We start from the raw sequence: 72,089 nt of genomic DNA, 5'->3' as shown, positions 1-72,089 counted from the left end.
GTTCTGCGGTGTATCACCCCCATGGGTATTCGGGTATGGTCGGATCTGGCTGGGTGGGGTGTGACAAAGATAGCGTCCGAATTACAAGCATTCGGGCTATACAGATTAATCGGGAGTTGGTAGACATAAATAAAAAATTGGGACAGCTCACGAGGGGCAAAAGGATAGATTACATATACTCGATCATCAGAAAGACCTCGTTCGTTGAGGCAATAGCTAGGTATGAATTCCCCCACAATTTCAGGCTTCTGACCTTCTCTCAGTTCGATGGATATGGAGATCCAATAGTCCATATGAGTTACTACCAGCAGACGATGGCGGTGCCTGGCAACTCAAATAAGATCTTGTGTAGAGTGTTCAGGTCTTCGCTCACAGGAGCAGCTCAAAAGTGGTTCTCAAACCTACATTCGGGAAGGATTGCTGATTTTGATAAACTAGCCCGAAAGTTTATTAGTCAGTTCCAGAGTGGGATTCAGACTAAGAAGACCGATGAGACTCTATTCACTGTCAAACAAGCAAAGAACGAGTTCATTCGAGATTATCTGCAGAGGTTCAACAATGATACCATAGAGATCGAGAATTTTGATGAACAGGTGGCTAAGACAACACTTTTTACAGGCCTTTCCAAAAGGTGATTCCTGGAGTTGCTATTGCAAGATGTTACATCCCCTCAATCGGTACCCTAATTGCAATACCCGGAGGTATGATCCATAACCCCGGAGATCAATTCTCTACAATCATCCTCCCACATAGCACAACAATATAATCAAGAGCAAAGAATACTCATAGTATAAATATCACTAACAAAATAATCAAGGATGAATCTTAAGAAAGATCACAAAAAATATCAGAGTGCAGAATAAATGATACCAATAATAAATCACCGATAGAGAATAGCGGAAATAACTCTAAAGTCAAAGCGGAAAGGTATATCAAAACTTTAATGTATTACAACCAGTTGGACTAAAGAAATAAAGAAGTCTAAGAACCATTCTAAAACAAATTAACAAATCTCCATATAAAAAAGAGTATGCTTAAACTCAAAAACTTTTGTATCCAATATAGGACACTCTAGCTCCAGGATAGGACTAATCTTAGTACGTACAATCATCACACTGGTAATCTTCACTGTGATATTCGTAACAATGAGCACCTTGTACGCAATACGGGTCACTCGTCATGGCCTCGTAGTCCTGGATCTCGAAGTCATCGGTACTTGCAACAAGGTCTAACAAACATTGTCGCTAATAGGTGAGCTCAAAAGAACTCAACAACTAGTTCAATCACAAATAACAACTACAAACAGTTCAGAACAAGTATGATGCAATATGATATGAGACAGTAATGCACATATGCTTCTAACTCTATATATGCTAGTCTTTAGTGGCAGACACGCATTGAGATAGAACACCGTACTCCTCTGGGCAGTTTCAGTCACTCTCCCTTAACAATCTCTGTATCTTGGGTTTTCCACGGTAGTTGGGTCAGGGCATCCATCTCAGACATTCAATGGTTGGGGTTTAGGTCATCACTCTCACTCCACCATTGGTATGAGTATTGGTGCATGTCAGGGTTATACCTAGCCCAATGCACATCATCTACTAAGTCATATCAATTTCATAAATGGCCCCCACAATGTGATTTCGTCCTCTCATGGATTGGATACCGATCTTGAACGTCCACTCCCCATTGCTGCCACGGGTCACTCGGCTTCAATAGCCACGCTTATAAGATGAGATATAACGGGGATTTTCCTAGCCAAACACATCTATACAAGTCCTGGATATGACATCTAGTAATTATGGAAAGTGCCAATGGGCACCATAGAAAAGCATTTCATACCACCTCCTCTAATGTCCGATGACAAAAATACCAAAAAAAATTCTCTCTACTCAGCTTATTCCTTCACTCATCCACCCACATTCATATGAGTGTGGGCCCACACTACCTTTACTTGATACATACAAATTCTATGAATGTAAGTCCCACACTCATGTGGGTAAGTTGGGTAGAGATCTCTACTATGTTGTAAATGCTTTTTTTCTAAATCATTTTGAGATCAATTATTTCCCAACCCTCTCCCCACACACACACACCCTCTCTCTTGTATGAAAAGATGAGTGGAGAGCGTTTAGAGGGAGGCAAAGCTTAAAGACAAAATGAGTAGCATTCCATCTTGGCTGGCTGTGTGATGACACTCCATGTCCAGGGGAAACTTTTAAAACTAGATTATCTGATTTGGTCCACCGGCCATCTGGTCGGCAGCTGACATTAATTTAAAGAAATATTAAAGTAATTATAAAACCAACTACAATAATATTTTTACCAGAAAAAACAGAACTATAATAATATTATTTTCTCAAATATAATTTTATTGATACCTAATACTTTACATTAACATATAAAGAAATGGCCATGGTCACTTGTGCTCTGAGAAATATGAATTTAATAAATTAGAGTGAGTGCTATTGGCTTAGCGTGACACCGTCACTTACAACTGAGCTGAATGTAATTTTCTATTCAATCATGCAATGCAATGATATATAATTTTACAAAATCTAAAATCTAAGAATAAGGTCTTATTGACCACATCAATGATTGTATTTTTTTTTTTTGGAGAAAGGTAGCTTTATATTAAAATTTTAAAAAATAAAGGGTTTACAAACGATAGAATTTTTTCCCATTAGCATCATTCCTAATAAGACAGGAAAGAGCTTCAGGGAGATAAAGGGGGTGAAGGTGGAATTCTTGGGTGGATTGCGAGAATCCAGCCAGGAAGTCCGCACAAGAGTTCACTTCACGCACAATATATTCAAAAGAACATGCAACAAAATCCCCAGTCAGCTCATGAATTTGTTGCACAAGATCTACTACATACCATGGAACCCGATAAATCTTCTGTATCATCTTAATAGCTGACTCAGAATCGGATCGTATTTGGACTCTGTTGTGCCCCAAATTGCAAGCTTTCAGTAGGCCAATAGCAATTGCTTTAAGCTCAGCATGAAGGATGTTAAGGCTTGGCATACCACCGGCTATGGCAAAGATTGGTTTGCCAGTATTGTCACGTCCAAGTGTCCCATAGCCTCCACGGCTACCAATTTGAGAACCATCGCAATTAACTGCAATCCAACCGTCTGGTGGCCGTATCCAACGAAACATCTTCTCTATGTCAAAAACGAATCGAGCTTGGATCTGCCATCGTTGAAAAAATTCCCTTGTTCTCGCATTATTTGGCACCTTGTCTGATGTTGACGAAAAGCGGTGTCATGTTTCCATAACAATTTGACCAAGTATCGCTGTAGGATTTCGCCGATTAGGAGAGTTAATTCTTAAGTTTATTTCCGCCCGATCCTTGTACACCGTACATACAAAGCTAAAGCACCGTATTCGATTCATTAGAGTCTTACCAGTGAAGTGATCTGCCACCCATGCAAGCACCTCCTTCCATGATCCAGTGGTAATATGTCTAAATCCGTTGAGCTTTAGTATCAAAGACCAAATCTCATTGGGAAATCCACATTGAAAAAAAAGATGATTATGATCTTCGTTAGCGTGAGTGCATAAGACACATGTACTATCAATCACACCTCCCCACTTCATGAGTTTATCCTTTGTTTGTAACCTTTCAATAGCAGCAACCCAACTGATGAAAGAGAAACGTTTTTGGCATCTATTACCCCATATGATCAATGATTGTATTTAATTACATATAACGGATTCTTTGTCTCGTAGGTCCCACAATACTGTAACTTATTATTATTTTTAAAGCAAATTAAATATACATCTCATCAATTTACAAACTATTGTGTTTACATCTCTTAGCATAATTCATTTTATTACGTTTACACCTCATTTGTTTTAGAATATATATTATTGCCGTTGTATTGTGAGAATAATAGGGTTAAGTGATGAGTTAACATCTACTATATTTTCAAGATTCTTATATTTTCAGAATTGTTCCGACTATCTTACAACAACCATTGTAACTCTGGCGAATACAAAAGTCCTTATGGTTGGAAAGTGTTGATTCCAAAGAGACGAAGTTCCGCCATACTAAAAATAGAAAAGATATAATTAAGTGAGACACCGCTGACAATCCCTGATAATCCTAATCATATGAAGTGGGTTATCATGAAAGAGATTAATTAATTACTTGGAACTTAACTAATTACTACTAATTTAGGTACTCTGTTTCCCACTTATATGGCCGTGTAAGGCACTAACAGATTTAAAATTAGAACAACCTGATGATATATTAACACAATTGGGTCTGATTGGAAAATTGGGTAAGCCAAGAGATGACATTAACTTTAAAGGGTAATTCAGGATGCGTGATTGAAAATTTCTTCTTTCTTCCTAAGATATATGTAAGCCTTCTAAAAGTCTCATTCTGAGGTGGTGACTCCTTTTTATAAATGAATATATCATATGCATTCAAATTGAATCTATCATGCGGGACCCATCTTTGTTGAACTCTATTTAAACACTTCATCATGTACATTTTTATAAGAAAAAAACCCTCTACTGTGCACAGCAGTGCGACACCACAAGTTGAGATGTGGCAAATTCCTATTAAATAGTTCAGATTAGAAGGAGGGTTTTAAGTGAGATTACCTACCTTATGACCCATTTTAACAAAAAATATAAAAAATAAAACCCGTTTTGTGACCCGGTTCTAAATATAGATACCAAAGATTTCTTTTCATTTTACTCCCCATTGTACTTAAGATGTTCCCTAGCTCTCCATCGTCTCTCACACCATGAGCTGTTGCAGAGTTGCAGGTGGAGAGATCTATTTGCAGGTAGACTACTGTCTTCTTCTTTTTCTTCTATTTTTAACTCCTAATTGCTTCTGGAAGAACATACTCTCCAGCTAACTCTACCAGATTCTGTAACCTATGGCCAGAACATTTTTCTCGCAGACAATAGATTTGATATTGCAAAAAATACAAGAAAGTTTCAGTGGATTTAAACTCGGAAATTCACCACCGACAACACTAATTGAAGAAGATAATTCCACCAATGTACTAATACAGACGACTTAATCCATATAAAACGATTCACCACTTCACTTTCCAAAACTCAACCCTTACGTAATATGGTATAGAAGAACAGACTAATAATAATAAATAGTATTAGGCGTTTTATCATCTTTATCGCGCCTAATAAATAGGATTTCTTCATTTCCTATATTTTTCTTGTGAATATTGAGAAGAAGAGAACGAGAAGGTTTACAAAACTTCGATTCATTCATTCTGCATCCATCGATTTAGCCTGAGGGTATGTGGTTCCAGAAGCAATTATGGAATAGAAGAAGAAGACAGTAGTCTACCTGCAAATTGATCTCTCCACCTGCAACTCCGCAACTACTCATGGTGTGAGAGAGATAGAGGAGAGGAAACATCGCAGGTACAAGGTTGGGAGTAAAATGAAAAGAAATCTTTGGTATCCATATTTAGAACCGGGTCACAAAACGGGTTAATTTTTTTTTTTTGTTAAAATGGGTTATAAGGTGTGTCAATTTTATTTAAAACCCTCCTTCTAATTTGAATTGTTTAATAGGAATCTACCACGTGTCAACTTGTGGTGCCACATTGCTTTGCACAACAGAGGATTTTTTCCCATTTTTATATATTTGGATAAGTGAAAATTTCTTACTCACGAATGTATAAACATTCGTTACCAGATACATAGTACAAGGATAGCAAGCAAATTTGGTTCACATTTCTGAATGTTGTTATTGAAAAGCTCTATTTTTTTAAACAACCAAACCTAGTCGAAAAAAGCAAAAAAGAAAAGAAAAACTGAAGTGCAGACCACAATTTCTAGCACGTTTTTAATATGAGATGGGAAATACAATAAAAAGGACGGCTCTGCTGACTATAGAGCCACAAGACTAGCGTGCAGCACGTTTTTATATTGAGGAAATAATATGAAATGTGAAACACCACGAGTAATAAAATGGACGGCTCTGCTGACTGTAGAGCCACAAGACTAGCGTGCAGTTGGACCTGAAGAATTTCAATAAAATAAGTATCAATCGTTCTACATCGATATTGATCGACTTTCAGTTTAATTTTGAATTTAATTTCACGGGCACCGTTTGTTTGCAGCAAATAAAGAAAAACTGAGGTGGGAAAATTTTTAAAAGTGTGACTTGTTTGGCTCAATAGGAGGGAAAAAATTAGTAGATTATTTGCTGAGGTGACATGCTAATTTTTTTATTCTATGTATTTTCAAAATTCTCAAAAAATAAATGAGAAAAAATATAAAAAATAATAAATTAAAATTCACATTTAACACTTTTTCACAAAATTCATTTTTTTCTTTTCTTTCTCATCCCACTCTATTACAAATAGGGCTCACATATTTATTTTTTTCATCTCCTTTTTCCCACCTCACATTTGCAAACAAATGGTTAGTGTCGACTTTATTTTGACTTATTATTTTCATTTAGAAAATAAAAATAAAAATAAAAATTGATATATCATGTAAATATATTCATAAAAATACAACAAGAATATGTATTTCCTTGTATATGGACCCATTTAATTGATGTCAATATTTCTTTCTTTGGTTCCTCTTTCAAACCATGAACATGACAAAGGTTCACATAATCAATCCTGAATAAGGCTCTCAAATGCTTAGGTTAGCTTACGGTAGGAATAGAGAAGGGCATAGCTAGGAGCAAGGAGTCACCAAATAACTCTAAATCTGTTCTCTATCCATGAAAATTGAAATACTTGAATTCTATCGAGTCTAAATTCCAGTAGAGAATTGTATTCTTCTCACATTTGTTTACTATATATTTAGGAGACTAGAGGTCTAAATAATTAAACCTCTATCATTTACGGATCATTTTGCTTTTGTTAGGAATTTTGAATTTGCCCAAGGGCAATTGTAGAAATTCATTTATTAGGCGGTTAAAAAATGTGAGAATATATTTTGGTAACCGTCGACCCACTTAAAGCAATTAAGATTCGGGATTTTCTTTTGGAAGTTGCTCTCTCGCTGTCTCTCTCTCTCCAAGAAATGCAGAAACGGAAGGAAAAATTCATGGAGTTTTTCTTCTTTCTAGCTTCAATCTTGCTCTTTGACCATCCATCCACAACAATATTTGGATTGTGGATTTTCTTCTCTTTCTACGAGATTGAGGAGGATTTGCAAGTGACGAGTTTGTGGAGGAACGAGTACGTGGATCTTTATTTTTCTTCCGTTGCAATCGCTGCAATCTTTCTTTGTTTGGGAATAACGAATCTAGGTAAGAATATATCCCTCTTCTCTATAGAATAATATGTCATGCAACCTCCCATGTTAGATTAGATAACAAACATAGTAGATGTTGTTAATCCATGAAAATACTATTTATTAATTTTTTCTTAGATTTTTTGTGCATTTTTTTTGATGAATGTGATGATGAGATCCAAGAATCTAGTCTTGAGTGGGCATTGAGTGGGCATTAGGGTTCGTTTTTGGAGGAAGGAAATTTTTTTTCAGTCCAGACGGTGTGCCGTTTCGTATTAGACGGTATGAGACGGCACATCGTCTGGTCATAGTGAGCAGACAGACTCCCAAACGGTGCGATCCGTCTCAGAATCTGTTTGGTCACAAAGGGTAGACAGACTCCTAGATGGCGATCCTTCTCAGAATCCATCTCAAACAGATTGCCAGACGGCAATCCATCTCATAATCTGTCTAACAGTCCTTTTGGTTCAGAAGGTGTTTCGACTTTCTAGACACCTGTAGCTCGATACTCTGAGTGATGTTTGGGCATTAAGAGCCTAATGGGGCTAAGTGAGAGCTATTGGGGTAGAAGTGTTCTGTGTGAACCACCTCATCTGTGCATGACTTTGTGTTTTACTTTTGTGAGTAGTAAAACAACTTTAATTATTGAAATCATGCTTGTAGCGTTAAATGAAACTAGTATATAAATTATATGTGGATTTGCATGAGGATTTGATTGGATGTTTGTTAGCATTTATTTTGGTTCAAAAGCTTATCCCGTAGGTTGATCATGCTAGTGTGAATTTGCTGCTGCTTGTGTTTTATGCTAGAAATGTGAACTCATCCATGCATGTATTGTCTCTAGTTGATATGGCTGTGATGCGTCCAAAATCTGCTCAGCCTTTAGATCTCCTGAGAGTGACCTGCAAAAACGAACGTCAGATGTGGCCCGACCGCTGGGATCGGGAGTCCACCTCCGAAGGCTAAGTCAATTGATGAACTTAATCAAAAACGGCTTTGCTAGAGCACAGAGCTAAGGAATGAATAATGAGAATACGATTCAGATTGTATCTGTCCTCTCACCTTGTGAGTAGGTGATGTTTATATAGAGTGTACCTTCGAATCTCCTTCGTTGGATGTATTTGAGCCTTCTTCGGATAGTTGTTGGATCTTAACAGATATATCCGTTGAGTGATAGATTTCTACTAGGTTGGACTAGTAGATGACTCCTTTGATAATACGATCGTTATATGGTAGTTATCCATATAATAGCGATGAGTGACAGCCGCCAAATGCTGCTAGCCGTCTCTAGGTTGATTTAACCTAATCCGATCATATAGGGAGTGCTTGTGACTAAGTTAGTTTTCTTCCTCAGCAAGCTATCTCCTGGACCTGGCTCACTCGGGAGCGAGTCGATTCCTTTCATCCCAACCAGAGTTGAGGATTGAACCAAGTTTGAACCAGGTTCGGTTATATTTTCTCCATATCACGAGCCCCCCAGACCAAGAGTTCGAACGATCCCGAGGGCTTGGTTTTTAACTGGGTTCTCCATCGAACAATAATTTTGCATAATCCCCAACCCATTAAATGTCATATCATATTTAATGCGGTTGTATCGCTTTTTCCTCGAGCATTGTGAGTATTCTCACTTTTTGTGGGGGTGACGCCACACGTCCTTTGTAGTTGAAACTATCGTTGCTCATGAAATCGAAATGACGGTTTCTGAACGCCTGTTTTTGATTCGTGAGTTCAAACTTTCGAACCGTCTCCAAATCTCGATCGTTGATGTTGAGTCCATCTCGATCGTACATGTCCTCGAACACTCGTGCAAGTGCTTAAAAGCGGTTCGTTGTCTTCGTAGGTTTCATTCTCTTTGTCTGGAATTTTGAAACCTCGTCGTCTTCTTCGAGCCCTCACGATCTTCTCGCTCTCGAGCATTCTGCTTCAGTGATTCAGTAAGTCTACTGACTCCTTTGCAAAGTTTACTTTCTTCTCTAGGTTTCTTTTTTCTCTAGAAACCACAATTAAACTTTTTAGTAATGGAGGGCGGTAGGGTTTCTTTTGAAATTCCTCCTGAACTTAACACTGGTAAAGGCGATACTGGTGATGAGGCCTTTGCCTTTGTCCCCTCCGAACAGTCGGATAGTGACAAGAAAACCCTAACTGCTCTCTGGCGTGACTTCGTAGAAGTTAGCCAACAAAGAAAAGCAGAAGAAAATGCTGAGGCTTCTTCTGCCCTTTTTGAGTCTGGACCATCCAAGACTCCGAAGGCGACTGCCGAATCCTCTGGGCAGGCCAAACGACCTATCAAGTCCACTGATGGACCTGGCTTTGTTGCCTCCTCCTTTATTGAGGAAAACCTTCCTTTAGCCATCCAACGTTTCGACTTTCCTTCCTCGTACCAGCTTAGGGCTCCCACTTCTGATGAGAGGGTTGATTCGATCCTTCCTGGAGAATTTTCCCTGTATATAGATACTCTGGAAAGCGGAGTTTGCTTTTCCTTCTTCAATACTTTGTTTTCTGCTATTTTGAATCATTGGGACATTTGTCCCGAAATGCTTCTTCCCAATAGCTGACGTCTCATCGTCGGCTTCTTGGTTTTATGTTTTGAACTCGGCAGCATACCTTCTCTTCCTCTCTTTGTACATTTTTATGTTCTTTCTCTTTCCCATCCTCCTGGCTGGGTTGTGCTTTCCAAGTGCAACAAAGTTGAGCTTGACTGGTCTAGCAGCATTCTTTCCAGGGGAACCTGCCCTTCCAATCACAAAGGGTGGCGCAAGCGGTGTTTTTTTTGCCGAGCGCCTTAATCAGATCTTAACTTCTCGACTACCTGGAAACTGTATACTTCATACTCTGAGGGCAACCGGGTCCCTCAACTATCCCAAGAAGACAGAGCTGTTGTCAGGAAGATCAAGTCAATTCCATGGTATCAAGAGATACATGGACATGAGATGGAATACAACTCCATTCCTCAATACTGGGGGCTGGCTCAACGTGAGCTTTCTAACTACCACGTTTCGCTTTCTTGAATGTACTGCAAACTTTTTCAACTTTCTGACTCTCGCCTTTCTTTGTAATGCCTTCAAGAATGAATCTAGACAACCTTCGGGCGAAGGCTGCCAAGGCCGTTGTGACTGCAGAGCAACGGTCTCCTCGAGCATTGACTGTAGAACAGGTGGCCTCTGTGCCGCCTCCAGACCCTTCTTACAAGGGTATTAGAAACTTGAAGCCAGTGGTTGAGGCTTCGGGGAGAGGGAAGAAACCGATGGTGGAAGAGGTCGAAATTTCCTCTCCCGTCCGAACCAAAAGGTAGCATGACTCGGTCGATGCTTCTGCCCCAAAGAAATCCAAGAAGAATAAAGATTCTGAGGAGATCTTTGTCCCGCAGTGGTCTTTGACGCAGACAGACTGAGTCACACAGGATCTCGAGAAGGCTGCCGAGTGGAGCTCTCTCGGCCTTATGCCTGCCGACCGTCAGGCCTTTGAAACCCTGCAAGACGACTTTCTCGTTCGTCTTTCCACAAGGTATAAAGATTCTCGAGCTTTTCACTATTTGCTTTGTAATCTCTTTTGGGATCTTTGATAATTTTTCTGCCTTTCCAGGAATGCTGTGTTGAGCTTCTATCAACACATGGAGGTATTGAGCCGAGTTGGTTGTAGCGGCTCCTTGCTGCAGACCTGTGAAGAGAATTTGGCGAAGGCCAATTGTCTCATCCTCCCAGCCGGTACCCTATCTGGCATACCCGAGAGTGTGATCCACAGCCCGAAGATCAGGTATCGAGTAATCAACCTCCCACATAAACAATAACATAATCATGAACAATAACAATAAAAGTGCGGAAGATAAACCATAGATCCAAATAAGGAAAGAATGAATCATATATATATCAGAGTACTAGATAAAATCAGAGTGTCTACATCAGATAAGTAAAGTGAGGCGAAATCCCACTCTACAACCAGCGGAAAAGTAGTTCTAAAAGAGAATAAGCAAGACAAAATCTAATCCCAGTAGCAAGTACAATGGGTAACTAAATTGTTCTCCACTTTATAGACAACATCCCTATAAGTATAAATCTCATAAACGGCACAAGGGCGCTTCCACTCAATGGTCGGACTAAGCATCGTACGGAGCATAACCACTCGCGGGATCTTCAGGTGTAATTGTTGTAACCGCAATCACCTTTCCCCGGAGATATGCCTCTTCGCCTTGCGCTTCTTCATAGGGACCGTCATAATATTCAAGCACTGCAGAATAGTCTAACAAACATTGTACAATAAAGGAATGAGTTTCAAAGAAACTCAGTAAGGCAGTTAAATCCATAATAACATAAATGGCAGGATTTCAGAACAAACATGAATGCAATATGGTATGAGACAAGCAATGAATGAATGAATCTAACTCTACATATGCTGGTCTCTATTGGCAGACATGCTTTAAGTCATAGCACCGTACTTCTTTAGGAAGGTCTCAATCACTCATCATCAGTTGGTAATGGGTCCGGCATCCCTCGGGACATTCCATGGCTGGGGGTTAAGTCACCACTCTCTCACATCACCATTGGTCTAAGTACCGGCGCATGTCAGGGTAAAGCCTAGCCAAATGCAAGTCTTCTACTTAGTTACATCAAGTCAGATCCAGATACGTCCATTCCTCGTCCCTGACGATCCTTTCCGGTATCCTTCACACTAGAGTCCTCATAGTCCCTGACTACGGACTCATCAACCCTATTGGTTATCCACATATGGTAAACGGGAAGCTCTCACGTCCTCTCACGGGTTGGTTACCGGTCTTAAGCGCCCGTGAGCCCAAGTCTAACCATATGCAACCCTACCAATAAATGGCCCCCACAATGTGATTCCTGTCCTCTCACGGGTTGGTTACCGGTCTTGAGCGCCCATGAATCCCCATTGCTACCACGGGTCGTTCGGTCTCAATACCCCTCCGATTAGGGTCTGACATAACGGGACATCCTAGCCAAACACTACTAGATAGTCCTAAATATGTCATCCAACAGTTTAGGAAGGTGTCCAGAGGGCATCTCCGGAAACATCCCATAATATTCCCGTAGTAGTCCAAGGACAGAAGTGTCAAAAGGACACCTCTCCTTTCCAAACCATACTTAAGCATACACATGCATCAAATCATATCATCACATATATGGTAACTTCATATATGGAAAGAAATCAATAATTACAATCACTTTGTATATACTTGGTAAGTAAATCATACATGAGTCAATTCAATATGAATAAGTAATGCTACTGATATCAAGATAGTACCATAGTAGTATAACATTGTAAGAATCTAATTAAAGAAATAACTTAATCAAGATTCAAATATAGAAACTAAGATATGCAATTTATGTTGTTAAAGAAGTAACCATCCTTACCTTTTATAACTCGCAAAGGAATCCTAAGAAATCAAGTAAGATCTTGGCAAACTTGAGAAGAAGGTCCTAAACAAGTGTATACAACATATTAGGAAAGATCCCTAACAGAAAAGATACCAAAACATCCAACACAGACCAATTCTGGAGTTGCTGTACTCATTGGTCGAGTGGATTGGTCGACTGGTCCAGTTGACCAATCAGTCGACCAATGCAGACAGTAGCTTAAAAAACAGAGTTTTAAGATATAAAATCTAAATTTGGTGGTTCAAAAGGGTACTAATCAAGGGGTAAACTACATCAGTAGTATCCTAACATAAAGGGGACCTCAAAACACTAATCCAATCAAGCCATCAAGATCCAAATTAGGAAACAAAAAGTTACCATAATTAGATCAACCATGGATCTTGAAGAATTCAAGATAGAAATCAAAGACAAGAGCAATAGGAGAATGGATCATTGCTTCAGGTAAAGGTATCATGAAAAGCATACTTAGATCTTCAAGGAAATAGGCTTAAAAGCATAAATCTAAATAAGGAAACAAAACCTACCATATATGTAACTATCATGATTCATGAAGAAAACATGGTATGGTAGAAGAGGAACAACTAAAGATTGATAGATCATGGATCATGAAAAGAAAACACAGCAATTGACTACTAACATGATCAATGTAGAAGATCCAAGGAGATCAGAATTCAAATCAGAAGTTAAACAAAGACTAGATCATGGTTTGATCATGATTCCTTCAAAAGCTTGCAATGATCATGGTTAAGATCATTGTTTTAGCCATTAATCCTTAGGATGATCATGAGAGACAAGTCCAGAGATGTTTGCAACAGAGAATGCAGCATCTCCTCTACTGTCTCAACTCAAAAAGGAAAGAAAAACAGAGATGGAGGAGAAGAAGAGAGTGTAGACATACCTTTGATGCAAAAGGAAGAGTTTTGACGAAGATCCGTCAAGAAAATCACTAAGGATGCAAGGGAGATGACTTGCAGAGGTCTTTGGTTCGTTCCAAAGAGTTTGGAGGCAGCAAATACGAAGTAGACTCGAGATTGGACTTAAATAGAGCAAGCAAAACCTAATTGCCAAAGACAACACTCATTGGTCGAGTGGATTGGTCGACTGGTCCAGTCGACCAATCAGTCGACCAATGCAGACAGCAATTCCAAAACAGGGAATTGAAGACCCAGATCAAATCCAATCCTAAAGGGGTTTTGCACACATATCAAGTGACTTACCTAATAGGTAGAAATGCCTTCAATTCATGATAGAGAGCACTCCAAGTCCATCAACTCATCCGATCTTCATCAAGATTCAGTTTCCATAAATAGAACTTCATCATCAACTCTCATGGATTCAAATCCAGACACCAAGTCCTCCACTGGGATGGCCCAAAGCTGACTTCTTACTTTACTTCGGGTCACTGGACCTACAAATAACAAGGTTTCCGGGTCAAGGTTAGGGCTGGGTTTTACACCAATTCTAAAGTAGACCGGCTGAAGAAAGCAGCCGAAGAGTTAAAGGAAGAGAATGACGAGGCCATGAGTTCTTTGAGGAAAGAACTGGACTTGTCGATCAGTCGTGCCGCTGCTGCTGTGCGCGAAGCCAAGAAGCAGAAAAATGAGGCTACCGCATTCGGTGAGAGCCTCGAGCTTATCATGGGAATCCAAGGAAAGGTTGTAATCTTGATGTGAACCTTTCCCTCAACCACCAACTTTGTAAGAAAAACAATAAAGAGGGAGTAATCAAGAATTTATGTAAAATCAAGAAAAAGAACTTCACCATATGGTTTCAAGAATATAGAGTGATTTGGGGGATTCACTCTAAGAAAGAAAGAATAGTATTTCAAAATCAATAATGGCATTGGAGAGGATCTATCAAATTAACAGAAATTTAGGATTTTCAATTGGATACCCTTTCTTAAAGTTTACCCAAAAATTCCTTAAAAACCAACACACTGCAGATTCACAAAGAGAAAAGGGAAAAGATAGGGATCCACCCAATAATCATGGGGACTCAAGGGAAGGTTATGGTAATGGTGTGCGACCTTTCCCACAATCATAAAGATAGGTAGGAAAATCATGAAAAGAGTCATCAAGATCTCAGGTAAGATCATAGACATAAAACATCACCACATGGTTTCAAGAAACATAGAGTGAATGGGGGATCCACTCTAAAAAAGAAAGAATAGTATTTCAAAATCAAGAAAGGTGTTGGGGAAGATCCAACAATTAGAGATAACAATGATTTCAATAGGATACCCTTTCTTGAAGATTACCCAAACCAAAACAAGAACGACCAACAAGCAATCGATTCTCAAGGTAAAAGAGGGAAAAGGGTTTCACCCAAAAATTATGGGGATAGAAGGGAAGGTCATGGTAATGATATGAGACCTTCCTTACAATCATAAAAATAAGTAGAAAAATCATGGAAAGAGTCATCAAGATCACAGGTAGGATCAAATACAATGAACATCACCATATGGCTTCAAGAAAACATAGAGTGAATGGGGGATTCACTCTAGGGCTAAGAGAATCAAAGAAGAGGCCATTAGAGTAGTGTAATACCTTTCTCATAAACAAGAAATCAGAAGTAGAATAGAAGACAGAATAGATCAAAGAAGAAACAAGAATATTACTAACCTTTGTAGAAGAAGAATCAACGAAGAAACTCGAAAGGATGCTTGGGGATCTTCCTTGGCTTCGAAGAGGAGATTATAAGGTTCTTCCCATGTTCTCCAAAGGCTTAGGAACATAATGGGGTTGATTACCACAAAATTCAAATAAATAGAGCTTCAAAACCCTAAAAATTACCAAATTGCCCTTGCCTGGGCAACTTGCCCAAAAATAGGGATTTCAAGCTCTAAACTTCAAAATTTTTGGATGGGCTTCTCCCAACTCAACAAGCAACTTACCTAGCATAGAGGGACCTTCCAAAACATGTCCAACTTGGCCTCAAGTCCATCAACCAAGCTCTTCAACATCAAGAAGCAGTTCAACTCCAAAACAGATAAGGTTTCCAAAAGCGAACACCATCATCAATATCCATGAGTTCCGAGTCAAACACCATGTCTTCTACTGAGATGGCCCACAAAGTCTTCCTTTTACACTTTGGGTCTTCGGATCTACACTAAGGGTGAGGTCTGACTTGACTTCCTAGGACCTTCCAAAGATAACAACACTGTATTCAAGGTCCAACTTTAAGGTCAAACATCAAACAAGCCCTTCTTCACTTAAAACAGACAGGGTGTCCAGATTAGGTTTGTGCTGGATTTCACATTCTCCCCCCTTAAAATAATTTCATCCTCGAAATTGGGAGAGTACTTGGCTTCCAAAGAGATGGAGATACTTCCCTTTTATCTTGACTTCCTTTTCCCAAAATTTTCTTCGTGGTAAACTTCTACCAAACGAAACTAGGCAACTCATATGACAGAGAATAAATCAAACAATGCATATGGTATGTATGCAATGCACAAGAAAAGAGAATATTAACAGCAAGAGTTTAAGGCTAAGAGTAACATACTGCTCATGACATCTTGATTTGGTTCTAACTCTCTTCTAACAATACTATACTTTGTTCCCTCAACCACTTATTAGGGTACAAAGTATCTTCTGTCACACCAGTAAAACTTGGGACTTACAGTTTCAGAAAACTCTCCATCAATCGGGTATGAGGAGTTCCGGCCAAACTTTCTGCATTTGGCACAGCAACAACGTTAGGGTTAGGTGGGATTTCAAAAAATCAGATCTAATATGCTAGAGAAAACAAATTAAAGGAATGATCATGGCTTGATGAAGAAATCATATGAATTATGGCTAGAATCAAGTATGAAGATCATAGCATCAATGGAATGAATGGAGATTCATTCTCAACATTGGAGATTGTAGAAGAGGTGTTTGCAAGGCTGCAATACCTTCTTCATAATCATAGTAGTAAGAATTTGATCATGCAAGAGTAAATCAGTAAGAAGTATAAGAAATTACTAACCTTGAAGATGAACAAGAAATGAAGAACTTGAGATCTTGCAAGAGTCCTTCAACAATACCAAGGAGAGGCTTTGAGAGAGGTTCTCCACGTTTTCTAGAGGTTTTAGAAACAAAAGAGGTTAAGAAACAAGAAGTTATATTATATAGAGCACCAAAAGACCTAAACAGAAGATTTTCTCGGATTCTGTCAACAGCTGGCAGCCTGGCCAATCGACCAGGCTAGGATAGCGAGGCCAAATAGGGAAATGAAGGCCCAAAACTCCGCAAAATCTAGTGGGTTTCCCCCAACTCAACAAATGACTTACCTAGCATAGAGGAATGCCTTCAAACCATGTCCAACTAGGCTATAGGTCCTTCAACTAAGCTCTCCTTCATCAAGGTGTAGTTTCTTCTAAAACACAGCCAAAGCTTCCAAGTATGGAGGACCATCATCAATCTCCATGGGTTCTGGGTCAAACACCATGTCTTCTACTGAGATGACCCATAGTTGCCTTCTCCTTCACTTCGGGTCTTTGGACTTACAAACAACAGGGTTTTCGGGTCAAGATTAGGGCTAGATTTCACAGTAATACTGAGTAGCATACTTGCTCTTCTTCACGCAATTCTAGCTTTCCTTCTGGCAATAGCTCTTCTGCTTCTCAGTTTTGAATGAGTCTAGGATAATATGCCAATTATGCAAAGCTGATGGGCATGTTTGTGCTCAGTGTCCGCAATGTTTCAATCATGCATATGTTGGTATGAGAATTATTGCTTGCTCTTCTATTTTGAATCCTGCTACTCTCTCTTCTTTAGATCCTTCTCTGTGGATATTAGATTCTGGATCTAATTCTCATCTTGTTGCAGATCTTGCCCATTTAACTATTCAAGAACCCTCTTCGGGCTCTAGCAATGTGGTTGTTGGGAATGGTAATTCTTTGAGCATTTCTCATTTGGATGTTTGAATGTTGTATGTTCTGGTTCTCATTTTCGGTTGTTAGAGGTTCTGTGTGTTCTTAGTATTCAGTATAATTTTTTATCTGTATCAAGATTTTCTCAGGAAAATGGGGTGTATTTTGAGTTTCACTCAGATTTTTTTTGATAAAGGACCAGCTGACTCACATGATTTTGATCTGTGGCAAGACTTTTAATGGCCTCTATGCAGTTCAGTTTGGTTCAACAGATTTAAGTGGTGCTTTGTTACTTGAAGGAGTGAGTCATGTTGCTGATGTTGCTTCTACATCTAAGTCTGCTATAGTTGATAGTTTAGATTTGTTTTCTTCTCCCATTACTTTTGTTGCTTAATCTATTGATTGGCATAGAAGGCTAGGCCACCCTGCTCCTGGGAGAACTATGACTGTATTACAGAATCTTGGATTTGAAGGTGTTAAGTCTTTTCCAACTTGTAATGCTTGCAAATGTTCTATGAGTCATAAACCTCCATTCCAGTTGTGAAATCCCCCGGATTTCTACCCCTTTAACCCGTGGCTTCGAAATCAAGAAAACCGGGCCTCGAGTTGATGGCAAATGTGGGCCATTCAAGTGGAGCTTGAAGGGTTGGAAATGGAACCAATGTTGGTGGATGACCCTTGTGATGACTCATCAACTCTCCTAAAGTTTAATTGAAGAGAGAAGATTAATCATGATGGTGTAAAAAGGGTGATCTTGAAACGGCCATAGATCGGTGATGGAGAATCCGATTGACGCGAATAAGGTATCAAAACGAAGAGCGTCAAAAGACCTTTCCAACAAGCCAAAGATCTCTCAATTTGGACCTTATTTGACCCTCCAAAACAGGACCGGTCGATCGGCCGGTTGAACAGCCGGTCGACCGCCCCCAGCCCAGTTCGGGGCAGAATCGGGTTTTACCCTTTAAAACCCTATTTTGAAGCTCCCTTTCACTCATACTCGCATTTTATGTTGCTAGTATGAGGCTGAGGCTCAAGGAGGAAGAGAAACCAAGGGAAAGTAAGGTTTCTAACCATTTGGACACGTGCTAACACCCGGATCATTGCGAAAACGTTAGGAAATGTAAGAATCATCAAACCCTCTTCTTTAAGCTTAGTTTTTGGAGTAGTTCTTCGCAATAAATGATAGATTTGAGTAGTTGTTGCTTGATAGATGTTTTGAATGCTTGCAAATAGTTTCATTTATGTTTCCCTTTGGTTTGTAAGTGATTTGTGCAAGTCGTTGCAAACGATTTTGCATTTTGGCTCTCAGACCCAGCCGAGAGTACTCGCGAGAGCCCAAAATTGGGGCTTTTTGATTAAGATGGAATTAGATCAAATTGAATGTATACTTAGGACCCTATTGCTGCCAATTAGACATTTCCAAAGTTTCGTTTCGATTTGACTTCAAATCGATGGTGAAATTTGATTTTTTGCCGAAACTAAGTTGAGAAAGGTGGGTTCAAAACTAGTTGGCGGATTAGGTTTTTGTTGGGTGATTTTGGGAACTCTATTAAAACCCAATTGACTTCTAATTTATGTCTATTGATCTTCTTACATGATTAGGTTTATTTTGATTATAATCACCAACTCGTAAGTGTGACTTTCTGGAACTTTGGAGAGCTTATGCTAACTAAAAAGGTGAGGAATATACTCAACCTTATCTTGTATGTTTAATTATGTAATTAAATTTCATTAGTGATAATATTGCCTTGTTTTAATATTTATTATCTTGTGATTATGTGTGGGACTTTGCACGAATGAAAGTTAAGCAAGCATATTTGCTTCTATTTTCAATATTCTTTGAAAACAATATGAGAATGTATGGGATGGATGAGATTGAATGGATTGAGTGTTTCTTTTACTTTCAAATTCTAAATCATTGATATGAAGATATATGGATGATGTTGAATGAAATTACTCTTTTTATTTTATGTTTCAAACTAGGGTTGTGGGTTCGCCCATTACCCTAGTGAACTTACATGAGTATGCATCTAGACTTAAGTACATGAACGCTAAGTGTCTAGAAGTGTTTGGCTAGATAACCTCATGAGTACTACTACCCTTCCGGCAGGGGTATTGAAGCCGGTTAACCCGTGATGTTAGTGGCTGGGTCCTGAGTGTCAAGCAGGCCCACTACCATCATAGAAAGGTAGGGTTGCATATAATAGATAAGGGCTCATGGGCGCTCAAGACCGGTGAAATGATCCGTGAGAGGACATGGAGAGCATCATGTCCATTATATGTGGATGACTACTGGGTTAAGTAATGGGATCTAACAGATGCCTCCCGTTGAGGATTCCATTCATAGGTGGAAAGGTATTGAACCAAAAGGGCACTAGGCATGAGGGGAGATATCCGGACCATATGTAGTACGAGACCGTATGACTTTGCACTGGGCTAGGATTATCCTTGACACGCGCCAATCTCATACCAAACGGTGATGTGAGAGAGTGGTGACCTATACCCCAACCATGGCTTGACAGGACTTTACCCAACAACCGCGGAGAACCCAATAGACGTCTCTTGTTGAGGGAGAGTGACTGGGACCGCCCAAAGGAGATTGGTGTACAAACTTAATGCGTGTCTACCATAGAGACTTCATGATAGAGTTAGGAGCATAATATCATAATCATTCATACATCATATCATTATCATTAATTACATTGCCGATACTCAAACTATGTGTGTGGTGTGGGATCTTGTGTACGAATGAATGATATGATGTGAAATCTTGTGGACAAATGTATAGTAAGATGTTGAGTTGACCTCACTAAGTTATGTTGAACTCATTCCTTTTTATATGTTTGTTTCTATTAGAATATTATGCAAGTTATGAGGACTCCTTCCGTGTGGAGGATTCATCGCGCGTGAGCTTTCTTGAAGGAGTGACTGAAGAAGATGTAGACTTGCATGGAGCTTCATGCCCGTGCAAAGACTATTCTTATGAGTTTGGATTCCATTAGGGAATCAGTTTAGTTTAATTTCCGCTGCAACAAACTATGTTTCCCTTAAACTCTGATGTCCATTTTGATTAACTTTAGATAATGGATGACTGTAACCTTTTGATCAATCAAGTTTGATAACTTTATACTTGAACTTGATTTATTCTTGTCCTTTTAATTATGCTATATCTTATGTTGTATGGAATTGTCACTTGAACCTAGGTCTGCGGTGTATCATCCCCACGGGAATTCGGGTATGGCTGGACCCGGCTGGGTGGGGTGTGACACCAGTTGTCTTCTTCAGTTAACAGGTGTCCATTAGATGTTATTCACAGTGATTTGTGGGGACCCGCTCCATTTACTTCTTTTGATGGTTATAAGTACTATGTTGTCTTTGTGGATGGATACACAAAGTATACTTGGCTATATCCTTTAAAACAAAAGTCATATATGTTTGTTGTTTTCATACTATTTCAAAAGCTTGTTGAAATTCATTTTTCCTCCAAGATCTGTACTATACAAACTAATGGTGGGACTGAATAAAAGATATTGTTTACTTTTCTTTCTGATCTTGGTATCTCTCATCAGATCTCATGCCCATACACTCCTCCTCAGAATGGTGTGGCAGAAAGGAAGCATAGGCATGTTTTAGAGTCTGCATTAGCTTTGTTATTTTAGGCTGGTCTTCCTCCAATTTTTTGGACAGCAGCAGCTCAAACAGCAGTGTTTCTTCTTAATTGGATTCCTCTTAGTGTGTTGGACCATAAATCACCATTAGAAACTCTGTTTGGTACTTCTCCAGAATATGAGCTCTTCAGGGTTTTTGGGTGTTCCATATTCTATAACAAAACTGCATCCCCGGTCTAAACCTTGTATTTTTTCTAGGTTATAACAGCTTACAAGGGCTATTATTGCTATGATCTAGTTGAGAACAAGTTGTATATTTCTTGGCATGTGATTTTTGATGAGCAACAGTTTCCTTATGCCTCCTTACTTCATTCTTCTTCAGTTGTTTTTGTTGAAGTATGGTTGTCCAGAGCACCTTTTGTTCTCTTTCCATGTAATTCAATTTCTACCTTTACCAAAGAAAGTTGTAATGGGTAGGAAATTGAGATTGTAATAAGGGGATTTTTGGTTGTACTACTTGTGTTTCAGATCCAGTTGTTGCTTTGGATCTTGCTGTTGTAAACCATAATGAAAATTATCCCCATCCCCCAGCTAATGGGTCTATAAGTGCTGATGGGCCTTCGGGTTTTCCAGCCACATCGCTGCCCACTTCTGCTAGTTTAGATGTTGCTTTAGATTTTGATGGGCCTTCGGGCTTTCCAGCCACCTTGCTGCCCAATTATGTGAGTTTAGATGCTGATGGGCCTTTGGGCTTTCCAATCTCTATTTCAAACATGATGCGGCTCGATTTGAGATTGGTTCCTTAATTTTGTCTCAACCTACTTGATCAACACATGCGCTTCCCGATTCATCTCGGATTGTTGTTTCAGATTTGATTACATCTAAAAGTCATTCCATGCTCACTAGGTCCAAAACAGGTTGTTTAAAGCTAAAATTCCACTTAATTTGATGGCTGCTTGTATTGATGACAATGTACCTAGTACTTATTATCAAGCAGCCCGGTTTGTGCAATGGAGGCACGCAATGCAAGAGGAGTTTAATGCCTTAGTCCAAAATGGGAGATGAAAGTTGGTTCTTCGACATCGATCCAAAATATTATTGGCTGCAAATGGGTCTTTAGAGTTAAAAAGAAGTCTGATGATACCATAGAGCATTACAAAGCTAGACTTGTGGCTAAAGGATATCATCAATACCCTGGTTTTGATTTTGAGGATACTTTTAGTCCTGTCGTCAATCATACTACTACATGGATTATTCTTTCAATTGCCACTTCTAATAATTGGCCGGTTCATCAATTGGATGTTAGTAATGCATTTCTCCATGGTGATTTATAAGAAAAGGTTTATATGGAACAACCAGTAGGGTTTGTTAATCCAACGTTTCCTTCTCATGTTTGTCTACTTTGAAAGTCCTTATATGGTTTGAAATAGGCACCTAGGGCTTGGTATACCAAACTCACTAATTTTGTAACATCTATTGGTTTCAAGGGATCATGCACTGATACTTCCTTGTTCTACTATACGTCTTCCTCAGTGATTGTTTATTTTTTGGTATACGTTGATGATATCTTAGTGAGTGGGAACAGTTTTGCTGTTGTGTCTTCCCTCATCAATTCACTTGCTACTGTTTTTGCTATTAAAGACCTTGGTGATCTTCATTACTTCTTAGGCATTGAAGCCTTACGCACTTCTGATGGTCTTTTTTTTTATATTTTTTTTATCTCAACAAAAATATATTTCGGATTTGTTGACACAAACTCATATGACTGATGCAAAGCCTATTGCGTCTCCTCTTGCCTCTAGTGCTTCTCTCTCTTTGACTAGTGGAGTTCCTTTGGATGATGATACTGAATATCGGCATGTTGTGGGTGCTTTACAATATCTCACCAATACATGTCCTGATATCTCCTTTGCGGTTAGTTTGGTTTCTCAATTTATGCGCTCTCCCACTGATGTTCATTGGAGTATGGTGAAGCGAATCTTACGTTATTTACGTGGGACAGCTACAATGGGTTTATTCTTTTCTCCTAGATCCTCTATGCCCCTTACTGGATACTCTGATGTTGATCGGGTAGGCAATTCAGATGATCGTCGTTCTATAATTGGTTTCTGTGTATTTCTTGGAAATCATCTTATCTCTTGGAGTTCTTGCAAGTAGCGGACTGTTCCGCGCTCTTCTACTGAGGTGGAATATAGAGCCATTGCCTCTGTTGCTACAGAGCTTATTTGGGTTCGGTCTCTTCTTGGGAAGATTGATGCATTTCTTTCGACTGCTCCTCTCATTTGGTGTGATAATATCAGTGCAACCTACATGACTGCCAACCCTATCTTTCATGCTTGCACTAAGCATGTTGAGATTGATTTTCATTTTGTCAGAGATTTAGTGGCTTCTCGACAATTTTCGGTTCACTATGTCTCTTCTATTGATCAGCTTGCTGACACTCTTACTAAAGGCTTGCCTTGTACTCGTTTCTTAGCTCTTAGAGACAAGCTAACGGTCCTTGATCCGTTGTGCTTGTGTCCAAACAATTTTTTTTTTTGGGGGGGGGGGGGGTGTGTGTGTGTGTGTGTGTGTGTGTGTGTAAGTATTTGACCCTAACAACTGAGAAAGAAATAGGGGACTTAGGTAGTGTTTTTATTGAACCTTGAATAAACAAACATACATGCAGATGAAATCAAAGTAGCCATGAACAAAAGGTACATGAGATCCCTCACAGAACAATACATCAAGACTCTGGTTCACTGAATTTTCAAATAACAACTACGAGCAAATCAACGATGACTTTATTTGCATTCATAATCCTTGCATCTAATATGTAGATCCTTAAACCGCTCTCTACTCATCATCATTCCAGATTTCGGTTAGTGTGGGGTCACCCCTGCCGGATTTGGGTTTGGAATTGGAGGAGTAGGTGCCCCAGTCATCTTTCGCAGCATCCTTGCATTTGAATCTGATAAATTAACTACCACGGTTAACAAGTCTAATTCATAAAAGTAGTGAATTTGCTGAAGCATATGAAGAAGCTTTCCCTAGTAAGAAAGCTGAGACTACATTTGTTTATCCAGAAAGCAAACTAGGTTATAACTATTCATACCTGCGGAAACCATTCCCAGCTGCATCTGCAGGATGAAGAAGACACACATAAGGACTACTAGAATGAGGGAACGAGGAAAATAAGAGATACCCATGTCCTCTGCTAAGCCAATTAAGGACGTAGACATCTCTTCCCCTAGAGCTTCTCAGCTATTTATATTGATCTGCTCTCTCGCCCTGCCCTGCTGTTACCGACGATTCTACAATCATGCTTCGCACTACCTCTATTTATAGTATATATGCTTCCTCTTTTGTATTTTAAAATGTGAATAGTCCAAAACTTTTGAAGCGAAATTAAGATCCTCTTCAATTTCATCTTTGTCTTGACATGCACTCTTATTTTCAAGGGAGGTTGACTTTTTTCTAGGGTAAACAAGAAGTTGACTTTTTTCTAATTGGAAAACCAGGAGGTTAACATATTAAATAAAGTGAATCGTATGCACTTTTTTTTTTTGGGGGGTAATTTTCATATTATTGTCTTCCCTAGTTTGTATAACATAATATTAACCAAACTGATAAGATTTTATGGAAGAAATGTTCGTTATATTATTTAGTCTATAGGGTTTTGCTTGAGTGTTTAGTTTTACACTCGTATGCCAAGGTAGACCATTGCTTGTATAAACACTTGTTTTCTTGTTACTGGACATAGATCAGGAAATGCATTTATTAAGTTTGATGTATTGCTTGGTACTCTTTGTTGTAATTTTCATAATTTATTTAAAAATTTAAATAATTTATTTTTCTAAAGGTTGAGTTTTATAAAAACGAATTGGTGAATGTAGCTTTATGGATCCCTTAGTCCATCAATTACGGATTGCACCGTCCGAGATGGAGGGGTTGACTGATCTTGGAGGTGAAAACGCATTCTTGACCCGTGTGCATAATTTGGGGGCGTTTAAATACCTTAAAGAAAGTGTCGTTACCGGCACGTTTCAACTCCGTCAATTTTCATTTATCAAGATGGATGTACGTAACAAAGCTTTCGAAAAGGGTTTTGTTCATTCCATTTGAATCAAGATAAGTTTTCTAATTCTGCTTTATTTGTCTTATATGATTGTCCTGTGGTAATATTTTCCAACAAGTTTAAGGTAATTTAAATGGATTGTATAAGACTTGGGTTTCCAATGAAATAATCGGTAAGTGTTGTCAAATCATATTAACAGGCGGTGCAATATTTAGTAAGGCAAATACAGTTATGATCGGGCCTTTCTTTTACAAAATTACTTTTAAGAGTAGCAGGATTAGAAGTTTTCCTGTTTAGTTTCAGTGGCTTCAAGGTGACAATTATTTGCTTTGGTTTCATAATCTAGTTGTTAAAACGATTGCATAAGACTTCGGACTAATTCTGCCTAATACAGAATATTGTCATTTAATTTTGCAAGGCAGAATATAAGAAGGGATTACAATCGATTTCTTATATAATTTGTTTCTTGCATGAATCGATAACAGTAGTATTTGGATAAGCACTCCAAGAGCAAACTTGTTTTATCTTTATGCTGGCATGTTTTTAGAGAGCAATCGATAACAATCTGCCAGTAGTGTTCATTATTATAATTTCTGGCAGTAGTGCTTCTATTTAAACTGAATATTTTCTCTGTCAGTGGCTCTTTCATGAAAGTTTTGCATATTTTCCCTATAATAATCTTACAGATATTTCTTCAAGTGGATGGATGACTCACTGCAAATTTTCATTTATATATATTTATTATCTTATGAGGCATTGGTTATGGTTCCGTGCCTAGATATTTTGAGGGCTGTGTGCCTGTGTGTTCCTTGATATGATTTAGATAATAACCATTTAACAGATATTTTGTTTGAGTTCTTAGTTGTGGTCAAAGATACTGGATTGGTATGATTCCAGTTTTATCCTCCTGGTTAGTACGTTCCGTGTTTTCTTTTGTCTAATATCAATTTACATCAATCTTAGAGCCTTTGTCTGACTGGGCATCTCTGTGAGTTGTTTCAATTGTTGTTGTCTTCTCTAGTCTTTCTCACTATGACACAACTTAAATATGATATTATTGTTGTTTTTGCTGAGGAGTTCTAGAGAATTTGCACTGTTCAGATTTTATTACCTGGAGAAGATAGAAAATCCAGTAGATATCACGGCTGAACATCAGTTCACAACGATTCGTTGCAACCTTCCATTATTTGCATTTTTTTCTCAGATAGTTCTTTGGGGTGTTTATCAGTTCACCCTGGCATGTACATATTAAGATGGGGGCGTCCAGAAAGGCAGTTAATGTGATAGAGCAGAAGCTCTGAGTGGACCAATGGCCAGAATATAATGACAACCCAGAAGAAGAAAAAAAGAAGAAAAAAAAATAAAAGACCTTTGTGCCACATGGCACTGTTTGGATACTTTTCCATAGATTAGTGAAGAACCTATATGGATTAAGGAAGAAACTTGGGCTATAACGAGTGCAGCAGCAAGGATATTGAAAAAGAAAATCAGTTTTCTAGTTTCAAATTATTTTGGTTTACAATCATGCATTATGTTGATTTATTTGGAAATTATAAAATTTGATGTTTTCTGAAGGAACCATTGGGCTAAGTGAACCACATGTTGGTTCTACCAGACTTGTATACCAAGTGCCTTGAATCCATTTGCTTAGTAAGGTTCATCTTGTCGGGGTTTACTTTCTTATTGATTCAATTAAAGGATCAGCTTTTTGATGAACTACCTATTAAGAGTGATGAAGCATATCTGATTTGTTAGTATCCATGGTTGGAGGGAAGATGCATGCTTGTAGCTATTCAGGCTTGTGAGATAAAGGGTGGAAAATTTTAATCAATGAACTTGAACTACAAAATCAAACCCCGAGTAGTGCACTATGTGTGCATGATTGAGCTACTAGGCCGAGAAGGTTTCTTATGATGAAGCCTTTGAATTGATTAAAGTTGTTCCCTTCAAACTTACCGTGAACATGTGGGCTACCTTGCTGAATGCTGACAGCTTGTAATGTGAAACCCAGCCCTAACCTTGACCCGTAAACCTTGTTATTTGTAGGTCCAGTGACCCGAAGTAAAGTAAGAAGTCAGCTTTGGGCCATCCCAGTGGAGGACTTGGTGTCTGGCTTTGAATCCATGAGAGTTGATGATGAGGTTCTATTTATGGAAACTGAATCTTGATGAAGATCGGATTAGTTGATGGACTTGGAGTGTTCTCTATCATGGTTTGAAGGCATTTCTACCTATTAGGTAAGTCACTTGATATGTGTGCAAAACCCCTTTAGGATTGGATTTGATCTGGGTCTTCAATTCCCTGTTTAGGAGTTCCTTGAACGATTGGTCGACTGGACCAGTCGACCAATCCACTCGACCAATGGGTTCTGTCTTTGGCAATTAGGTCTTTCTTGCTCTATTTAAGTCCAATATCGAGTCTACTTCGTATTTTTTGCCTCCAAACTCTTTGGAACGAACCAAAGACCTCTGCAAGTCATCTCCCTTGCATCCTTGGTGTTTATTTTGACAGATCTTCGTCAAAACTCTTCCTCTTGCATCAAAGGTATGTCTACACTCTCATCTTCTTCTCCATCTCTGTTTTTCTTTCCTTTTTGAGTTGAGACAGTAGAGGAGATGCTGCATCCTCTGTTGCAAACATCTCTGGACTTGTCTCTCATGATCTTCCTAAGGATTAATGGCTAATGCAATGATCTTAACCATGATCATTGCAAGCTTTTGAAGGAATCATGATCAAATCATGATCTTGTCTTTGTTCATCTTTTGATTTGAATTCTGATCTTCTTAGATCTACTATACTGATCATGTTAGTAGTCAATTACTGTGTTTTCTTTACATGATCCATGATCTATCAATCTCTAGTTGTTTCTCTTCTACCATACCATGCTTTCTTCATGAATCATGATAGTTACATCTATGGTAGGTTTTGTTTCCTTATTTAGATTTATGCTCTTAGGTCTGTTTTCTTGAAGATCTAAGTGTGCCTTCCATGATATCCTTATCTGAATCAATGATTCATTCTCCTATTGTTCTTGTCTATGATTTCTATCTTGAATTCTTCAAGAACCATGATTAATCTAATTATGGTAACTTTTTGTTTCCTAATTTGTAACTTGAAGACTTGATTCGATCAGTGTTTTGAGGTCCTCTATATGTTAGGATACTACTAATGTAGTTTACCCCTTGTTTAGTACCCTTTTGAACCACCAAATTCGGATCTTATATCTTAAAACTCTGATTTTGTAGGCTACTGTCTTCATTGGTCGACTGATTGGTCGACTAGGGCAGTAGACCAATCCAATCGACCAATGAGTACAACAACTCCAGATTTGGTCTGTTTTGGATGTTTTGATATCTTTTCTGTTAGGGATCTTTCCTAATATGTTGTATACACTTGTTTAGGACCTTCTTCTCAAGTTTGTCAAGATCTTACTTGATTTCTTAGGATTCTTTTGCAAGTTATATAAGGTAAGGATGTTTACTTCTTTAACAACATAAATTGCATATCTTAGTTTCTGTATTTGAATCTTGTTAATTTATTTCTTTAATTAGATTCTTATAATGTTATACTACTGTGGTACTGTCTTGATATCAGTAGTATTACTTATTTATATTGAATTGACTCATGTATGATTTACTTACCAGTTATATACAAGTTGATTGTAATTATTGATTTCTTTCCATATATGAAGTTACCATATATGTGATGTTATGAATTGATGCTTGTGTATGCTTAAGTATGGTTTGGAAAGGAGAGGTGTCCTTTTGACACTTCTGTCCTTGGACTACTACGGGAATATTATGGGATGTTTCCGGAGATGCCCTATGGACACCTTCCTAAACTGTTGGATGACATATTTAGGACTGTCTAGTAGTGTTTGGCTAGGATGTCCCGTTATGTCAGACCCTAATCGGAGGGGTATTGAGACCGAACGACCCGTGGTAGCAATGGGGATTCATGGGCGCTCAAGACCGGTAACCAACCCGTGAGAGGACAGGAACCACATTGTGGGGACCATTTATTGGTAGGGTTGCATATGGTTAGACTTGGGCTCACGAGCGCTTAAGACCGGTAACCAACCCGTGAGAGGACGTGAGAGCTTCCCGTTTACCATATGTGGATAACCAATAGGGTTGATGAGTTCGTAGTCAGGGACTATGAGGACTCTAGTGTGAAGGATACCGGAAAGGATCGTCAGGGACGAGGAATGGACATATCTGGATATGACTTGATATAACTAAGTAGAAGACTTGCATTTGGCTAGGCTTAACCCTGACATGCGCCGGTACTTAGACCAATGGTTATGTGAGAGAGTGGTGACCTATACCCCCAGCCATGGAATGTCCCGAGGGATGCCGGACCCATTACCAACTGATGATGAATGAATGAGACTTTCCTAAAGAAGTACGGTGCTATGACTTAAAGCATGTCTGCCAATAGAGACCATCATATATAGAGTTAGATTCATAAATTCATTGTTTGTCTCATACCATATTGCATCTATATTTGTTTTGTAATCCTGCCATTTATGTTATTATGGATTTAACTGCCTTACTGAGTTTCTTTGAAACTCATTCCTTTATTGTACAATGTTTGTTAGACTATTCTACAGGTTCTGAATATCATGACTGCTCGTACGAAGAAGCGCAAGGAGAAGAGGCATATCTCCAGGAAGGTGATTGCGGTTACCACAATTACACTGAAGATCCCGCGAGTGGTTATGCTCCGTATGATGCTTAGTCCGACCATAGAGTGGAAGCGCCCTTGTGCCATTTATGAGATTTATACTTATAGGGATATTGTCTATAAGATTGATAACAATTTAGTTACCTATTGTACCTGCTATTGGGATTAGATTCTATCCTGTTTATTCTCTTTTTGAACTACTTTTCCGCTGGTTGTAGAGTGGGATTTCGCCTCACTTTACTTATCTGATTTAGATACTCTGATTATATTTAGTACTCTGATTTATATATGATTCATTCTTTCCTTATTTGGATCTATGGTTTATCTTTCGCACATCGATTATTATTGTTCATGATTATGTTATTGTTTATGTGGGAGGTTGATTACTCGATACCTGATCTTCGGGCTGTGGATCACACTCTCGGGTATGCCAGTTAGGGTACCGGCTGGGAGGATGTGACAGCTTGTAGGTTTCACAGGATTTTAGAATTTGAGAAATTTGCAGCCAATATGCATGGGATGGAAACCAGGGAAGAAGGTGAGGGAAGCTACTGCAGTCGTACATACCTTGAAAAGAATTCTCTTGAGAATGCTTCCTACATATACTCAGATTATGAAGGAAAAGCCTCACTTTTCCTTTCAGGTGAAGGATTCCATATCCAAACCAAAGAAATTTACCATAAGGTAAATGGCATAATATTGGAGATTTCAAAACGTGGCGATATCCCAGTTTAGAAATCTTTGCTTCCTGATGTGGATGAACGGGTAATTGTTTTATAGATTCATCAATACATCAAGAAGATGATTTTTACTCCTTTATAATCATCAAACCAGACATGACTCTCTCGAGAGTAAAACGAAAAATCATAATAAGAAAAGAAGCAGTGATGATGGATATGAGTCTGGTTTTATATAAGGATTTACCTGATCTGATCTAAAAACTTGTTAAGAGGAAAGAAATTAGATTATGGAGCCTTCAATAAGTTTTCAAATCAGGTATAACCATTGAGGTTGGTTATCAATGGACTCCTAGAAAGAGTTTGAAAGGTCTTTATTCACAGTTTTGGGCAACCTCCCATGATTTATGATTTATGGGGCTCTCTAATTAAAGAGGGAGAGGGAGGACTGATATGTTTGCTCTAGATTCAAAGTGAAATTGTATGATTTCCTAGAAAGGCTTTATTTCAATATCCTCAATGATGATAATCCTTGAATAAATGGATTATTAATTTCATGTTTGCCCCTAGGAATCATCTAGAGAGACCACTATTAAGAGAAGGAAAACGTAGGTTTTCATGGGACTCTTAATAGGCCACTTTTGATTTCTATAAATTAAAACAGTGAGCAGTAGCAGCCAAATATTGAATGTACCTATAAGGTTTTGACCAATTTGTGGCCTATACATTGTGAAAGGTTGTATACTTTTGTGATGGCTCAAAAACAATGAGAATAATGACCTACAGAAAACATATGAGGACTTGGAACAACTGTGTCAAACATTTATGTCTTGCAACCTTTCAAGTGAACCTAATTTGTTCGGGTTATGTTAAATCCAAAGTTGGCTAGGCCTAGGTGGCCATTGATGTCAGAGTATGACTTATGTAGTTCTATATGTATGATCATGTGGTTATGATTTACCCTCAAATGACATAACAATGGTATATGACCATTGAATTTTATATGTGATAAACCTAAATTTTGGGGGTTTATGTTTATTATGAAGATGCATGTACATTTTACATCTTATGTCTCTTCTCAAGATACAAGTTCAGTATAGTGATTGACTTTACTTGAAAAAGGAAAAATGACATGATTCATATGCATTTGGGAACCATCTTGAATTGAAGATGAAAAATGGCATATGCTTTAGATGCATTTGGGATTCATCTTGAATTGAAAATGATATGTATAGACTTGTGGTGGAGAATGATTTTTGAATTAAAAAATATATCACCAACTAGATATGCCTTTGTAAGAAGGTTGGAAATCCCAAGAGCTAGCATGTAAAAACATGTGTTAATAAGTGATTATATAAGTTCATACTAAGTGTATGGCTTTATAAGTTTAACAGATCCAAAACCACAAGGCTAAAGGAAAAAATGAAAGATACATGATGATGATAATTGAAATAAGCATTTACATTGAAGGTAAATGATGTGATCAATAGAGAAAGTAAGACATCGAGTCTTAGAAGTATGTATCTACAAGTGAAAGGGACAAATGTCTAGTGAGGCTGATAAGATAGCGCTATCACTGTGTAGTTAGTGAAATAGTTTGACTAGAAGTTGTGTCAAGCCTCAAATCACTAATGTGATGTCACTTGGAGGAATAAACTATAAAAGCCTATCTAAGGTCATGTGATAGACACCCAACCTATGTGAAGAGGTTTCAATCCTGAATTAGGTTCAAAGGGTAAACAACGAAGTCACGGGATGACCTAAGAAGTTCTACTACGTTTATTCCAATATTAAGGTAAAGTAGTACCACCACAAGGAAAGAGGTTGAGCAAGAGGTTCTTAATTAGCTGAAACCTACGAAATGTGGGGGTGTGTTAATTGTGGTGCACACTGGCTAACCTAAGTGGATGTAGGAAATAAGGTCGCTTTCCAATGAGAATTATATAGGCGAATTCTCTAGACATCCATGAGACTGAGATCTAGGACATGACCTGTTCTCTTTTATTAGAGGAAAAATGTCCAAAAGAATAAATTTTATAAAAGGGTTTATCATGTAAAGTCGACTGATAGGATATGAGTGATGAGCTTGTCAGCTACACACTGAGGAAAGGTTCAAGAAGTCTGACTTCACCTGTACTCTGTAGCGAGGTTCATTAGACCTAGTATAGGTTCAAGTCCGAAAAACACCTATAACGACATGTCCTATTGTGTTTAATATGTTCACCAGTTTAGTATTTTGTTTTCCCAAAATTTTTGAATTTTGTGGGGGATTGTTGTAATTTTCATAATTTATTTGAAAATTCAAACAATTTGTTTTTTAAAGGTTGGGTCTTTTCCTAAAAGACACCTAAATGGCCAATAGGTGTCTTTGCTAACAAACATGCCTTAAGGGAAGAGATATAACCTTTGGAGACAACCTTCGTTGGTGTCTCTTGCTCTCCTATATAAAGGTGGGAGGAGTTTGTTATTTTGGACGAATGTTTTGAAAATCATTGGTTTACTTTAAAATTGTGTCATAGAAAATGAATTGGTGAATGTAGCTTTACGGATCCCTTAGTCCATCAATTACAGAGTGCACCGTCTGAGATGGAGGGTTTGACTGATCTTGGAGGTGAAAACGCATTCTTGACCCGTGTGCACAATTCGGGGGCATTTAAATACCTTAAAGAAAGTGTCGTTACTGGCACGTTTCAACTCCGTCAATTTTCGTTTATCAAGATGAATGTACGTAACAAAACTTTCGAAAAGGGTTTTGTTCATGCCATTTGAATCAAGATAAGTTTTCTAATTCTGCTTTATTTGTCTTATATGATTGCCCTGTGGTAATATATTTCCAACACTCTTACCTTTCGGCAAAAAAGAGGGAAAAAAATGTTGTTCGAGACATTGAACATAAAGACAACTAGGTTCGTTAGAAATTTTACTTTTTTTACAGTTGAGCAAATTACATATACATCCCCTGGAAAATTATTGTATGCTTGAAACCCCTAGAATTCATTCTATTAAGTTTGCATATCCTATGTCTTAACAGAATCCTTGTTCAAAATGGAGTGCCCAACCTGATCAATGCTATCTTCCCCTTCAAGAGAAGGTTTTTGAATCAGAAAAAACTGAGAAGCATAGGCATCTCCACTTCAAGTTGCTATTGTTGAATCATTGAGGATAGGTCCTCTATAGGCGATGCTTATACTACCTTCATAGTGTTGAAATCTTCTTTTACTTGCCCCATATTTAGCCATTGGATTTTCCTAGCGTTCAGCCATGGAATGTCAATAATGTTTGCACACCAAACACCTTGTCACACCCCACCCGGCCGAATTCAAACTTATCCAAATACCCGTGGAAGTGATACACTACAGGATCTTGGTTCACGACCAAATCCATAACTGCATAACAATATAGCACAATCCAAGAGAAAAAGAATAAAAGATAACAAATATCAAAGTTTAGAGCCATCATCATGTTAACAATCCAAGTTAATCAAAATCATAATCAAGGTGTAAAAGAAGGTATGTTAGAGTTATTACAGTGGAAGTCTAAGTATTGTCATCAAACGTTATTACAGTGGAAGTCTAAGTATTGTCATCAAACGTTTAGAAGTAGAAGTAGCACCCTTGCCTAACAAATAAATAGAGAATGTAACTAATCACAATTATGGCAATTACTTTTTCATATGATATCCCCATGACTTCAAAGAGGTTGACTCCATAAGAGCAATCCGAGCAAGGACACAACTCTCTTTCTACCTCAGTGTCCTCTCTCGCAGGTTTCTCACAGGACTCCGCTGGCAGTGAACTCTCCAAGTAAACGATGTTCTCATAACCTGCAACAGAATTTAAGAAGAATATATATAGATGAGTGAGTTCCTCATAACTCAATGAGGTTAACATAATCATACATCGCGCATCTGTCACACAAATCAATATGTAATATAAATATAGTGAGATAATAAATGAATGTGCAAGTATATTCCTAGACTCTAACAAGTATAGTCTCTATGGCATACACACATTAAGTTACAACACCAGCCTCCTCTAGGTGGTCTCTGCACTCTCCCTTAAGGACTAGTTACTTCCATTGGGAACCCACGGCAATGGGATTAGATCATATCATATAGTGGTTGGGGATTAGATCACCACTCTCTCACCAACACCATTTGGTCTAAGTACTGGCGCGTGTCAGAGAGAAATCTAACCCGATGGAAGGTTATTTATGTCTCATGCGACATGTGATCTTAATACCCTCCCTCATCCCTGGTGCCCTTTTGTTTCGTGTATCTTTCTCATCTAAGGATGTTGTTCCCCCACGAAAATTGCACATTGTGCTGGACTAACATCTCGTAACCCTATGGTTGTCCACATATATATTGGCAGATGCTCTCGTGACTTTCCCATGGAGATCACACATCATGTTGAAAGTACCAAGAGCCCAACACTATGCATATGCAACATTCCCAATTGTATGATGACAATCGGCATGTGGCTCCCCACGAAAATCACACATCGGGTTGGATGACACAAGACCCAACCACTGCCAATCATAGATCATTTAGCTTCAATACCTATGCTGAATGGGTAATAGCACTCATCAAGGTTTACCAGCCAATGTATTTAGACACTTATTGACCATGTACATAATAAACCTAAGTGAATACATAGGCACAAAGGGTAATGGGTGAACCCACAATCCCGGGTTGTGTATATATATATATATATATATATATGTAGGTAACACTTTACCACCCAATTTCCAAGTACATTACATTCACAATCATCATTTGAATGAATTGAGTAATAACATAAACAAAAAATACTGCATTACCATTTATTCATGCAAAGTCTCACATACAATTCATAAAAAAGTAATATGGCATTTGTAATAACAAGAATTAGAATTTGAATCAAATGCATGACAATGTATTCCTTACCTGTCAATAAAGAAAATTGATCTGCCAGAGTTCAAGAAATCCACAATTCACACGCTACAAAAATCCTAGAAACATATAGACTAATATCAATTAAATGGTTCAAAGTTGCCTTCTACTAGAACTTTTTAGGTTCGCAGACTTGAAACGACAGGTTATAGGATTAGGATCTTAGGAGATTTTACAGACCTCTTATCCTCCTTAGAAAATACCACTCGCTGCATGAAACTAAACACCTAAACGAGATTCATACCACTGAATTTGAAACTCCTCAATTTTCAATTTGGTTGGAGTCCCTTTCAACCTCCACCAAAATTTGGGCACAACTTCCAAAGGTCACTTGCTTGGTTTTGTTATCGAGCGGAATCAGTCTCCCACTACCTTGACTTCAAAAAAAGAATATTGGCATGCCAATATTCTAGTGGGAGATCTGGAAGTCTTACCCAACAAGTTTAGTTGAGGGCTGGGCTTAATTGACATTGAAGTCAGGCTTCCATCAGTGAAACCAAATTATATGGGTGCAATTTTGTAGGGGCAGCGCCTTTACACATCTATCATATCCCCTTCATGTTTGAGTTAAAAAATGACAAATCTTTCAATTGAATGCAAAGCCACCGGAAAAATTAATTTTTGTTGCTAAACCTTCTTCTGAATACATAATCAATGGTGGTTTTTCGAAATCAAATCTCCCTATCAAAGTAGATTTGAATAAATTCTCTACAATTCATGGCCTTCTTGCAGAATATTCAATCACTTCACCTATCCTGCCTGAATCGGTTCGGGCAATTCACCCATGGAGTGAGTAGCCCCTTCGTTAAGCACACTAGCATCAGACCTTTCCAAGTTGGCCCGTGATCTAGCCAGCCAGTTGTCCTAGCAGCCACCAGATCCAGGGATGACATTGCTATACGATTTCAGTTCCCAATCCTATTTGGGTTCTCCTCCAAGAAAATTGGATCTTCTCTTTCCTCCTCACGCATCCCTTTCTCTCACCACATCCTTTATCATTAATCTAAAGAAAAGGAATATATTGATTAAAATATTTGGTCATGCTATGAATTCTTAGTATTATGTATAACCCAAGTTCTTGTACTGACTCCAAAGAATGGATTCGCATCGACATATTTTGGTCGATGACTTGAATGACCCAATTTGTGAGTGATACGGAGAGATTATGATCAGACCGGGTTCATACCTGGTCTGAACCTCGACCCCGGTCGAGACGGAGAGAACCGACTCGCTCCTGAGCGAACCGGATCCAGAAGATGGCTTGCTGAAGAAGAAAGCTTATTCGGCTGCAAGCGTGCCCTAATCCTACTTATGGATTAGGGTAATCACCCTAATAATGGCAGACTCGAATTGACGGTTGCGGATAATCATTATCGAAGGGATAATCATCACATAACCTAAAGGTTATCTCAGGAGTCCTCTATTAGTCCAAACTAGTAGAAGTCTATTGCTCAACGGATCTAACTGTTAAGATCCAACGACTACCCGAAGAAGGCTCAAGTGCATCCAACGAAGGAGATTCGAAGGTACACTCTATATAAACCTCACTACCATACAAGGTGAGGGGATCGAAAAAAAACACACAATCTGAGACTCAGGTTCAGATACATACTGATAGACCTAAACTATCAGCGATCTACTATCTAGATCACCTTTCCCAGTTCTTCATTCCTTAGCTCTGTGCTTCTAGCAGGGCCGTTTGTGATTAAGTTCATCAATTGACTTAGCCTTCGGAGGTGGACTCCCGACCCCAGCGGTCGGGCCACATCTGACGCTTTCATTTTGCAGGTCATCACGAGGAAATCTAAGGGCTGAGCAGATTTTGGACGCCTCAATTGGCGCCGTCTGTGGGAAACAACTTGAAAAGCCATGGTGACTAGATCAGCAGCAGCAGCAGCCGCTGCACAACGCAATTCCGGTGTTTAGATCCCTAGAGTGAATAATCCAGATATTCCTCTGGAAAGCCAAAATCCTATCGAGGTAGATGGTGGCCAGGGAGGACGTAATCCTCCTCCTGATACACTCCAAGATCAATTGGATCAGGTAAAGATTCAACTTTTGGAGGTGAGCCAAGCACTCCGCATGCTCATCAGACGAGTGGTTTTACCACAAGAACCTGATCAGCGCGATTCAGGGAGACGTGCATTGCCACGTGACCAGAGATTGGCTGAAGACCGGAATATCGGTCAGAATTTTTGTGAAGGAGACCGAGGACTTAGGAGGATTGATGATCAACCTAGGCGAGACGATCGGTTCGACAGACCGCAAGAGAGTAAACTGATTCAAATAGAAGGTTGGATACAGGGGTAAGAACTCACTCACCCATTGTCAGAAGAACCGTTCGTGATGATCGAGCAGTTCGCGACGAGCAGAATGCTCGGGAAGGACGGGCTGTTCGTGATGATTAGGTAGCACGGGATGATCGTGTTAATCGAGGTCGTGATCATATTGCTGAAGATCACCCGACCCACATTGGTCAGGAATTGGCCAACATCAATGAGAAATTAGGGCAGTTGGCTAAGGGAAGAATAACTGAGGATATTTACTCAGTCATTCGGAAGACTCCCTTTGCCGAGCCAATTGCGGGATATCAATTTTCCCATAACTTCCGTTTGCCTACCTTTTTAACATTCGATGGCTCCGGAGATCCAACAGCTCACATCGGCTATTACCAACAGACCATGGCAGTTTCAGGTAATTCTGATGAAATTTTATGCAGGGTTTTTGGTTCATCTCTCACTGGAGCAGCACAAAAGTGGTTTTCGAACCTCCCCTCTGGAAGGATCGTAAACTTTGACGAATTGGCGCGCCAATTCATAGGGCGATTCCAGAGTGGAATACAGGTCAAGAAAACGGAAGAAACCTTGTTTACATTCAAACAAGGAAAGAACGAATCAATTAGAGAGTTTCTGAAAAGATTCAACAAAGTGACGATGGCGATAGAAAATTTGGATGAGCAAGTAGCCAAAACTGCTCTATTTACGGGACTCACTAATCGGAAACTCCTGGAGTTATTACTACAGGATATGCCTACGACTTATGCTGAGTTGGTACAGATATGCCAGAAGCGGTGCTGAAGTCATGGAGATTCTAGATGCGTGCCAAGGAGATAATAAAGTCTCCAATAAGGAACAGAAGGCTCCTGAGCAGAAGCAGAAGCCAAAGAAAAATGTCCGTGATCGGGTTGGAAAATCTCAGGCTTGGCGCCAAAGATCCCCCGGTAAAAGTGAGTACACTCCATTGAATGCTCCGCTGATATTTTAAATATCCTCAAAAGAAAAAATATTTTAAAGTGGCCGCTTGAAATTCTTTTGAAACCCGGAGAGCAGCAGGATCGAGAAAAGTATTGCTAATTCCACAAGGACTATGGTCATTATACTAATGACTGTCGTCATCTGAAAGCAGATATTGAGAGATTAATATCTCAGGGACATCTGTCCAGTTTCGTTAGCAGAAGAAGGGAGGAGCCACGTGAGCCACGTGCGGCTGCTCCTAAAAGGGATCGTTCGTTTAGTTCGGAACGATCAAGGGAGGCCTCGAAGCCTAAGAAGGGCAAGGAGGTGATTGAAGCTACTCGGTCACCAATCCTTACCATCTTCGGGGGACCAGAGCCCGAATCACTCCGGAGTCTGAAAACAAAATCCAAATTTGTTGGAACCGGAGGGACGCAGAAGCGGAAGAAGCTGAATGGTGAAGATTCTACCACCTTTAGCGAGGAGGACGAGAGAGATGTTTGTTTACCTCATGATGATGCTATAGTCATCAAGGTAGAGATTGCACGTCGGGAAGTGCATAGAGTTTTGATTGATACAGGGTCTGCAGCTGACCTAATTTCTTAAGAAGTGTATCAAAAATTGAAGGTGGATCAGGACTTGATGAAACCTTCATCCACACATCTATATGGTTTTGCAGGGTCATCTGCAGTGGCGGAAGGATCGGTCCAGTTGAATTTATCCATTGGAAGTTTTCCTAAGGAAACAACCGTCCGAATCAATTTTTTGGTGGTTCGGGAACTGCCATCTTATAATATGATCCTCGGGCGACCATCTTTATCTAAGATAGGTGCTATTGTTTCGACAAAGCACCTAAAGATAAAATTCCCGACTGATATGGGAATTGGTCAAGTCTCCTCTAACCAGAAGATCTCTCGGCAGTGTTACGTTGCCTATTTAAAAGACAAGGAGGGCCCGAGGAAGGTAACTGCCCTACCTATAGAAGTTCGAGACGATCGGGAAGAGACAGAGATGCAAAGACCCGAACCAGTGGAGAAGCTGGAACAAATCCAGCTGTGTACCGAGGATGAGAAAAAGATTACTTATATCGGGTCCTGAACAATTTGGAAGAATTTAAAGATGAGTTGAAGTTATTTCTTCAACAGAATAAAGATGTATTTGCATGGTCTGCTGAGGACATGCTAGGAATCGATCGGGCCATTGCAGAGCACAAACTCTGGATAGATCCTAAGGCGAAACCAGTGATACAGATAAGAAGAAATTTCTCCATTGAAAAATATGAAGCCGTTCGAAGCGAAGTTGAAAAACTCAAGAATTCTGGTTTCATAGAACCAATTGAATGCCCAACTTGGTTGGCCAACGTAGTAATGGTAAAAAAGGCGAATGGGAAGTGGAGGATGTGTATAGACTACACAGATCTTAACAAGGCTTGCCCAAAAGATTGCTATCCGTTGCCTCGGATTGACCTCTTGATAGATGCGACTGCAGGATATGAAACTTTAAGTTTCATGGATGCCTACTCAGGGTATAATCAGATCCTTATGAATAAGGAGGATGAGAAGTATACAGCTTTCATGACTGATCGTGAAAGCTATTATTACAAGGTCATGCCTTTTGGCCTGAAGAATGCAGGAGCAACATATCAGAGGGCCGTCAACAAGATTTTCAAGCTATGTTGACGACATGCTAGTGAAAAGCTCTACAAAAGCAAATCATATTGCAGATTTGACTGAGGTATTCTCAGTACTGCGGAAATATCAAATGAAGCTAAACCCAGAAAAGTGTGCCTTGGAGTCTCCTCGGGCAAATTTTTGGGCTTCATGGTATCACAGAGGGGAATTGAGGCTAATCCTGCCAAAATACAAGCTCTGATTGATATGGAGGCTCCCAAAACTGTTCGTGATGTGCAGTGTTTAACAGGGAGGGTTGCTGCTTTAAATCGATTCATCTCCAAGTCTCGAGAAAAATGTTTGCCTTTCTTCAAGGCACTTAAAGACCTGAAGGGCAGTAAAGAAGCAAAATGGACTGAAGAGTGCCAGAAAGCTTTCGAGGAGTTAAAAGAAGCACTTGGACAACCACCGATCCTGTCCAGACTAGAGAAGGGGGAAATATTACAGCTATATCTAGCGACGTCCCTTTCAGCGGTCAGTGCAATACTTGTTCGTGAAAAAGATAAAAAACAGTGGCCGATTTACTATGTAAGCCACGTGTTGCTAGATGCGGAGACAAGATATTCACAGATTGAGAAGTAGGCTCGGCTCTCATGATGGCCGCCAGAAGCTAAGGCCATATTTTCAGGCTCATCCAATTGAGGTATTTACAACTTTTCCTCTTAGTAAAGTTCTTAATAAACCCGATTTGTCTGGAAGGATGGTGTCCTGGTCGGTTGAACTCAGCGAGTTCCAAGTGAGCTTTAAGCCCAGAACTGCAATCAAGGCTCAGGCATTAGCCGACTTTGTAGTAGAAACTACTGCACCGGGGGAACCCACCATTGAGGATCCCATTATACCAACCACTCGGGAGGTATATGTAGATGGTTCGAGTAATAAAGATGGAGCAGGAGCTGGAATTCTATTAAAAAGTCTAGCAGGATTTATTATTCGATATACTTTGAGATTTGCATTTGAAGCAAGTAATAACGAAGCAGAATATGAGGCTCTGATAGCAGGACTTCGGTTGTCAAAAGCATTATCTATTGCAGATGTTACAATTTATAGTGACTCTCAGCTTATAGTCAACCAAGTCCAGGGGGAGTATGGTATTAAAGAACCACGCTTGCAGAAATATCAAGAGATAGTGCAGAACCATTTTCGGAATTTGAAGATATATCAGATTTCGAGGAATGAAAATTCAGTGGCAGATGAACTATCTCGACTAGCCAATGCCAAAGAAAAGAATCTAGACCCTTCGGTCTATATTGAAGAGATAACTTTTCCAAGTTATCATGAGAAAGAAATTTTCTATATTGAAGCAGAACGTTGCTGGATGGATCCGATAATCGAGTATCTAAGGGATGACAAATTACCTGAGGATCCAACAGAGGCAAGGTTGATCAAGATTCAATCAGTTAGATTTGTCATTCAGAATGGGAGACTATACAAAAGATCTTATGCTGGACCCCTTATGAGATGTATAGGCCCCGAAGGAGCAAAATCAGCTTTGGCTAAGGTTCATGAAGGAATTTGTGGAGCTCACATGGGTGGACGGGCCCTGGCTCACAAAATTCTGAGACTTGGGTTATATTGGCCTAAGGTCCAAGAGGCTGCTATGGAATACGTTCGTCGATGTGGTAACTGTCAAATTCATGCTACAGTATCGAAGCGCCCGGCAGAAACTATGACTTCAATTCTAAATCCCATTCCCTTTGCGATGTGGGGAATTGATATCATGGGCAAATTCTCCAAGGCATCAGGCGGACGGGAATATCTGATAGTAGCAATTGATTACTTCACAAAATGGGTTGAAGCCAGTGCATTGGCGGCAATTACTGAGAAAAAAGTGGAGAAATTCATGCTTGAACCAATCATATATCGCTTTGGGATTCCAAAGATTATCGTCACTGACCATGGTACTCAGTTCGACTTTCCACAATTTGAGCAATTTTGTGGAACATATATGATCGAGAATCGTATGTCCTCAGTGGCATACCCCCAAAGCAATGGACAGGTAGAGGTTACTAACCGAACGCTACTAGAAGGAATAAAGAGAAGACTCGAAGCTGACAAAGTTTCTTGGGTCGAAGAACTTCATAATGTACTGTGGGCTTATAGAACTACGGTTCGAACACCCACAGGAGAAACTCCATTCAGGTTGGCATATGGATCCGAAGCATTGGCACCAGTGGAGATAATGGCGGGGACATTACGGGATCGTGAGTTCGAGGAAAAAGAAAATGAGCAAGGACTGCTTGATAGTCTTGATTTGTTGGACGAAGTTCGGGCAAAGGCAATAGCACGAACTCAACATTATCAAAGAAGGATAGCGTCTCATTATAATACCCGAGTGAAGAATCGTCGGTACTTATCCGGAGATTAGGTGTTGAGAAACACCCTAGCTTCCGACCCGCGTCACCAAAGAAAATTGGACCCTTCCTGGGAAGGACCTTATATGGTTGTAAAACCAGTTGGTTCAGGAGCTTACAAGCTGAAGAACATCAACACCCAGAAAGAGTTGGATCGTTCGTGGAATGCCAGGCATCTCAAAATGTTTTATCCTTGATGATGATTTCAATTTTGTTCGCGATGTAATCATTTTCAACTCAATCAATGCAATTTTTGGTTTTCAACAAACTATCTTTTGATTGGGGGGCATCATACTCTACATTCAAGAACAAGATCCAACTATAAGGCATCGGATGAAAATTCGTGTTGGGTCCTTCAACACTTATGGAATTTTTTCGGACTTTCTTAAGTCGAGGCATCGGATGAAAATCCGAGTGAGTTCCTTTTGCAAGGCGTCGGTTTGAAACCCGAGTAAGTTCCTTCAAGACTTATTGAATTTTTGAATTATCTTTAAGTAAAGGCATCGGTTTAAAACCCGAGTGAGTTCCCTCAAGACTTATTGTATTTCTCCGGAAATCCTTAAGTAAAGGCATCGGTTTAAAACCCGAGTGAGTTCCTTGAAGACTTATTGTATTTCTCCGGAAATCCTTAAGTAAAGGCATCGGTTTAAAACCCGAGTGAGTTCCTTCAAGACTTATTGTATTTCTCCGGAAATCCTTAAGTAAAGGCATCGGTTTAAAACTCGAGTGAGTTCCTTCAAGACTTATTGCATTTCTCCGGAAATCCTTAAGTAAAGGCATCGGTTTAAAACCCGAGTGAGTTCCTTCAAGACTTGTTGTATTTCTCCGGGAATATTTAAGTAAAGGCATTGTTTCAAACAACTAAGACCTAATGCAACAGCGATTCAAGTGGCTAGCAAAGTTCAAGATAAAGTTAATTTCTTATTTCTTCAAAAGATTGAAAGAGGCCAGTATCAAAACAATTACAAGAGCTGGATACAATCTTCGGTCAAAAAAGAAAGTCATCATCAGTGACTGTCAGAAGTTATACAAGATCGACACAACTTTGCTAGAACAAACATATGAGTCAACCATTGGAGTGGATTCAAGGTACAGAAGAGAAGAAATGAGGATTACACAAAATATTTCGGTATGCATAAAATCCTCCGCAATTTCATACTCTTTGTCCAGTTTGTCCAGGAGAAGTATGGTCCTCGACCAAACTCGCATTCAGGACAAGCTCGTCATAATTGACTTCTTCCAGGGGAGAATAAACAGGAGAATCTTCCAGATAATGCATAATATCTGGATCGGAAGGTGGAGGATCAATCTTATCCTTGGTCCAGTCGGGAGGAGGAATACCCGGGTCGGTAAATACTTTGGGATCGCAAACAAGACCGTAGGGAGTCGTATCAAAATGAGGATCCTTCCTTAATATTGATTCCCATACTTCGTTCTCACCATCCCGGTACGCCTGCAAGTTATAAGCATTCAGCATATCAACAAAGGGCTTACTGTGTAAATACTTGAAGACGCAGGCTCTGCGAACATTAGTTGGAAGGGATTCGGGCAAAGGAACGATAGCTTGCCTTTCAGGTAACGTTTCAGATCCTTTGGCTCCTGACTTTCCAATTGTTCGCTCCAGTCGCCGGATCTTCTCCTTGGCATCATCCAAGTCCGACTGAAGACGACCAATCATCGAATTTTTTTCTCCCCGCCACCTCCCAAGCTAGATTCCGAAGGCGAGCAATCTCAACATCTTTAGCTTCGGAGATTTCCCGAAGCCCGGAAACTTCATTGCTCAACCCATCGAGCCTAGAAACCGCTTCCACTTGGTTGTGGAAGTTACCAGCAAGACTCCTGCAAACAATTTCAGAGTTAAGAAGGAGCAGAAGAGTAATTTTTCAGAATCAGAAGATAATGAAGAAAGACTTACATCACTAGTGACTTCGTAAAGACTTCATCTGGAAGTTTGGAAAGAACTGTGCTCTCAGAAGTCATTCGAGCAGTAGTACACCATTCCAACGCTCTGTGAAACTCGTTTGACACTAATTCAGGCGAAGGATGAGAAGGATGAGCTACACCAAGAGAAGGATGAGCTGCATCACTTGTCAACCGACGGCGCTTCCTGGTGGCAAAATCCTCTGACTCGGAAGGAGAGGAGGAGGATGCCAAAGAAGCATTAGAATGGGAAATAGGAGCAGCACCTACTGGGACCACACCTTCATCAGACGCCAACATAGTTGCCTCAGATGCCCGAAGAGTCTCCTTCGGGGGTGCACCAACAGTCTCACCAGCAGGGGCATCGGCAACGGAGTGATCAAGATCTTCCTGGGAAAGACTAACGATCACTTCGGGCAAAAGAGGCGCAGGGACGACATCAATAGAAACTGTGGGAATCTGACTTGAAGATTCACCGGCAGCAGTCGCCTTACGCTTGGAGGATTCACTAGCTGAAACCACCTCACTGGCCCCAACCACCACCGACGGAACGATTTTCTTGCAAGATTTTGCTCTGATAAAGTTCGGGTTGATCTTGGGAGCCACTATGCAAACAAACAAGCCGTATCAGTACAGAAATCAAACGACGACAACAAGAGGGAAAACCCTAGTTTTTTATCACTTCTGACAAAACCAAATAACTAAACCCCAAGTATAACTACTGTGCAGTTTACTCAGGGGGGAAGTGGGGAAAGAGATGAGTAATCAAGAAACTCACTTGTTCAGAAGTTGATAGAGCTATTGTTGGAGTACGAGGAATACGGAAGCAAGCCGAAGGACGAAAGGTCGCTTTAGCACTTTAGCAAATCTAACTTGCAGATAGCACGATAGATGGAGGGTACCCACGAAGGGTTTAAATAGCCTCAGGTACTAAGACGACGGTTGAAGGCTAAGGACAATCGACGACCTAGATCAAAATGACGCTTCGAAATCCGTAGAAAGGAAGATCAATGGTCGGAGGGATGCCACATGGAAACATGTGGAAACGAGCACCCGGCCCAGAGATACCTCCAATCGTCGCACCACCATTAAAATAATGGATGTATTTCCGATTCATTGAAAACAGTGAATGGTATACAAAAGCAGGAAAACGTTTGAACTTCGCAGAAGGGAAACGTGCAGACTTTGCATTAAATGAAGTGGTGGGGAAGATAAATGCATCTTTCCGAAACGCATCTTCACAATATTTCTACAAGATTATTTTTCGGCGGGGAATGTAAAGTTACGTGATAAGTTTTATCATTTATACTTTGAGACTCAAGCAAGATTTCGGGGAGGAGAGGGGGAAAAAAAAAAACCCAGAAACCAAGAGGTAATACAAAAAAACCCCCCCCCCTCTCTTCCGGCCCGGCCCCCCGATCAGCCCCCGAGTCGGCGGCCCGCAACTTGAGACTCGGCTTGTGATTTCTCCCTCCGGAAGTGCCGGCTCGTCAGCCGGGTATGCCTCATATTGAGGGCTTGAGGGTCAGATGGAAAAGGATCATCTTCTTCCTGAGCCCAGTCCGGGAGATCCATACCAACTTTCCCGAAGACCTCTTTGTGGCACACCTCACGAAAGGGAGCAGTGTCGAAGGCAGGGATTGATCCGAGAATTCGCTCCCAAACGTCGTTCTGCCCCAAGCGATAAGCTTGAATGTTGTAGATACCTAGCAGCTCGGAGAAAGGTACGCTGTTCAGGTATTTCCGAACACACTCCTTCCGAAGCTCTAGTTTTATATGCTCGGGCTTGCTAGGGATCGCCAACTTCAGATGTTCTTCGAGCTCCCTACTTTTGAATTCAAGCCTGTCACCAAACAACGTGGCAGCTGCTTTTTGCTTCCTGGCCTCGCGCTCGGCAGCAGCGGCACGAATCTTCGAAGCTTCGAGGGCCTCCTTGAGGGAGATCACTTCTTCCTCATGCTTCTTCTGCAGCTCCACGGCAGCTGCAGTCAGCTGGTCTATTTCAGAATTGGCTTTGGCCAAATTCTCTTCACAGGTTTGTAGCAAGGAGCTGGTGCGACCAACCCGGCTCAATGCTTCCATGTGTTGATAAAAGCTCAACACAACATTCCTGGGAAGGCGGAAAATATCAGAAGAAGTCATAAGAAATTATGAAAAAATAAGTAAGCAAGAAGACCGGTACCTTGTAGATTGACTAACAAGGGAGGTGTCATCCAGGGCTTCAAATTCCTGGCGATCAGATGGAGCAAGACTGAGGGAGCTCCACTCTGCAGCTTTCTCAGGATCCCGAGTCACCCTGTCGGTCAGCTTAAGGGTCCACTGGGGGATGAAGACCTCCTCACAATCCGTTGAAGCTTTGGATTTTTTATTGGAGGAAGCATCAATTGTGTCATGCCTCCTTTTGGTTCGGGCGGAGGAAGCGATATTGGACCTCTCCACCATCGGTTTTTTCCCTTTACCCGAAGCATCAGCCACGGGCCTGATTTTCCTGATACCCCTATAAGAGGGGTCGGGAGAGGGAACAGAAGCCTCTTGATCTACAGTCAAGGCTCTGGGAGATCGTTGCTCGGCTGTCACAACCGCCCTAGCGGCTTTCACCCACAGGCTCTCAGGGTTCATTCTTGGAGGCACTGCAAAGAAGAATGACAAGAGTCAGAATTAAAGACATATCACTTCAGTAAAATTAAAAGATGGTGGTTAGAAGCTCACAATGAGCCAAGCCCTAGTACTGAAGAATGGAGTTATACTCCACTTCAAGTCCATGTATCTCTTGATACCATGGAATGGATTTGATCTTCCTGACGGCCGCCTCATCTTCTCTGGATAAGGGAAGGCCTCGGTTATTTTCGGAAGAAGAAGTACACCTCCTCCAGGTAGTTGGGAAGTTAAGATCTGATGGAGGCGCTCGACAGAAAAAGTATCCTTCGCGCCATCTTTTGTGGTTAGAAGGGCAAGTTCCTTTGACAAGGATGCTGCCCCTCCAATCAAGTTCAGCCTTATTGCGTTTGGACAGAAAAACCCATCTGGGAGGATGGGAGATAGAAAGAACATGGAAATGTACAAAGAGAGAAAGAGATGGCGTAATGCCAAGTTCAAAACACAAACCCAAGAAGCCGACGATGAGATGCCAGCTATTGGGGAGGAGCATTCTGGGACAAATGTTCCAATGATTCAGAATGCCGGAGAACAAAGGATTAAAAAAGGGAAAGCGAACCCCGCTTTCCAGTGCATCTATATACAGAGAAAATTCACCCGAAAGGGTTGAATCAACCCTCTCATCAGGGTGGGGAGCCCTAACCGGATAAGAGGAAGGAAAATCAAAATCTTGGATAGCTGAAAGAAGGGTTTCCTTATTATAAATGGAGGGAACAGAGCCAGGTCCACCATCGGACCCGGAAGTTTGAGGCTGCCTAGAAGACTCGACAATCTTGGAAGATCCAGACTCAAGAAGGACAGGAGAAGTTTAGGTTTTTCTTTCTAAACCTTTTTGAGAAACTTAAGCAAACTCGCGCCAGAGGACAGTTAGGGTTTTGTTATCACTATCCGACTGTTCGGGAGCAGGAGAAGCAAAAGCCTCACTGCTATTACCAACACTGGGTACTAGAGAAGCCCTATCGTCCGCCATTACTTGTTTCAGTAAGCAACAAAAAGAAAAGGACCAGTAAACTTACTGATTCAGTGAGGTGGAAGCTTGAGAGCAAGAAGGCGCGAAGTAGACAACAAAGGTTCAAATTCCAGATAGGAAGAATGAAACCTACGAAGACAACGAACCGCTTTTAAAACTCCCGCACGAGTGTTCGGGAATCTGAACGATCGAGATTGATTCAAAATCAACGATCAAGATTGAAAGACGTTTTGAAAGTTTGAACTCATGAATCCGAAATAGGCGTTCGGAAACCGTCGCTTGGATGACGTGAGCCACGACAGATCAACTTCAAGGAGATACGTGGCCTTACACTCACAACGCTCGAGGAAAAGTGACCACCGCATTAAATGTGATATGACATTTAATGAAGCACGCAGAGATTATCACCTGACGACGAACCCAGTTAAAAACCAAGCCCTCGGGATCGACCGAACGCTTGGTCTGGGGGGCTCGTGATACGGAGAGATTATGATCAGACCGGGTTCATACCTGGTCCGACCCTCGACCCCGGTCGAGACGGAGAGAACCGACTCGCTCCCGAGCGAACCGGATCCAGAAGATGGCTTGCTGAAGAAGAAAGCTTATTCGGCTGCAAGCGTGCCCTAATCCTACTTATGGATTAGGGTAATCACCCTAATGATGGCAGACTCGAATTGACGGCTGCGGATAATCATTATCGAAAGGATAATCATCACATAACCTAAAGGTTATCTCAGGAGTCCTCTACTAGTCCAAACTAGTAGAAGTCTATTGCTCAACGGATCTAACTGTTAAGATCCAACGACTACCCGAAGAAGGCTCAAGTGCATCCAACGAAGGAGATTCGAAGGTACACTCTATATAAACCTCACTAACATACAAGGTGAGGGGATCGGAAAAAAACACACAATCTGAGACTCAGGTTCAAATACATACTGATAGACCTAAACTATCAGCGATCTGCTATCTAGATCACCTTTCCCAGTTCTTCATTCCTTAGCTCTGTGCTTCTAGCAGTGGGCCATTTGTGATTAAGTTCATCAACTGACTTAGCCTTCGGAGGTGGACTCCGACCCCAGCGGTCGGGCCACATCTGACGCTTTCGTTTTGCAGGTCATCACGAGGAAATCTAAGGGCTGAGCAGATTTTGGACGCATCAGTGAGATCTATGGAAGTAGAAGCCCACCATTGATATCAGTTTGGGGGCATAATCCACAATGAGGTATGACCCAACCCGATTACAATTCTATAAATTTGTAGCTATTATAAATAAAGACGATATATTGAATACAAAGAAGAAAGACAAGATGAGTTCAACTCTTCTATTGAATTAGTCATTACATATTTATAATGGAACTAGCATCTTCTCTGATATGGTAATATTAGAGTCTACAAAGAAATACAATATATGATTCTTACACAAAATAAGATAATCTTTATATGGAATGATAGATTGTCGCCCAAGATAGAAAGTGCATAGAATGGAAATATTGATTGCTAACATTGTGTAATGCAATAGCTGTGATCTTCAATAATATGAGAATTTGAATCACCAAGATTGCATCCTGAGGTAGTTGAGATCTTCAATTGGAAGTACAATCTCTTTGGGGCTAATGAACATCCATAAATAAATATTATTTATAACACTCTCCCTTGGATGTCCATCAATAGATAATGTACCTTGTTAAAACCTTACTAAGAAAAAATCCTATGGGAGAAAATCTTAGTGAAGGAAAAAGAGTATACATATCTAAATAATACGTATTGGTAGGTGTCTCATTAAAAACTTTACCAGGAAACCCAGTGGAACAAAACCTTGGTGAAGGAAAAATTAGATAAATATCCTGCATTTGCATAACAAGTTGATGTCCACATTCATAAAATAATATAATGTTAATAATTCCTCGAATGTACTAAAATATATACATAATGTTAATAATTCCTCGATTGCATTGATATGATACTTCAGAACCAAGAAATTCTTCATTGTTTTCTTGGGGTCGAAATGAATATTTATTTATATTAAGTGGTCTTACAATCATTGGGGGACTCAATGGATGTACTTTATCTATGTAAAATCACTTCAAAATATTCTCTATATAAATTGAGTAATGAACGAATATTTCATCTTTCAAATGCTCAATTTACAAATCAAGATAATACATTGTCTTTTCAAAATTTTCATTTCAACTTTCTTCAAATATTAACATATACACTTATTAAATCCATATCCTTCAATAAAGGCACAATAGTAAATTGGATCATTTTTATACATTTTATTTAGTAAATATCCACTAAGGAGATTATACCATATATGCCATGATCATCTCTAAAGCCTTATTGAACAAACTTCCTAGGAATTTTTATGTGCTTCAAGCATTTTGAATTCTGCAAGGATTTTCATATTGATGCGTCCAAAATCTGCTCAGCCCTTAGATCTCTTCGTGATGACCTGCAAAAACTAAAGCGTCAAACGTGGCCCGACCGCGGGGGTCGGGAGTCCACCTCCGAAGGTTAAGTCAGTTGATGAACTTAATCACAAACGGCTCTGCTAGAAGCACAGAGCTAAGGAATGAAGAACTGGGAAAGGTGATCTAGATCGTAAGCCCCTGATAGTTTACGTCTACCAGTCTGTATATGAATCTCTCTCTGAGTCTCCTCCCTCACCTCGTATGGCAGTGAGGTTTATATAGAGTGTACCTTCGAATCTCCTTCTTTGGATGCACTTGAGCCTTCTTCGGGTAGTCGTTGGATCTTAACAGTTAGATCCATTGAGCGATAGTGTGAAACCCAGCCCTAACCTAACCCTGACCTTGACCCGGTAACTCGGTTGTTTTTAGGTTCGAAGACCCGGAGTAAAGAAAGAAGCCAACTATGGGCCATCTCAGTAGAACACATGGTGTTTGACTCTGAACCCATGGATGTTGTTGATGGAGTTCCATACTTGGATGTCTGTGTAGATTTGGAAAGGAAGCTGCAGTTGTCTGAAGATGAGATTAGTTGAAGGACTTGGAGTATTATCTGACTTGGTTTGAAGGTATTTCTTCACACTTGACTTGTTACTTGATGTGTATGCAAAAGCCCATAAGGTTTAAAGCCCATTTGATCCTCCAAATCCTTGATTATTCCTTCTCATCGCCTTGGTTTGGTCGATTGACTGGTCGAGTGGGCCACTCGACCAAGCACTCGACCAAAGGAAGGTGAAATCCGAGAAATTGTAATTTTAGGGTTTTTCACTCCTATTTAAACCCTACTTCGTATTTCTTTGTTATGGCTGCCTCCTAAACACTTTGTGAACGTGAGAACACCTCTCCGAAACTCTCTCTGGTGATTTCGAAGATTCCTCTGCAGATCTGAAGCCTCTCTTCTTTGTTCTTACAATTCAAGGTTAGTATCTCTTCTGAATTATTAATTTTTCTTTCTTGATCTTGTTCTTGATTGAGATCAAGAAGTAGATGATGCATCCTTGCAACCATCCCTTCGTGATCTCCTTCGTTTCTTTGAGATCTATGATCATCATCATGATCTCAACCCTAGCCGAAGATTTTCTTGAAACCCTAACCCTTGCTTGAGTTCTGGAAACTCTTGTTAATCTCCCATGTGAGGGAAACCTCATGGGTAATATTTCTAGTAACCTAAACTATAATTTCTATGATTTTCTTGTTATAATTGGCAATCATTTATTTCCCTTTCATTCTGTGATCTCAACCTTTTTATGGGAACCATAAGGTTGAAACCCTAATTTCTTGGGTTAAATCAAGAACCCAAATTTTAACCATGACTTGATGTTTTTATGTTCCTATATGATTCTAATACATCCTAGGAAGTTCCCCTTCGAATTTCGGATCATTCCGACTTCAAACGAGGGAGTTATGACCAAAGCAGTCTGTACAATTCTGTACTGACTTGCTTGGTCGACTGGGCCAGTCTACCAAGCACTCGACCAAAGGAGTCAGTAGCTTCGTTTTTCGCCCGATTTGATTCGTTTTCTCTCTGATCCTTTAGGCATCTTTCCTAATGTTGTATCTATGATTGTTAGGAGTCTATTTGCTAAGTTTGGAGTTGCTCTCTTTGATCTTTGGATCATATTCTTCGATAATCAGGTAAGGACAGTTAATTCCTTAACTACATAGATTGCTTGTTCTCTGGTTTCTACTTTGTGAAACTATGAGATTACTTACTGTTATTATAATTTAATTATGATCTCTTACTATGAGATCAGTAGCATTTGTTTATATTATCTTTTTCATTTTTCATGTTATATGAATTACCTATTATTGCCTAATTTGATTTTGCTTTTACATTCTCTTGTATATGATGAACTGTTGGTTGTATATGTTATGACTGATTTGAGAATGTGTTTGCTTAAGTTTGGTTTGGGATTGGAAAGTGTCCTTTTGACACTTCTATCCTTGGACATCGGAGGGAATAGTATGGGATGTTCTCCAAAGATGCCCATCGACGCTTTCCCGAATCAATGGTTGTCATACCTAGGGCTGTTTAGCAGTGTTTGGCTAGGATATACCCCTATTATATCAGACCCGAATCGGAAGGGTATTGAGACCGAACAACCCGTGGTAGCAATGGGGATTCGTGGGCGCTCAAGACCGGTAACCAATCCGTGAGAGGACATGGATCACATTGTGGATACTCGAAAGAGGCCATTTATTGGAGGGTTGCATATGGCTAGACTTGGGCTCATGGGCGCTCAAGACCGGTAACCAACTCGTGAGAGGACATGAGAGCTTCCCGTTTACCATATGTGGATAACCAATAGGGTTGATGAGTCCGTAGTCCGGGACTATTAGGACTCTAGTGGAAAGGATACCGGAAAGGATCGCCCGGGGCGAGGAATGGAAGTATCTGGACCTGAGTTGATGTAACTAACTAGATGACTTGCATTGGGCTAGGCTTTTCCCTGACATACACCGATACTTATGCCAAATGGTTGTGAGAGAGTGTGTTGACTAAATCCCCTACCATGGTTTGATGAGGACTTTACCCTATTACCCGGCAGACCCAAGATGCCAGGATGGTTGAGGGGGAGTGACTGGCCTACCCAAAGAAGTACGGTGCTATGACTTAAAGCATGTTTACCATAGAGACCAGCATACATAGAGTTTAGATGCATTCATACTTTATCTGTTCCATATTGCATTGCATCATGTTATGTTTTGCCACATCTTATCTATGATGTTATGGATTAACTTGCCTTACTGAGTTTCTTCGAAACTCATTCCTTTTTGTACATTTTCTTGTTAGATTATCCTACAGGTACAGAATATTATGACTAGCAGTATAGTGAAGCGCAAGCCGATGAAGCGTATTTCACGCAAGGTGCTGGCAACGATCAAGCTTACTCTGATGATCCCTCGGCGGATCAAGTTGCGTACTACCTTTGAAGGCAGCGTAGAGTTAGAACAAATCCGTTGGATTGATGAAGTCCATACTTATGAAGACGTCATCTATAAACTTGAAGACTCATATTCTTAGTTTATTTATTAGTACATTGGTTTCAGTTGTATTTCATTTTAAACTTTCATTCTATGTTCCGCTATGTTTGTGAAGTGAGTTTCCGCCTCACTTTACTTATCTTGATATCTTCGGATATCTGGTATCTTTTCCGCACTCTGATTATATCATTTATTCTTTCTTGAGTTAAATATTTTGTTTATAATGTTTAAACCTTGATTATTTCTTGTTTATGATTATGTTATTGTATATGTGGGAGGATGATTTCCTCGATACTTGATCTTCGGGGCTGTGGATCACACACCCGGGTATGCCAGTTAGGGTACCGGCTGGGGGGATGTGACAGATAGACTTCTACTAGTTTGGACTAGTAGAGGACTCCTGAGATAACCTCTAGGTTATGCGATGATTATCCCTTTGATAATGATAAGCAGCAGCCGTCAATTTGAGTTTGCCATCATTAGGGTAATTAACCTAATCCATAAGTTGGATTAGGGCGTGCTTGTAGCTGAATATGTTTTCTTCCTCAGCAAGCCATTTTACGAATCCGGTTCGCTCGGGAGCGAGTTGATTCCTTCTGTCTTGACCAGGGTCGAGGATCAAACCAAGTATGAACCTGGTTCGATCATATTTTCTCCATATCACATATATATTTCACACTCGAGTGAGCCATATAAATAGGCTCTAATTATATCCATTAGACGCATGTCAAAATTTTCATATACTACCAAACGAATAAGATATCTGAAGGTGATTGCATTCACCATAAGAGAACATGTTTCCATATAATCAATGCTAGGTCTTCGCCAAAATTCATGTGCCATAATTCATGCTTCATATATCACAATTTCATTATTTTTCTCATTTCATTTTTCGTACAAAAACTCGTTTGTACCCCCACTGGCTTTATACTTTCAGATGTTGGACTACATGTCAAAAAACTTTAACTTTTCAAGAGAATTCAAATATGCTTGAATTACGTCTTTACGTTTTGGCCAATCATTTCTTCATTTACATTCATCAACAAATTTATGTTCAAGATCCTCGTCTTGTTGCATTATTTCAACAATAACATAATATGCAAAAATGTTGTCGACAACTTTATATTTTTGGTTCCATCTTTTCCTGCAATAACATAACTAATCGAGATCTCTTCATTATTTTCAGGTACCAGAACCTCTTGTAGGGTTTTATAGAAAGTTACGTCTTCAGAATTTTCATAATCAATTATCTCCATATTATGACCATCTTGATCATTTACTCTTTTCCCTTTTCTAGGATTTTATCCTTGGAATCGATTGATCTTCCACGTTTTTAAACGTAGTTTAATTTCATTTGCACTAATAGATTATCTTGTTGGGACATCTGTGAAACCCAGCCCTAACCTTGACCCGGAAACCTTGTTATTTGTAGGTCCAGTGACACGAAGTAAAGTAAGAAGTCAGCTTTGGGCCATCCCAGTGGAGGACTTGGTGTCTGGCTTTGAATCCATGAGAGTTGATGATGAAGTTTTATTTATGGAAACTGAATCTTGATGAAGATCGGATTAGTTGATGGACTTGGAGTGCTCTCTATCTTGGTTTGAAGGCATTTCTACCTATTAGGTAAGTCACTTGACATGTGTGCAAAACCCCTTTAGGATTGGATTTGATCTGGGTCTTCAATTCCCTGTTTTGGAATTGCTGTCAGCATTGGTCGACTGATTGGTCGACTGGACTCTTCCTTTTGCATCAAAAGGTATGTCTATACTCTCTTCTTCTCCTCCATCTCTGTTTTTCTTTCCTTTTTGAGTTGAGACAGTACAGGAGATGCTGCATTCTCTGTTGCAAACATCTCTGGACTTGTCTCTCATGATCATCCTAAGGATTAATGGCTAGAACAATGATCTTAACCATGATCATTGCAAGCTTTTGAAGGAATCATGATCAAACCATGATCTAGTCTTTGTTTAACTTCTGATTTGAATTCGATCTCCTTGGATCTTCTATATTGTCGGTGGGGGCCGTTTTTAGGGGGGGGTTTTGTGGGTGGGTTCTTCCTTTTTTTGGTCTTTTTGTGCCCCATTTTTTTGATTTTTTTTTTTTTTTTTTTGTTTTTGTGGTTGGGTTGGGGGGTTGGGGGACTGTTGAGGCCCCTTTGTGTGGGGAACTGGTGGTGGTGTTTGCCTTGTGTTGGGTTGCTTTTTGGCCGGAATTTGGGGTTTTTTTTTTTTGTGGTGTTTGTTTTGGGGGGGTGGGGGGGGGTGGGGGGGGGGGGGGGGGGGGGGGGGGCGCCCCCGGGCGATTGGGGGGGGGGGGGGGGGGGGGGGATGTTTTGGTATCTTTTTCTGTTAGGGATCTTTCCTAATATGTTGTATGCACTTGTTTAGGACCTTCTTCTCAAGTTTGCCAAGATCTTACTTGATTTCTTAGGATTCCTTTGCGAGTTATAAAAGGTAAGGATGGTTATTTCCTTAATTGCATAGATAGCATGAATCTAGTTTCTATATTTGAATATCATTGATATGTTTCCTTAATTAGATTCTTACAATGATATACTACTGTTGCATAACTTTGATTACAGTAGCATTACTTATTCATATTGAATTGACTCATGTATGATTTACTTACCAATTATATACAAAGTAATTGCAATTATTGATTTCTTTCCATATATGAAGTTACCATATATGTGATGGTATGAATTGATGCATGTGTATGCTTAAGTATGGTTTGGAAAGGAGAGGTGTCCTTTTGACACTTCTGTCCTTGGACTACTACGGGAATATTATGGGATGTTTCCGGAGATGCCCTCTGGACACCTTCCTAAACTGTTGGATGACATATCTAGGACTGTCTAGTAGTGTTTGGCTAGGATGTCCCGTTATGTCAGACCCTAATCGGAGGGGTATTGAGACCGAACGACCCGTGGTAGCAATGGGGATTCATGGGCGCTCAAGACCGGTAACCAACCCGTGAGAGGACAGGAATCACATTGTGGGGGCCATTTATTGGTAGGGTTGCATATGGTTAGACTTGGGCTCACGGGCGCTCAAGACCGGTAACCAACCCGTGAGCGGACGTGAGAGCTTCCCGTTTACCATATGTGGATGATCAATAGGGTTGATGAGTCCGTAGTCAGGGACTATGAGGATTCTAGTGTGAAGGATACCGGAAAGGATCGTCAGGGACGAGGAATGGACGTATCTGGATCTGACATGATGTAACTAAGCAGAAGACTTGCATTTGGCTAGGTTTTACCTTGACATGCGCCGGTACTTAGACCAATGGTGATGTGAGAGAGTGGTGACTTAACCCCCAGCCATGGAATGTCCCGAGGGATGCCGGACCCATTACCAACTGATGATGAGTGATTGAGACCTTCCTAAAGAAGTACGGTGCTATGACTTAAAGCATGTCTGCCAATAGAGACCAGCATACATAGAGTTAGATTCATTCATTCATTGCTTGTCTCATATCATATTGCATTTATGTTTGTTCTGAAATCCTGCCATTTATGTTATTATGGATTTAAGCGCCTTCTCGAGTTTCTTTGAAACTCATTCCTTTATTGTACAATGTTTGTTAGACTACTCTGCAGTGCCCGAGTATTATGACGGTCCCTATGAAGAAGCGCAAGGCGAAGAGGCATATCTCGGGAAGGTGATTGCGGTTACAACAATTACACTGAAGATCCCGTGAGTGGTTATGCTCCGCACGATGCTTAGTCCGACCATTGAGTGGAAGCGTCCTTGTGCTTGTTTATGAGATTTACACTTATAGGGATGTTGTCTATAAAGTGGAGAACAATTTAGTTACCCATTGTACTTGCTACTGGGATTAGATTTTGTCTAGTTTATTCTCTTTTAGAGCTACTTTTCCGCTGGTTGTAGAGTGGGATTTTGCCTCACTTTACTTATCTGTTTTTGACACTCTGATTATATCTAGTACTCTGATTTATTTATGATTCATTCTTTCCTTATTGGATCTATGGTTTATCTTCCGCACTTTTATTATGATTGTTCATGATTATGTTATTGTTTATGTGGGAGGTTGATTACTCGATACCTGATCTTCGGGCTGTGGATCACACTCTCGGGTATGCCAGATAGGGGGGGGGGGGGGGGGGGGGGAAAAAAAAAATTTTTGGGGGGGGTGGGGTGGGGGGGGGTGAGATTTAGTAACTCTTAGCAGATCAACAAATCTGCCAGTTGATTCATAATATTTGTGAATGCATTATCTTTTGAACTTCAGGTTCACATTGCTCTGTGCGAGGATCTAAATGAGGTAATGATAATGCAATACAATCAATCTCTTTTTCCAACTGTTTATTCTCTTTCCCTCATGTTGGAAAAACTAATTCATCAAAATAATAATCAGCAAGTCTTGCTTTAAATAAATTTCCTATCGTTGGCAAGATATTAAATTATATAAGGAGATTCATATCAATATATATCTCAACTTTATTTGGGGACTCATCTTTGTGCTTTATAGTGGAGCAACTAGAACATAAACCACACACCCAAAAATTATAATATGAGAAATATTTGGATTCTGACTATAAGCCAATTTTAATGGGGGAGAATTTATGGCAACTTGTTGGCTTGATGCATACAAATGATGCTGCATATAACATATCCTCATGCCGACATGAGACTTTGTTCTCATAAACAATGGTTTAGCTATTAATTAGAGAAATTTAATAAATGATTTTGCCAAATCATTTTGGATATAAACATGAGCAATAGGCTATTCAACTATAATCTCAGTTGTTATACAAGAATCATAAAGCCTGATATGTAAATTCACCAGTATTATCAAGACAAACTGTCTTTATCTTATAATCTATAAATTATGCTCTCAATCCAATTATTTGAGCAAACAATCTCACAAATACCAAATTGCGAGTTCATAATGAACATATATGTGACCATTTTATAGATGCATCTACTAAAATCATATATTATCTGAATGATTCACATGATGGGTGAATGAATCCATATATTTCACCCTGTATACATTTCAAAAACGCAGAATGTTCAATCTCAACTTTAGCTGGTAATATCTAATAATAGATTTCCCTTGAGAACAAGAAGCACAAGAAAATCCACTTAATTGAAGAATCTTCTAGTTTTTCAATGGATGACAAATGAATTTTCAATAATATTTTGCATTATACTTGATTTAGGATGGTCCAATTGGTCATGCCAAATAATAAAACTATTGGAATCAATGTTCTTTTGATTTACTCAAGCATGTGTTTCAACCATGCGAATATTCGTGTAGTACAAACTGGGAGAAAATGTCTAACACTTTTGTAGTAATGCATAAATATTCACTTTTATCATCATTTATAGTCTCAATCATTTTGGCATATATCTTTATAATTTAATAAGCTTCTTTGAGACTTATTAAAAAAGAATGCATTATCTATAGTCAATTGATTTCCCAGATAATAATAGATTAGCTCTTTCAGAGCCTTCAATCAATGTTGTATTATCAATTTGTGTATGAACATTGGCTTCTGCATCATCAAATAAGATAAATATATATTTTTTCTTAGAGAAAGTTCATATTATTCATCAAAATAAAACATAATATATCAAAAGATATATATATATATATATATATATATATATATATATATATATATATATATAAATCAATAAAAAAATTATAAAGGAAAATGATTAAATTTAAGATAAACTAATATATGAGATGAGATTTGAAAGGAAAAGAATTACCAAGTAACATAATATTAATTTTATTTGAACTCCAGTAACAAAACCAAATCTTCAATTATTATATTCAAAAGGAGTCTGCAGCATTTAGATGTATAGTATCTGTAAGGCCATCAAAATCATCCGCATTATTGGTAAAATTTGCTTCAGTGTCATTATTTTGAACATTCATATTCATCTCCACATTATGTGTGAAATGATGAGCACATTTATGTGTGAAATCTTAGGGCATAAAGTATGCATTTTACACACTTAGAGTAGAGCTATCTTGGGTTCTATGTTGTTTTTGCAGATTTTATGAATTCTTAGGACTTAAGCGAATATCTGGAGTTTGGGGTATGAAACATGCGATTTTACATGTCAAGAGGTCCGTTCAAATTCTCAAGTGTGAAAATGGGCCTGATTTGGAGCATGATGGGCTATAGATGCAATTATGGGCCAACTCCAGAATATCTTATAAAATTATATTAGAAATTTTATTTTATTTTCTTTATTGTAATTGAATTAATGTATGGGGTCCACAAGTAGTCGAAGACTAGGATTCTCTATTTTTTTAGAAGAATTTATTTTTGTAGATTTTATTTATTTATCTAATTAGTTTTTTCTCTCTCTTCCCACTTTCTATTATTTTAACTATTTTATTTTCCCCCCTTAATCAACCCAAAATCGTTTTTTTTTTCTAAAAATATGGATTTTTCTTCCTTCTTTCCTTCTTCCACTCTTTCTCCACGTTAAAGTCAGTTTTTATTTATTTATTTTTATTTAATTTCTCCAGCTTCTCTCCACCTTACCTCTTTACGTGCTTCTATTTTTTTTTATTTGTTTTATTTCTCTCTCTCTCTCTCTCTCTCTCTCTATTATTATTATTATTATTATTATTATTATTATTATTATTATTATTATTATTATTATTATTATTATTATTATTATTATTATTATATTTCTTTGTTTTTAAATTATTTTCCTTCTTCTATAAATATTACCTCCCCTCTTAGGTCTAGTCTTACACTTTATTTTCTCTTTAGTTTACTTTAGTCTTACACTTTATTTTCTCTTTAGTTTATTTTAGTCTTGTACTTTCTATTCTCTTTAGTTTGCTCTAGGTTTTCTCTAGTTCTTTGATTACTTTGTGGGTTCTAGTTTTTAGATTGAATGCTTAGGAATATTGAAGTTGTGTAATTTATTTTATGCAAGTGTAGTTCCTTTAGTTTTATCAATACAATTTCAAGTTCAAGTTCAAGTTTCAAGTTTGAGGATTCGCTTTCTCTCTGGGTCTAACAATTGCAGATCTAGATTATTCTAGATCTAGTTGTTAGGGTTGGTTGAGATTCGAATCGTTTGTTCAAGTTTTTTTTTGAGATTCAAATATGCAAGTAAGTAACATTCTTCAATAATCTTCTTTCCATCTTCCATTCCCGCTTTTATCTACCCCTCCATATTCTTAATTTAGGAATTAATTTCAGCATTTATCTATTGTTCTCCCCTTCCCCCGGGTCCTTGATCAAACATGCCTACAGTCATGCCTTTCTTTGGTTAAGGTTTCCTTTTTGCTTTTATTGCTTTGTTTATTGCTTTGTTATTTACTTTCTGCACTTTTCTTTTCTTTTTTCTCTCTCTTTAATATCCTTTCCCCGATCGGTGGAACTGTAAGCTACGGCAAATGGTTCACGGTCAAAGTCATTATTATTATACTCCCCTTCCCTTGATCCAAAGCTGACACTCGGATCACTACCCTTTTATTTTTATTGTTCGCAATTTTTCCTATCTTTTATTTATGCGTTGGTTATGGTTGCTTTATTTTTCGTCTTAATTCGATTGCATTAGATGTATGGATTAGGATCGTTAAGTAGTTAACAAAATTGAATCATTCCACTCTCGCATTATCATTAAGAAGTTGAATTATAGGTGACATATCACCTTGAGATCGACCCGTTAGCTACACGATACCATGTGCTTATGGTTATTTTATTTTGCAAACAAGTTTTTGGCGCCGTTGCTGAGGAGATATTTGTTCATCTTATTTTTTTCATTCTTAGGTAAATTGAAGTGTTTAAAAAAAATAAAAAATTCAAAGACATTACTCTTAACTTGAGTAGAAACAAAAATGTATAGTAGTCCCCACTCTACTCAGGAATCCCCAGGATTCGATTGTAGGTGGCTTCGAAGACTATATGGATTCCCTTGCTATCAAACCTATACAGCGCTTAGCTATACGGCAACCTTACGGCTTTGGAATCATTGTTTCAATCTTTGTGGTGGGGAAATCCATTACTTTCCTTTTTGTTTTTTGTTTTATTTTATTTTATTTTCTTATTTAGTTCCTTTATTTAAAATAAAATAATAAAAAAAAAACTCATCTTCCGTAAGAGCCTTTAATCGCATTACGAGGTTAGTACATGTGTGTCTGGACTCGTGATTCCACAAATCGACTAGTCTGAGTATCTACCTTGACCATGGGAGACATACCTCCACCTAAGAGTCTTAGGGATAGATTTTACCCAACTCGGTCTGCACAACCCTCATGTATATGTTTACTTGATGTAAAGGGTAACAACTTTGAACTTAAACCTAATTATCTGTCTATGTTACCCCAATTTCATGGGTTGCTTGATCAAGATGCATATTTGTTTCTTAGGGAGTTTGAGGAGGCTTGTGTTCTTATGAAAGTACAACAACTCACTGATAATGTCGTAAGACTACGGTTTATTACCTTTGCATTAAAGGACCAAGCCAAAAAGTGGTTTTATAGCCTACCTTTGGATAGCATTACCACATGGGAACAATTCACTGTCCTATTCTTGAAGAAATTCTTTCCTTTTTCTAAGACGAATAAAATAAGAAATGACATTCTTCAATTTGGTCAAAAACCCAATGAGTCTTTTGCTAAGGTAATGGAGAGGTTCCAAAGCCTCCTCCAAGAATGCCCTCACCATGGTTTAGAATTGTGGCATTTATGCCAAATAATTTATTAGGGTATCGATTATCAAACTAACCAACTTTTGGAATCTATGCACCCCACAGGATTTACATCGTTCACTAATGATTCCAAAGCTTGAGAATTTCTTTTAGACCTAACAGATAGAACTAGAGAATGGGAGTCAACCCAAGAATCTGAAAGGATCATTAGGGGATATTTTGTGGATAGCCAAGTTCATAAAGGTGCACAAATAGATAGTCTTTTGAAAAAGTTAGAGACTTTGGTAGTAAAAGCTACACCACCACCACTACCAAGTCAAGCACATTTTATTGACAAATCTATTGCTATGTGTGCATGGTGTCAGCCTCCTACACATGTAATTGAGGAATGTCCTAGCTATTCTGGAGGCCACCATGAAAATGTTAGTGCGATGTTCCCAAACCCGTACAGTAACACGTATAATCATGAGTGGAAGAGTCATCCTAACTTTTCATGATCTCAAGGGCAAAACCAAAATGGATTAAGCAATTATTCCACAAAACCAAAATGGATTAAGCAATTATTCCACACAAAATCAATTTGGTGCTCCTAAAAAACAAAGTGTACAATTTTTTCATAATCAAAATGTCTAGTTCCCTCAAACCCCAAATTTTCTAAATGTCAATTTAGTCAGGCCTATCAATCCACCTATTGTGCCTCGTATGCCTCACATTGCACAAAATCAATCACCACCTGGTTTCAATAGAGGTAATAATCCAGAGTTTTCTCATCTCTCCACCTTAGAGAAGAATATGGAAGTACTTCCAGCACATTCATGACTTCTATGCACAATATGGGAAAACAAATTTCTACTCTTGCAAGTGCTTTATCTGAGCGAGAAAAAGGTAAAATGCCTAGTCAGCCTGAGTTAAATCCTAGGACTCAAATTCAGCCAAGACCACCAAATTTTCCAAATCAAATAAACCAAATTGAAACCACCTCTTCTTCTTTAGAGACAATTACTTCTGTGTATGCATTGAGAAATGAAAAAGGGTACTTAACAGGTGAATCTCATATTTCTGACCAGAGCAAAATTAGTGACCATCATGATGAGGAGAATATTAAAGTGTCTCATACTGAGGGTTTGTCTGAGGAACCCATAGAAGTTGAGGATGAACCAATTGCTTTAGAGGTACCTAAATTTAATGAGTCATTATCTGAAACCCTGAGAAAAGAGCAAACTTCAAATGAGAGATCTTATGTACCTAAGGCCCCTTTTCCTAGCCGATTAACAAGTAATAAAAGGAATGCAAATGTTGACAAAGTTCTAGAAGTTTTCAAAAATGTGAATGTCAACATTCCACTTTTGGATGTTATTTCTCAAGTCCCTTCTTATGCTAAGGTGCTTAAAGACTTGTGTACTCAAAAGAGAACCACGAATGTCCCAAAGAAGGCCTTTCTAACGGAAAATGTGAGTTCAATCCTCTCAGAACAAGTCCCAGTTAGGTATAGAGATCCAGGATGTCCAACAATTCCATGTGTTATTGGTGATAGAAAAATCGAGCAACCTCTACTAGACTTGGGCGCTAGTGTTAATTTATTGCCATATACCGTTTATAAACAATTGGGTCTTAGGAAACTTAAACCAACCTCAGTTACTCTCCAGTTGGCTGATAGATCTATTAAAATACCCCATGGAGTAATTGAAGATGTGTTAATTCGAGTAGGAGAATATCTTTTTCCTGATGATTTCATTGTCTTAGACACACATCCAGTTACAAATCTTAAGGACCGAATTCATGTGATATTAGGGAGACCGTTTTTAGCTACATGCAATGCTCTTATTAATTGTAGAAAAGGTCTTTTGAGATTATCATTGGGGAATACATCCGTTGAGTTCAATGTTTTTAGGCTGGGAAAACAACCAAACTTTTCTGAGAATATTAGTACGTTGCAAAGCATTTCTGATGATATTGATTTCTCCCTTACTAAAGGTTATGAGGATGATTTTTACACTTGTTTGGAAGAACTAGAGGATATCGGGAGTGATTTTTTTGTTGATATGATGAGCTTACAACAATTTAATGAACCACTTGGTAAGTTATCTAGAAATCTTCCTGTCCCATCTGTGGTTGAGGCCCCCCAACTCAAATTGAAACCTTTGCCTTTACTCTTCGGTATGCTTTTCTAGGCCCCAATGTAACACTTCCTATAATCATTGCCTCTGATCTTGCCAAAGACCAAGAAGATGAGCTTCTTAGTTTGCTTAGAGACAATCAAGAGGCCATAGGTTGGCAAATGGTCGACATTAAAGGAATCGGTCCCTCGTAGTTCAACATCATATAAATTTGATTGATGGATCTAAATCCTCTAGGGAACCCCAAAGAAGGGCTAATCATGTGATGAAAGAAGCAATTAACAAAGAAGTGTTGAAATGCATGGATAATGGGATTATCTATCCCATATCAGATAGCCAGTGGGCAGCCCAGTCCAAGTTGTTCCTAAGAAGTCCGGAGTCACAGTAGTTACATCCGCTAACAACGAGCTCATCCTAACTCGTATTCAAACTGGTTGGCGTGTTTGTATTGATTACCGGAAGCTTAATGCAGCCACTCATAAGGATCATTTTCCTTTGCCCTTCATTGATCAAATGTTAGAACATCTAGCCGGCCATATGCTTATTATTGTTTCCTTGATGGTTACTCTGGCTATAATCAAATCCCTATAGCATCGGAAGACCAAGACAAAACCACATTCACATGCCCGTATGGAACATATGCCTATCGACGCATGCCCTTTGGGTTATGCAATGCTCCTACCACATTCCAACAATGCATGATGAGCATATTCTCAGATATGGTAGAGGATTATTTGAAAGTATTTATGGATGATTTCTCTGTTCATGGGTCTACTTTTTCTGCTTGCTTTCACCATCTCCGCTTAGTTCTTGAACATAGTAGAGCCAAAAATTTAGTTCTTAATTGGGAGAAATGTCACTTCATGGTGAAGAGTGGAATAGTCTTAAGTCATATTGTTTCTAAGGAGGGAATTATGGTTGATAAGGCTAAGGTTGATCTCATCTCTAATTTACCATCACCTAAAAGTGTCAAGGATGTTAGATCATTTCTAGGACATGCTAGTTTTTACTGCCACTTCATAAAAGACTTTAGCAAGATAGCTAGACCGTTAACTTCATTACTTGCTAAAGATGTCCCCTTTCATTTCACTTCTGAGTGCTTACTAAGTTTTGAATTATTGAAAGAGAAGCTCTCCACCGCTCCTATAATACAAGCACCAAATTGGTTAGAACCCTTTGAGTTAATGTGTGATGCTTCTGACTATGCTTTAGGGGCAGTTCTAGGTCAAAGGCTAAATAAGATGCCCATTGTGATTTCTTATGCAAGTCGAACCCTCAATGATGCACAACTTAACTATACGACAACTGAAAAATAATTATTGGCTATTGTGTTTGCATTAGAGAAGTTGAAGGATGCAAAATCCTGATTCATTCGTTGGGTCTTGCTGCTACAAGAGTTTGCCTTAGAAATTAGGGACAAAAAGGGAACTGAAAATTTAGTTGTAGACCATCTATCCCGCCTTTCTAATTCTAGAAAGGAAGAGCATCCAATTCTAGAGACATTTCCAGATGAGCAATTGTTGTCAGTGAATATGATACCTTGGTATGTAGATATTGTCAATTATCTTATGACTGATGAAACCCCATCCCATTGGTCCTCCCAAGATAAATATCGATTCCATTCACAAGTGAAATATTTTCTCTGGGATGATCCATATTTGTTTAAAATGAGTGCAGATCAAATCATTAGGCGTTGTGACTTAGGAACTAAAATGTAGATTAAGCAATGGAAGAAACTTAGTGAGTGACAAGTGTGTTAGGAATCAAGTTTCCCTTCCCCTGGATTTTATAATGTAAATACTAAAGCAATACTACAACCCCAAGATAATTCAAGAACTTGGAATGAATGGCAATATGGTATTTTCCAATACACATAAGCTAGCATCCTAAATCAACATTTGCATATTCCTATGAAGAATTGAATTAAGAATGCAATTTAAACCCAATCCAATCAATGGTAATGTGAGGTAATTGGGTATTCCTACCCAACCTACTAATTAACACAACCTAATTAAAGATTATGCTAACTCACACAATTCAACAAACACCTAGACTCCATTAATTTTTCAATTAATGAAATCATAACATTCATTCAAGAAAGATCATTCAAGAACTGAAATTAGTCAATATAATATGCTGAATTCATTAACAATAAAGTGGATTGCAATAAAACTAAAGAACACATGATTAGTTACATATCAAAATTCAGGTTTAGGTACTACTATCATCCCAACACAGCAAAGATTTAGCCCATAACAGAATTCAAATGCATAAAACCAAGTATAGTTGACATGAGACTAGAAAGTAAGAAGATAGAGTTATAAAAACAAGAAGAAACTAAAGCTTCAATGCTTCCACAAGAGCTCCAGCCTTCTTCTCCAGCAAATCAGCAACTCCAGCAGCTCCTTGCTTCCACAAGAGCTCCAGCATTCGTTCTCTACCTCTCCTTGTCTTAGCCGAGTCTCCTCTTTTCCTCTCCTCCTCTGCCTTCCACGTTTTTTCTTCCTTTGTACCCTTCTTTTCCCCCCAAAAGTGCTAGGTTAAAATTGGCTTGTAGGATTAGAACCTTTTCCTTTGATATCAACGGCTGAGAACCATTATGTATTTACAAGAATATTGTCACTTAAGTTAGCCCTTTTTGGTCATTTCCATTTGAGTTGGATCTGAGAACATTCTGCTCCGTTGCTGTAGCAGCTCTGCAACAAAGTTAGAGGACAGGTTCTTCTTCTATTATGGATCTTCACCTACATTTTCAAGGGAAAGAGGATTAATCAAGTTCATCCATTAATCTAAAGAAAAAAATCATGTAAGAGTGACAATAATGACCTTTATAAGATGCAACATGTTAAGACTCAATAAAACAAAATCTAATTACTACTAATGTCACGCCCTCCCAGCCGGTACCCTATCTGGCATACCCGAGAGTGTGATCCACAGCCCGAAGATCAGGTATCGAGTGATCAACCTCCCACATAAACAATAACATAATTATGAACAATCATAACAAGAGTGCGGAAGATAAATCATAGATCCAATAATGAAAGAATGAATCATAAACGAATCAGAATAATAGATATAATCAGAGTATTAAACAGATAAGTAAAGTGAAGCAAAAATCCCACTTTACATCCAGCGGAAAAGTAGCTCTAAAGAATAAACTAGACAAAATCTAATCCCAGTAGCAAGTACATTGGGTAACTAAATTATTCTCCACTTTATAGACGACATCCTTATATGTATAGATCTCATAAATAGCACAAGGACGCTTCCACTCAATGGTCGGACTAAGCATCGTATGGAGCATAACCACTCGCGGGATCTTCAGAGTAATTGTGGTAACCGCAATCACCTTCCTGGAGATATGTCTCTTCGCCTTGCGCTTCTTCATAGGGACCGTCATAATACTCAAGACTGCGGGATAGTCTAACAACATTGTACAATAAAGGAATGAGTTTCAAAGAAACCCAGTAAGGCAGTTAAAATCCATAATAACATAAATGGCAGGATTCCAGAACAAACATAAATGCAATATGATATGAGACAAGCAATGAATGAATGAATCTAACTCTATGGATGCTGGTCTCTATTGGTAGACATGCTTTAAGTCATAGCACCGTACTTCTTTAGGAAAGTCCACTCACATCCTCAACCATTTAAGATATCTTGGATTCTCTCACGGATCATTTCACCGGTCTTGAGCAGCCGATTGGTAATGGGTCCTTCATCCCTCGGGACAAACCTTGGCGGGGGGTTAAGTCAACACACTCTCTCACAACCATTTGGTATAAGTACTGGCGCATGTCAGGGTAAAACCTAGCCAAATGCAAGTCTTCTACTTGGTTACATCAAGTCAGATCCAGATACTTCCATTCCTCGTCCCTGACGATCCTTTCCGGTATCCTTCACACTAGAGTCAGCGTATCCTATGGCACCGACCAACTCGGACTACGGACTCATCAACCCTATTGGTTATCCACATATGGTAAACGGGAAGCTCTCACGTCCTCTCACGGGTTGGTTACCGGTCTTAAGCGCCCGTGAGCCCAGGTCTAACCATATGCAACCCTACCAATAAATGGCCCCCACAATGTGATTCCTGTCCTCTCACGGGTTGGTTACCGGTCTTGAGCGCCCATGAATCCCCATTGCTACCACGGGTCGTTCGGTCTCAATACCCCTCCGATTAGGGTCTGACATAACAGAACATCCTAGCCAAACACTACTAGACAATCCTAGATATGTCATCCAACAGTTTAGGAAGGTGTCCAGAGGGCATCTCCGGGAAACATCCCATAATATTCCCGTAGTAGTCCAAGGACAGAAGTGTCGAAAGGACACCTCTCCTTTCCAAACCATACGTAAGCATACACATGCATCAATTCATATCATCACATATATGGTAACTACATATATGGAAAGAAATCGATATTACAATCACTTGTATAACATTGGTAAGTAAATCATACATGAATCAATTCAATATGAATAAGTAATGCTACTGTAATCAAAGTTATGCAACAGTAGTATATCATTGTAAGAATCTAATTTAGGAAACATATTCATGATATTCAAATATAGAAACTAGATTCATGCTATCTATGTAATTAAGGAAATAACCATCCTTACCTTTTATAACTCGCAAAAGGATCCTAAGAAATCAAGTAAGATCTTGGCAAACTTGAGAAGAAGGTCCTAAACAAGTATATACAACATATTAGGAAAGATCCCTAACAGAAAATATATCAAAACATCAAAAGCAGACCAATTCTGGAGTTGCTTGTACTCATTGGTCGAGTGGATTGGTCGAGTGGTCGATCGACCAATCAGTCGACCAATGCGAGACGATAGCCTATAAAATCGGAGTTTTAAGATATGAAATCCGAATTTGGTGGTTCAAAAGGGTACTAATCAAGGGGTAGACTACATCAGTAGTATTCTAGCATATAGGGGACCTCAAAACACTAATCAAATCAAGGTATCAAGATCCAAATTAGGAAACAAAAAGTTACCATAATTAACTCAAACATGGATCTTGATGAATTTGAAATAGAAAACAAGGACAAGAACTATAGGAGGATGGATCATTGCTTTCGGTAATGAAAACATGAAAACATGCATAGGTCTTCATGGAATAAGGCTTAGAAGCATAAATCTAAATAAGGAAATAAAACCTACCATATATGTAACTATCATGCATCATGAAGAACACATAGTAAGGTAGAAGAGAACAACTAGAATTCTATGGATTATGGATCATGGAAAGAAAACACAACCATTAACCACTAACATGATCAATGAAAGAAGATCCAAAGAGATCAGAATTCAGATTAGCAGATTAACGGAGATTAAATCATGGTTTGATCATGAATCCTTCAAAAGCTTGCAATGATCATGGTTAAGATCATTGTTCTAGCCTTAAATCCTTAGGATGATCATGAGAACATGTTCGGAGATGTTTGCAACGAGAGGATGCAGCATCTCTTCTACTGTCTCAACTCAAAAAGGAAAGAAACACAAAGATGGAGGAGAAGAAGAGAGAGTAGACATACCTTTTGATGCAAAAAGAAGAGTTCCGACGAAGATCCGTCAAGAAAACACCAAGGATGCAAGAGAGATGACTTGCAGAGGTCTTTGGTTCGTTCCGAGAGGGTTTGGAGGCAGCAAATACGAAGTGGACTCGAGGTTGGACTTAAATAGAGCAAGAATCAACCTAATTGCCAAAGACAGCACTCATTGGTCGAGTGGATTGGTCGTTGGCCCAGATCGACCAATCGGTCGACCAATGCTTGCTCAACAAGGCCAAAACGAGGGAATTGAAGGTCCAGATCAAATCCAAACCTAAAGGGGTTTTGCACACAAGTCAAGTGACTTACTTAATAGGTAGAAATGCCTTCAAACCAAGATAGAGAGCACTCCAAGTCCATCAACTAATTAGATCTTCATCAGGATTCAGTTTCCATAAATAGAACCTCATCATCAACTTTCATGGATTCAAAGCCAGACACCAAGTCCTCTCTTGGGATGGCCCAAAGCTGACTTCTTACTTTACTTCGGGTCATCGGACCTACAAACAACAAGGTTTCCGGGTCAAGGTTAGGGCTGGGTTTCACAACTAACACTAAAACAAAGATAAAACTACTCCTAAATCAAGACATCTCAAGTATAAAGTTATCAATCTTAACTGTATTTCATAGAGTTATCACACCCCCAAACTTAAGACATTGCTTGACCTCGAGCAATAAAGACAAGTGAAAATACCAACTAACTACTAATGAAAGCATTAAGAAATCAAAAGAAAAGAAAAGCAAATAACCTAGCTCAATAATGCAATAGGATGGGTGTTAGACAGAAGTTGCCTCTCAATCTTTTTCTAATTTTTTAGATCCAACGCGTCTGGCCAATAACACTTAGATGTCATACTTTACTCATCAGGATGCTCTCAAGTGTGTGTGTATGTGAAAGTTAAGAATCTTGCCCCAGATCACCCTAGTCTAGCTGAATCATGGTCATCAAGTTTAGTTCATTGATCTAATATGTTGACCAAATGATTACCTCTCCACTAATTAGGGATCCATATCCTTTTACACCCCCAAGAACTTGTTTCATACTCTTTGGAGCATTTGACCCCCAAACTTATTCTTTATGAACTTTTTTTTTTTTTGTTTTTGACAGTTGTTGTCATCCTGCCTTTTTACGCGAATATCGCTCATTTGTGATGAAAATACCCGGTTACTTAACAAGATCACAAACAAGGGTGCCTTGCATGCTCATATTCCGGGCCACTGTTGACGTAAAAAATACACATGGGTTATATGCATATTCCCGGTTACTAGGTTGCCCAAAACAGCAGAACATTATTCTCTTTTTGTTTTTTTTTTATTTTTTATTATGCTCATATTTCAGGCCACTATTGACATAAAAAATACACATGGGTTACATGCATATTCCTGGTTATTAGGCAACCCAAATCAGCGGGGCATTATTCTTTTGGGGAAGGGAAATGGTCAAACCTTATTCAATATTCACAATGCATAGAGTTCTTGGAAACACCCAAATGGGGACCCCTAATATGTAAGTCTCAAGGTTCTCATTTAACCAATTCTAAAATCCTAAAACTCTCACATTGATCCAACTTTCCCCAGGTTCTCCAGAGCTTGAAACATCACTTGGTGCATCAATAATATGGCATCACAGAAATGAGTAAATGCAGACATCAGATCATTATAGCAGACTTGTGCTAAGATTTCCAACACAATTAGATTAAGAGGCACTGACATTCACATTCATTAACAACCATCCCAATTACATGACAACCTAGATTGACTACACAAGACATTTACCCAAAACATCTACTAATATTGCTTTCAGCATCAAACATCAGAAACGTAGCAAAATAGAATGACCCAACAATAAACAAAATCCTAACTCTAAAATGCTGGACAACAACTTACAAATTAGCAACTAGAACAACCTATGCAGCAACATTTAAAGTAAACCACAAAAGAAAGTTGAAGAAAAATTAAGCAACTAAAAACATCTATAAAATAAAGATGACAAGATGACATATGCAATGATTGGAATCAAGACCAAGCATACCCCCAAACTTAAGATG

General features: G+C 39.2%; 2 protein-coding genes and 1 non-coding gene across 3 annotated transcripts; 2 read left to right on the top strand and 1 right to left on the bottom strand.

Moving 5' to 3' along the window:
- Positions 1-314: 314 nt before the first annotated feature.
- Positions 315-635, top strand: LOC149015827 (uncharacterized). The gene has a single exon (XM_089156605.1). The coding sequence runs from the start codon at positions 315-317 to the stop codon at positions 633-635; it is 321 nt and encodes a 106-aa protein (XP_089012731.1).
- Positions 636-30,354: 29,719 nt separating this feature from the next.
- LOC149015825 (uncharacterized) lies at positions 30,355-64,671 on the top strand. Its single transcript, XM_089156604.1, has 3 exons — positions 30,355-30,487; positions 63,405-64,436; positions 64,532-64,671. The coding sequence occupies exons 1-3, from the start codon at positions 30,355-30,357 to the stop codon at positions 64,669-64,671; spliced, it is 1,305 nt and encodes a 434-aa protein (XP_089012730.1).
- LOC149015826 (small nucleolar RNA R71) lies at positions 62,276-62,382 on the bottom strand. The gene has a single exon (XR_016173800.1). It is a non-coding gene; the product is annotated as a small nucleolar RNA R71 (small nucleolar RNA).
- Positions 64,672-72,089: the final 7,418 nt, after the last annotated feature.

The sequence above is a fragment of the Hakea prostrata genome, chromosome 5 (genome assembly GCF_041222555.1).
Source record: "Hakea prostrata isolate BN-2017 chromosome 5, UWA_Hpros_2, whole genome shotgun sequence".
NCBI lineage: Eukaryota > Viridiplantae > Streptophyta > Magnoliopsida > Proteales > Proteaceae > Hakea > Hakea prostrata.
The sequence above is the reverse complement of the archived record's forward strand: the minus strand, read 5'-3'. Positions and strand labels throughout refer to the sequence as shown.

What these genes read in the sequence shown, in the direction of transcription:
- LOC149015827 (XM_089156605.1), top strand. Translation starts at nt 315, where the DNA reads ATGGCGGTGCCTGGCAACTCAAATAAGATCTTGTGTAGAGTGTTCAGG.
- LOC149015825 (XM_089156604.1), top strand. Translation starts at nt 30,355, where the DNA reads ATGCATGGGATGGAAACCAGGGAAGAAGGTGAGGGAAGCTACTGCAGT. An exon ending in AGCCTCACTTTTCCTTTCAG is followed by an intron (nt 30,488 to 63,404) that starts GTGAAGGATTCC and finishes GGTACTTAACAG; the next exon opens with GTGAATCTCATATTTCTGAC. An exon ending in ACAATTTAATGAACCACTTG is followed by an intron (nt 64,437 to 64,531) that starts GTAAGTTATCTA and finishes ATGCTTTTCTAG; the next exon opens with GCCCCAATGTAACACTTCCT.